The sequence below is a fragment of the Budorcas taxicolor genome, chromosome X, assembly GCF_023091745.1.
Source record: "Budorcas taxicolor isolate Tak-1 chromosome X, Takin1.1, whole genome shotgun sequence".
NCBI classification, from domain to species: Eukaryota; Metazoa; Chordata; class Mammalia; order Artiodactyla; family Bovidae; genus Budorcas; species Budorcas taxicolor.
The window spans coordinates 28,526,416-28,598,504 of record NC_068935.1 but is presented as its reverse complement, the minus strand read 5'-3'; the positions used below and the strand labels follow the sequence as shown (position 1 = coordinate 28,598,504).

General features: G+C 42.3%; 1 protein-coding gene, 1 non-coding gene and 1 pseudogene across 3 annotated transcripts; all 3 read left to right on the top strand.

The window, feature by feature from the left end:
- Positions 1 to 25,083: 25,083 nt before the first annotated feature.
- Positions 25,084 to 41,333, top strand: UPF3B (UPF3B regulator of nonsense mediated mRNA decay). 2 transcript variants are annotated; one of them, XM_052663318.1, is made up of 11 exons: positions 25,084 to 25,288; positions 26,153 to 26,259; positions 26,422 to 26,528; positions 30,248 to 30,346; positions 31,840 to 31,950; positions 33,397 to 33,440; positions 33,887 to 34,069; positions 34,452 to 34,490; positions 36,320 to 36,480; positions 36,810 to 37,104; positions 40,264 to 41,333. In XM_052663318.1, exons 1-11 carry the CDS (start codon positions 25,133 to 25,135, stop codon positions 40,411 to 40,413), a joined length of 1,452 nt encoding a protein of 483 aa, XP_052519278.1. In that variant the 5' UTR covers positions 25,084 to 25,132; the 3' UTR covers positions 40,414 to 41,333. The 2 variants fall into 2 exon arrangements, with proteins under 2 accessions (XP_052519278.1, XP_052519279.1); XM_052663319.1 differs by lacking the exon at positions 34,452 to 34,490.
- Positions 41,334 to 50,478: 9,145 nt separating this feature from the next.
- Positions 50,479 to 52,026, top strand: LOC128070552 (vasculin-like protein 1; annotated as a pseudogene).
- A 5,918-nt stretch (positions 52,027 to 57,944) lies between these two features.
- Positions 57,945 to 58,076, top strand: LOC128070666 (small nucleolar RNA SNORA69). Its single transcript, XR_008201640.1, has one exon. It is a non-coding gene; the product is annotated as a small nucleolar RNA SNORA69 (small nucleolar RNA).
- Positions 58,077 to 72,089: the final 14,013 nt, after the last annotated feature.

Below are 72,089 nucleotides of genomic sequence, written 5' to 3'. Positions count from 1 at the left end.
AAGCTGAATAATATTCCACTGCATGTATACACCATAATTTATTATCCATCTTTCTGTTGATGGATATTTTTGTATTTTCCACCTTTTGTCAATTGTGAATAGTGCTGCTCTGAAAAATGAGTGTATATATCATTGAGTACCTGTTTTTCGATTCTTTTGAGTATTCACCTAGGAGTAGAATTGCTAGGTCATATGGTAATGCTCTCTAACTTTTTGAAGCACTGGCAAACTCGTTTTTTAGCAGCTAAGGCATTTTATTTAGGAAACCTGAACAAACTTTTTGTTTTTTTTTTAAAGTATTTTTAATTGAAGGATAATTGCTTTACAGTATTGTGTTGGTTTCTTCCACACGTCAACATGAATCAGCCAGAGGTATACATATGTCCCCTCCCTCTTGAACTTCCCTCCCACCCCTCTACGTCTGAACAAAGTTTTGGCCAACCCAATATATTCCTACCAGCAGTGTAAGAGGGCTCCAATTTCTCCACATCACCAGCACTTGTTATTTCCCTTTTTCTTAATAGCAATCCTAGTAGGTGTGAAGCAGTATCTCATCATGGCTTGGATTTGTACTTTCCTAATGATTATACAGTGGAAATGAGAAATAGATTTAAGGGACTAGATCTGATAGATAGAGTGCCTATGATGAACTATGGACGGAGGTTCATGACATTGTACAGGAGACAGGGATCAAGACCATCCCCATGGAAAAGAAATGCAAAAAACCAAATGGCTGTCTGGGGAGCCATTACAAATAGCTGTGAAAAGAAGAGAAGCAAAAAGCAAAGGAGAAAAGGAAAGATATAATGCAGATCTGAATGCAGAGTTCCAAAGAATAGCAAGGAGAGATAAGAAAGCCTTCCTCAGCGATCAATGCAAAAAAATAGAGGAAAAACAACAGAATGGGAAAGACTAGAGATCTCTTCAAGAAAATTAGAGATACCAAGGGAACATTTCATGCAAAGATGGGCTCGATAAAGAACAGAAATGGTATGGACCTAAAAGAAGCAGAAGATATTAAGAAGAGGTGGCAAGAATACACAGAAGACCTGTACAAAAAAAATCTTCATGACCGAGATAATCACGATGGTGTGATCACTCCCTAGAGCCAGACATCCTGGAATGTGAAGTCAAGTGGACCTTAGAAAGCATCACTATGAACAAAGCTAGTGACAGTGATGGAATTTCAGTTGAGCTATTTCAAATCCTGAAAGATATTGCTGTGAAAGTGCTGCACTCAATATGCCAGCAAATTTGGAAAACTCAGCAGTGGCCACAGGACTGGAAAAGGTCAGTTTTCATTCCAATCCCAAGCAAGGCAATGCCAAAGAATGCTCAAACTACCACACAATTGCACTCATCTCACATGCTAGTAAAGTAATGCTCAAAATTCTCCAAGCCAGGCTTCAGCAATACGTGAACTGTGAACTTCCAGATGTTCAAGCTGGTTTTAGAAAAGGCAGAGGAACCAGAGATCAAATTGCCAACATCCGCTGGATCATCGAAAAAGCAAGAGCGTGCCAGAAAAACATCTATTTCTGCTTTATTGACTGTGCCAAAGCTTTTGACTGTGTGGATCACGATAAACTGTGGAAAATTCTGAAAGAGATGGGAATATCAGACCCCCTGACCTGCCTCTTGAGAAACCTGTATGCAGGTCAGGAAGCAACAGTTAGAACTGGGCATGGAAGAACAGACTGGTTCCAAATAGGAAAAGGAGTACGTCAAGGCTGTATATTGTTACCCTGCTTATTTAACTTCTATGCAGAGTACATCATGAGAAACGCTGGGCTGGAAGAAGCACAAGCTGGAATCAAGATTGCTGGGAGAAATATCAATAACCTCAGATATGCAGATGACACCACCCTTATGGCAGAAAGTGAAGAGGAACTAAAAAGCTCAACATTGAGAAAATGAAGATCATAGCATCTGGTCCCATCACTTCATGGGAAATAGATGGGGAAACAGTGGAAACAGTGTCAGACTTTATTTTGGGGGGCTCCAAAATTACTGCAGATGGTGATTGCAGCCATGAAATTAAAAGACACTTACTCCTTGAAAGGAAAGTTATGACCAACCTAGATAGCATATTCAAAAGCAGAGACATTACTTTGCCAACAAAGGTCCATCTAGTCAAGGCTATGGTTTTTCCAGTAGTCATGTATGGATGTGAGAGTTGGACTATAAAGAAAGCTGAGCGCCGAAGAATTGATGCTTTTGAACTGTGGTGTTGGAGAAGACTCTTGAGAGTCCCTTGGACTGCAAGGAGATCCAACCAGTCCATCGTAAAGGAGTTCAGTCCTGGGTGTTCTTTGGAAGGAATGATGCTAAAGCTGAAACTCCAATACTTTGGCCAACCTTGTGCGAAGAGTTGACTCACTGGAAAAGACTCTGATGCTGGGAGGGGTTGGGGGCAGGAGGAGAAGGGGATGACAGAGGATGAGATGGCTGGATGGCATCACCGAATCGATGGACATGAGTTTGAGTGAACTCCAGGAGTTGGTGATGGACAGGGAGACCTGGCGTGCTGCAATTCATGGGGTTGCAAAGAGTCGGACATGACTGAGCGACTGAACTGAACTGAAAGACTAATGACTGAGCATCTTTACATGTGCATGTTAGGCATTTATGTCATCTTTGGAGAACTGTCTATTCACGTCCTTTACCCAGTTTTTAATTGGGTTTTTTGACTCTGGTTGTTCAGTTCTAAGAGTTCTTTATATATTCTGCATACCAGGCCCATATCAGATATATAATGTACAAAATTTTTCTCCCAATCTGAGTTGTCTTTTTACTTTCTTGTTGGTATTCTTTGAACCACAAAAGCTTTTAATTTTGATAAAGTACAATTTAACCACTTTTCTTGTTATTCATGCTCCTGGTGTTATATCTGAAAATACATTGATAAATCTGAAGTCGTAGAGATTTACCCTTATGTTTTCAAGAGTTTTATAGTTTTAGCTCTTTCATTTAGGTTTTTGATCCATTTTAATTTTTGTGTATGGCATGATATAAGGGTTTGATTTCATTCTTCAGCCTGTGGCTATCCAGTGATCTAGCACCATTTGTTGAAAAGACCATTGAATGTTCTTGGCACTCTTTTAAAATGAATCAGTTGACTGTAGCCAAGTGGGCTTGTTTCTGGACTGTCAGTTCTACTCCATTTACCTATGTGTCTATTCTTATGCCAGTACCACAAGGTCTTGATTACTGTCATTTTATAGAAAGTTTTAAAATCAGAAGTGTGAACCTCCCTATTGTTTTGGATATTCTGAATCTCCAAAATTCCTTATGAATGTTTGAGTCAGCTCATCAACTTCTACAAATAAATCAGCTGGGATTTTAATAGAGATTTCACTGAATCTGTAAATCAATTTAGGGATTATTTCCATGTAAATAATGTTAACTAATATGGGGAATTCCCTGGTGGTCCTGTGGTTAGGACTACATGCTTTCACTGTAGGGGGCCTGGGCTCGACCCCTGGTCAGGAACTAAGACCCTGAAAGCTGAGAGGTGGCAGGGCCAAAAATAAATAAATAAACAATGTTAATTAATAGTAATCTTCTAATCGAACTCAGTGAACATAGGATGGTTTTCCATTCATTTTAATCTTTATTTTCTTTTACAATTATTCAAGGTGTTCATTTGTGATCCTTTTTATCTGTATAGGATCAGCAATATGCCCTCCTCATTTCTTTTGTTTTTTTTCTTTTTTTGCCATGCTGCATGTCTTGTGGATGTAAGTTAAACCCAGGCTGGGCAGTGAAATGCTAAGTTCTAACCATTGGACTGTCAGGAAATTTCCTATTGGTTTCTGATTCTAGTCATTTGAATCCTCTTCTCTTTTGTTATTTTTGAGTCAATCTAGCTAAAAGTTTGCCAATTTTATTGATATTTTCAAAGAACCAACTTCTGGTTTCATTGATTTTTCTCTGTTGTTTTTCTAGTCTCTCTCTCATTAATTTCCTTCTAATCTTTATTATTACCTTCCTAATGCTTGCTTTAGGTTTAGATGGAAAATACGCTTTTCCAGCATTTTATTTTTTTAATTTTATTTATTTATTTTTGGATATTCTGGGTCTTTGTTGCTGCACTCAGACTTTCTCTAGTTGTAGTGAGCGGGGGCTACTCTTTGTTGTGGCGTGTGGCCTTCTCACTGCAGTGGTTTCTCTTAGTGCAGAGCACGGGCTCTAGAGCACACGGGCTTCAGTAGTTGCAGCACGTGGGCTCAGTAGTTGTGACGCATAGGCTTAGTTGCTCTGGGGCATGTGAGATCTTCCTGGACCAAGGGATCGAACCTGTGTCCCTGCATTGGCAGGTAGATTCTCAACCACTGGACCTCCAGGGAAACCCACCATTCATGTCTTAGTGCATCAGAATCAGCTTCAGATTTATAGTAATTTAATTCCAGTGAGACATAAAACATTCCTATATACTTCTATTCTCTTTTGTCCCTTTTCATGATACATATTACATCTATAAATGTTACAAACTAACAATACATTATTACAGGGGTCCCCAACCCCCAGGCCACAGACTGACACCACTCTGTGGCTTGTTAAGAACCAGGCCAAACAACAGGAGGTGAGTGCCGTGTGAACAAGCATAGCTTCATCTGCATTTACAGCTGTTCCCCGGGAACATGAATCTGAGTTCCCCCTCCTGTCAAATCAGCAACAGCATTAGATTCTCAGAGAAGCACAATAAATGTAATGCATCTGAGTTATCCTGAAACCACTCCTACCACCACCCCAGCCCATGGAAAAATTGTCTTCCATGACACTGGTCCCTGGGCACCACTGTGTTATTATATTATTCTATCTACTTTTATGACTTTTATAGGACCTAAGAAAAGAAATGAAAACAATTATATATTTATACCTTCTGTTATATTAACCTTCTTTTTTATCATTTCTGATTCTCTTTATTTATTCTGATAGATCTGAAAAACCATCTGGCGTCATTTTCTTAGCCCCAAACATGTTTGTTCCACCCACCTCTTTTGTGCTATTATTGGAAAATATATTACATTTCTGTTGTAGACCCAACAATACAGTACAAATATATTATTTTATACAGTTAATATATAAATTGGTTGAGAGAAGAACGGAGAAGAAATACACATTTATATATTTTTTTAATAATTCAGTTCAGTCTCTTAGTCGTGTCTGACTCATTGCAACCCCATGGACTGCAGCACACTAGGCTTCACTGTCCATCACCAACTCCCAGAGGTTGCTCAAACTCATGTCCATCGAGTTGGTGATGCCATCCAGCCATCTAATCCTATGTCGTCCCCTTCTCCTCCTGCCCTCAATCTTTCCTAGCATCAGGGTCTTTTCAAATGAGTCAGTTCTTCGCATCAGGTGGCCAAAGTATTGCAGTTTCAGCTTCAGCATCAGTCCTTCCAATGAATATTCAGGACTGATTTCCTTTAGGATGGACTGGTTGGATCTCCTTGCAGTCCAAGGGACTCTCAAGAGTCTTCTCCAACACCACCGTTCAAAAGCATCAATTCTTCGGCACTCAGCTTTCTTTATAGTCCAACTCTCACAACCATACATGACTACTGGAAAAACCATAGCCTTGACTAGACGGATCTTTGTTGGCAAAGTAATGTCTCTGCTTTTCAATATGCTGTCTAGGTTGGTCATAGCTTTTCTATCAAAGAGCAAGCGTCTTTTAATTTCATGGCTGCAATCACCATCTGCAGTGATTTTGGAGCCCCCCCCCCCCCCAAAAAAAAATTATTATACAACTACTATTGGTTTGTAACCTCAGAAGTTCCCTGAGTGAAATCTGAAATTGACCCCCTTACATGGAGCATAAGGAGAGACCAATAAAAGAGGCAGACCACTCCAGATTTGCAGGTTGCAGTTTTAATAAGCAAGGGAAGTTACATAGGAGGCTTGTCTTGGGTGGCTGCAAGCTGAGTAAATCATGCATCCACCCACCAGATTCACTCTCGTAACAACTTTCATAGATAATGTACAGCAGTGTTAATTATATTTATTTTTCTCATAACTTGAAGTTTGTATTGTAAACAGACAATGTGGAGTGGCATTCCAGTTCTACAAGGATAAAGTCATTGGCCACTGCAGTCACTGACCTACAAGGCACCCTGAAAGAATTTAGGATGAAACATTGTGTGTTTTGGATATATGGTCCCCTAGATAGTTAAAATGCATATCTAAGGAGATATATGGGCCCCTAGCTAGTTAAAATGCATATATAAGGAAGAATTTCAATGACCCCATTATTCTTGGATCTTCCCATACTTAGAAAAGTACTAAAATCATTAACTGAGATACTTGATCCTCATGAGCAGTAAACTTTCACCAAGATCTTGACTGCACTATATGTACTACCTCTTCAAAACTATTTCTCAGAGTTTTCTGAGAGGCTGTCTCCTGGGCTACAGTCCTCAGCAAGAGTCAGAATAGATTTAACTCACAGTTCTTACATTGTGTTTTTTCCAATACCTTTTGATTACTTTCGTTCAACTTCCCCTCTCCCCATCTCCACCTCTGATAACCACAAATCTGATCTCTTTTTCTGTGAATTTGTTTGTTTTTGAAGTTTAACTGACCTACAATACTAGCTTAGCTGCTACTATACAGCATAGTGATTCCATATCTATATACATTTCAAAATGATCACCGTAATGAGTCTACTTACCACTGAGCAGTATCCTTATGAAAAGAAGAAATGTGGATACAAAAAGAAATCAGGGGCCTTCCCTGGTGGTCCAGTGGTCAAGAATCTGTCTGCCAGTGGAAGTGACATGGGTTCGATCCCTGCTTCTGGAAGATTCCACATGCCTCAGGGCAACTAAGCCTGAGTGCTACAACTACTAAGCCTGCACTCTAAAGCTCCACAACGAGAGAAGCCACTGCAATGAGAGGCTTGCATACCATAAATAGAGAGTGGCCCCTGCTCACCACAACCAGAGAAAGCCCGTGCACAGCAAGGAAGACCCAGCACAGCCAAAAAAAAAAAAAAAAAGAAACATCAGGGGTACATGTACATAGAGGAATGACGATGTGAGAACATAGTGAAAGATAGCCATCTGCAAGCCAAGGAGAGAGTCCTCAGAAATAAAACATGGGGACGCTTTGATCTTGGAATTCTAGCCTCCGGAACTGTGAGAAAGTAAATATCTGCTGTTTAAGCTGCCCAGTGTGTGGAATTTTGTTATGGCAGTCCTAGCAAGGTAATATAGGGCTTACTTTGGCCACCTGATGGGATTCCCTGGTTGCTCAGATGGTAAAGAGTCTGCCTGCAATGTGGAAGACCCGAGTTCGATCCCTGGGTTGGGAAGATCCCCTGGAGAAGGAAATGGCAACCCACTCCAGTATTCTTACCTGGAAAATCCCATGGACAGAGAAGCCTGGTGGGCTACAGTCCATAGGGTCACAAAGAGTCGGACACGACTGAGTGACTTCACTTTGGCCACCTAATGGGAAGAGCCAACTCATTGGGAAAGACCCTGATGCTGGGAAAGACTGAGGGCAGGAGGAGAAGGGGGCAACAGAGGATGAGATGGTTGGATGACATCATCGACTCAGCAGACATGAATTAGAGCAAATTTGGGGAGATAGTGATGGACAGGGAAGCCTGGCATGCTGCAGTCCACAGGGTCACAAAGAACTGGACATGACTGAGAGACTGAACAACGACAACAGGTGGCACTCATGGTAAAGAACTTGCCTGCCAAAGGTAATTAATATGACTCTTTAGTAAGTTTTTCATTTAAGTTACTGTACCTTTCATTCCAGAATTTCCAATTCTTTTTTTATATATAATTTATTCTTGTTGAGTTCTCTATTTCATACAACATTGTCTCATACTTTTATTTCTTTAATCATGGTTTTCTTTAGTTCTTTGAATGTATTTATAATGGATACTTTGAAGTCTTTGTTAAATCTGATACCTGGTTCTTCCCTGGTGGTTCAGTGGCTGAGACTTTGTGGTCCCAATGCAAGGGGCCTGGGTTTGGTCTCTGGTCAGGGAACTGGATCCCACATGCTACAGCTAGGACCTGGCACAGCCAAATATATAAATATTTTTTAAAAATCTGACACCTGGTTACTATCACAGATAGTTTTTGTTACCTGTTCCTCCCCAAGTGTGTGGGTAATACTTTTCTGTTTCTTTGTATATCTCCTAATATTTTCATTGGAATCTGGGTGTTTTAGATAATATACTGACTCTGGGTGTAGGGTCCCCAGCCACCACTCTGGGCTTCTTATTGTTATTTGCTTACTGAGAGGCTGGATCGTTAATGAAGTCTCTCCTTGCTCTCCATCCCCCACTGTACCCCTCCCAGTGTAAACCTCTGATGTTGGTCCTCAAGGAGTATGGCCTTGGTGAACCCATAGTCTCCCAAGATGACAGTGGTTTTGACAGGTTTCTCTGTCTCTTTTCCTGACAGTACCCAGCTGTTAGACTCCTTTATTTGCAACATTGTTGTTCTACTGTCTTCTACAACACCCTGAGGCATAAACTGCTCTATTGTCCATCCCAGTCAAACAAGAGCTCCTTTGGAGGACCAGTTCCTGAGGTCAGTGTTTGAGCTTTGTTCTGCACCTAGGAGGGCTCCTTACACAGTTCTCTTCTTAGAGCAGCTGGCCTACAGTTTAGTTTATATCTCCACTGAATCTAATAATCTTAAATGCTCCCAAAGAGCAAACTCCTCCTTTTACCATGACCTCCACTGTGTTTGAGAATACCCTTAAAGCTCAAATTTCCTCATCCTGTGTTGCTAATAAAGTCAGTTCCTTTGGGGTGAGATTACTGACTGTTTTGTGACCTCCTCCAAAGAAAAAGCTCCAAGCCAAGACTCTGGGGTTGAGGGCTGAGGTTGTTTCTTTCTGTGCAACCTCCACACTTTAGGGCTTGAGTGCTAGGCAGAGGTGCGGCAATAAACTCAGGTCTTCTCAGCTTGCCTCTACCAGTGTGGAACCACCATATCAGCCAGGGCAGTGGTGATCAGGGCCCCAGTATTTTTGGCCCCACTGTGCTCAAGATAGAGCCTCTGTCCCACCAGAGGGAGCTGGGTGAAAGAAGGGACCCCGACCTTTCAGCCACATTACCCCAGTACTTAGCCATAGCAACAGGTAGCCAGAGGCAGGATGAGAAATGGCAATGTCTTGCCCTTCCAAGGAAGATAGCCCTCTATGGGAGCTACAAAGAGAGGGAGCCCTGTATTCTTGGCTACACCAGTCTGGAATGGAGCTTCCATCTCACTGAGCTGGGAAGTGGGAGGGAGAGAGCAGTCTTGGTTCAAATACCATAGGCTCTTGCTGTTCTTATAGAATCTTAGTAGAGCTTTCTTTCTTTCTTTCCTTCTTTCTTTTTGCTGCATCACATGGGAACTTAAGTTTCCCAACCAGAGATCAAACCTGAGCCCCCTGAAGTGGAACCACAGGGTCTTAACCACTGAATGGCCAGGGAAGTCCCGGTAGATTTTCTTGGATAGGTATTTTCTTCATTTGGTGTATACTTTTAGGATTATTTCCAGAGACTGTAAATGGTTGTTGTTGGTTTTTTTTTTTTTTTTTTAATAATCTTCACCAGTTTCACTGGGGAGTGGGTCCATGGAACTCCTCATGCCATCTGTAAGAATTCAGTCTTTCCTCCCGCTTCCTCTTTAGCTCACCAAAAAGCCTGCTTTTGGCCTTATCATTTCTCAGGGACGTTTATTAGTGATGACCAATATCTTGTTTCCCTTCCTTCTGGGGCACAGGAGACTGCACTTCTAAATACCCTGAATTACACAATGCCACATGGCTAGATCTGACCAAGGAAATGTGAACAGAAGCAATATCTGCACAAAGCCTCAATGTGAGTCTCCAGTTTCTCCCTTCCCCTGCCCAAGTGAACCTGGAAACCTCCTGTTGAGATGGTGAAGTTAACATATCAAAGCATAATCAAATTTTAGTCACCCCAGTGGGGACAGCCGTTTTGATGAGTTTTTTGGACCTGAAAGACTTAGGGAAAGGGAGAGTCTTGTCTCACACCACTGAAATTTCTGGTGTTGTCTGTATTGCAACATCGTCTACCCTGTCTTGATAAATTCAGCATTCCAGGAAATTCCCTGGTGGTCCAGTGGTTAGGACTTGGCACTTTCACTGCCTTGGCCTGGCTTAGATTCCTAGTTGGGGGAACTGAGATCTCACAATCTGTGTGGTGCAGCCAAAAAATAAAATAAAGAGGTTTAAAAAATTCACCTGGAGAAGGAAATGGCAACCCACTCCAGTATTCTTCCCTGGGAAACCCCAAGGACAGAGGAGCCTGGTTAGCTATAGTCCATGGGGTTGCAAAGAGTCAGACATGATTTAGTGACTAAACATGGACAACTAGGTTTGAAACCCAAGGTCTCCCTGGCTGTGTGACCACAGGCAAGTTACTTAGCCCCTCTGAGCCTGTTTTACCTTTTGTAGAAGAGACACAAATCCCCCATCTCAGGATGGTCTGAAGGTCCTTGAGGACATGGAGCTCAGACACTGTCCCTGGCCACCCTCAGAACCCATTCCAGTCCCCAGGAAGCTCTAGTTAGGGCCAACCCTCTGGCCAGTTACCAAGGGTCAGAAGAGAGGGAGCTGAATAACTGAAGGCTAGGGGTAGCAGTCCCATACTGACAGCGGGGACTGGGGTCTGCTGAGACATGCCTACTGGAATGGGGGCTGGGAGGCACCTCTCTCCTGGCTCTGCAGATCCCCACTCTGGCCCAAGTTCCCCTCCTACAACCTCACAGCCTGGATGCCAGTTAGGGACCTGGGTTTGGGGGCTCCTGCCTCTCAGTCAGGTCAGGGGTGGGAGCAGGTCCAGGCCTTCCTAGGTTATGCTTTGGTGGAAAGACTGGTGAGCCTGGCTGGGTATAGTGGCAGCCTGGGTTCCTGCACTGAGTTTCCTGAGGTCGAATGCACATCCTGGTTCTTGGTTTTCCCATCTCTATAAAGGGCATCATGGTAGCACTTGTACTGAGGTTGGGGAGGGAGCAAAGCTGAGAGGACATGGGCTAGCAGACAAGAAGAGGACTGAGGGGGTTCCTGGCATGTGATACTTAGTTTTCGAACCAGGAAGGTCTTAGGCAGATGGGGACAAGTTGGTGACTCCACATCTCAGGCACCTAGATGATAGTGCCTGGCACATGGTCAGAGCTCATAAAAGCTGGTCCTGGGTACACAGACGGGACAGACTCCCTATAGTACCTTAGGGTCCCCAGGAATCCCCAGGACCCTAGTGGTGTAGTCAGAGCAATGGTGGACTGCAGTTTTAGGATCAATCAGCCAGAAACACGAGACTTATACCAAATTAACATCAGATGGAGCAATGCGGGGGATGAGACATAGAACAGGAACCTTGGATTTCCCCATGGACAAGGGCAGGCAGGTCAAGTGAACAATAGAGCCTGAAGTGTTGGGGAGTCAGGTTAGTCCTGAGCCTGGGGAAAGGAGGGCTGAGGAGGGGTCAGTATATGAAGAATTGAGGTTAATTTCAACAGATGTAGAGCTAAATGATTATTAATTTTGTCTAAATAGACAATACATTCACATAGTTCAAATATCCCAAAACTTGAAAAGGCCTTTGTCCTCCCCTCTTCCTTATTCCCACCCCACTCCCTTCATAACTGCTGTTAGGTTATTTTCCTCTCTTTGAACTTCAAAGACAAGCAAACCTGCATTTGTATTCTTATAGATCTCTGCATCTTTACACAGTATTTTCAGTCCTGCTTTATTACTTGCATCTGAACCCCCCAAACTCAGCACTCCACTGTAATGACTTTTGCTAAGGTCACCCAGCCTTAACAAAAGGTTTATACCTTTCTAAAGTATAACCTAGTTCCAAATTATAATTTTTAGTATTTACCTTATTTTATTTCTCTGCAGCATACAACTGCTACTATTTATAGAGACATGCATGGCTAGCATTTTATAAATATTATCTCATGAAAATAAAATGAAATCAAACTTGTCAGATGAGGGGTCCTAATTTGGGGGTAGTGGAAACTAAGTCACTGTGGCAGAGAGGTTAGCACCTGTTTCTAGAAAAACAGCCCCTGGTTGAAACCACTGGTCTAGGTATACCAGACAGCCAGCATTTCCTAACATGACATGCTGTTTCATACCTCAGATAATTTGCATAAACTATTTCCTTCATCTGTAATATCTTCCCGCCTCCTCCTCTGCCTGACATTTGTTAATGGTTCAAATACCTGCTTAAAATACCTTTCTTGGGTAAAGTCTTTGTTTCCTGTGTTAATTTCTTTCCTTTTTTTTTTTTTTTGGCCATGCCACACAGCATGTGGGATCTTAATTCCCTGGTCAGAGATCGTACCTGTGACCCCTGCATTAGAAGTGCAGAGTCACCACTGGACCACCTTAATTTCATTTTTTAAGCTCCAGTGCCTAACACAGTCCCTGCCATAGAGTAGGTGCTGAATGAAGAAAAGGTAAAATTAAAATATAGGTGCTGAATAAATGTTTGCTAAAAAGATTAATCATCATTATTAAGAGAATTTTATTTTAGCTCCTTAAGCACTGAATTTCATAAAGGGTATAAAGCAGGATCCTAATTCTAGGGTGGTTTACAATTTAATGGGTGTGATAGAAACTGTTAATTATCCTCCATTATCCTTTCTATCATTTTGTCTTGAATAAAAGAAGCCCTGATGTCTGCCTAGTAAAAACATTTCTCAACCTCCCTTACTAAGTCCTAGTCTTGTGATATAAGTGAAAGCGGTATGTGTCCTTTAAAAGAGGAGGGCATGTTCTTCTTACCTTCCTCCTTCCTTTTGGCTAGAATGCAGATGAATTGGCTGGAGCTCAAGCAGCTATTTTGGGTTTTTTTGTTTGTTTGTTTTCAAACAGTTATTTTGGACATGAAACAGAAGCCTCATGCTAAGGATGGTAGAGCAACAATAGAGAACAAGCCTGTGTCCCTGATGAACATGAAGCCACTATTCCCACCTTGGACCTTATGCCTTCTGACTTCATTTATAGGAGAAACAAATACTTTTGTCTTGTTTTAAAAAGTATTAAATTTAATCTTAAGCAGACAAGATTGGATTGAAGCAGAAGAGCAAAACAGAATCCCAGGAGGCCTGAGGTAGTTTGCACAAGGGTAAACAATTGCAAAAGGGGTTCAACATCAAGGATGCATCAGGCCCAGAGGTGCTTGGGAGTACAGTTTAAATTCTTCACGCCTGCAAAATGCAAGGTCCCTCAAGCTGAGAAACAAACAATAGTAACAACAAAAAATGACAGTAAAACAGATCTGAACTGGTGGAAATCAAGGAACCCAGTAAAGGCAAACACAAAATTTATCTGTAAGGACATTCTTATACCCAGACACATGGGACTTCTACAGAGAGCAAGCCCAATGAATATGGGCTTATAGCTAAGATTATAGACCACATCAGGAAATCTTCTCTCTGCTTGAGGGAGGAGTCAGAAGAGGCAACAAATGGGATAATTTACATCTGAGGAACTAGGGATAATCAGTTCAGTTCAGTCGGTCAGTCGTGTCCGACTCTTTGCAACCCCATGGACTGCAGCACACCAGGCCTTCCTGTCCATCACCAACTCTCAGAGTCCACTCAAACTCATGTCCATCGAGTCGGTGATGCCATCCAACCATCTCATCCTCTGTCATCCCCTTCTCCTCCTGCCCTCAATCTTTCCCAGCATCAGGGTCTTTTCCAGTGAGTCAGTTCTTCACATCAGGTGGCCGAAGTATTGGCGTTTCAGCTTCAGCATCAGTGCTTCCAATGAACACCCAGGACTGATCTCCTTTAGAATGCACTGGTTGGATCTCCTTGTAGTCCAAGGGACTCTCAAGAGTCTTCTCCAACACCACCGTTCAAAAGCATCAATTATTCAGTGCTCAGCTTTCTTCACAGTCCAACTCTCATATCCACACATGACTACTGGAAAAACCATAGCCTTGACTAGATGGACCTTTGTGGGCAAAGTAATGTCTCTGCTTTTTAATATGTTGTCTAGGTTTGTCATAGCTTTTCTTCCAAGGAGCAAGAGTCTTTTAATTTCATGGCTGCAATCACCATCTGCAGTGATTTTGGAGCCCCCCAAAATAAAGCCTGTCACTGTTTCCATTGCTTCCCCATCTATTTGCCATGAAGTGATGGGACCAGATGCCATGATCTTAGTTTTCTGAATGTTGAGTTTTATGCCAACTTTTTCACTCTCCTCTTTCACTTTCATCAAGAGGCTTTTTAGCTCTTCTTCGCTTTAGGCCGTAAGGGTGGTGTCATTTGCATATCTGAGGTCATTGATATTTCTGCCGGCAATCTTGATTCCAAGCTTGTGCTTCATCCAGTTCAGCATTTCTCATGATGTACTCAGCATATAAGTTAAATAAGCAGGGTGATATATACAGCCTTGGCGGACTCCTTTCCCAATTTGGAACCAGTTCCCCATTGGAACCACTAGACCATTTAGGTATGACCTAAATAAAATCCCTTACAGTTATACAGTGGAAGTGACAAATAGATTCAAGGGATTAGATTTGATAGAGTGCCTGAAGAACTATGGATGGAGGCAGTGATCAGACTATCCTCAAGAGAAAGAAATGCAAAAAGGCAGAATGGTTGTCTGGGGAGGCCTTACAAATAGCTGTGAAAAGAAGAGAAGCAAAATGCAAAGGAGAAAAGGAAAGATATACCTATTTGAATGCAGAGTTCCAAAGAATACCAAGGAGAAATAAGAAAGCCTTCCTCAGTGATCAATGCAAAGCAATAGAGGAAAACAACAGAATGGGAAAGACTAGAGATCTCTTCAAGAAAATTAGAGATACCAAGGAAACTTTCATGAAAAGATGGGGGCAATAAAGGACAGAAATGGTATGGACCTAAAAGAAGCAGAAGATATTAAGAAGAGGTGGCAAGAATACATAGAAGAACTCTACAAAAAAGATCTTCAAGACCCAGATAATTAAGATGGTATAATCACTCACCTAGAGCCAGACATCCTGGAATGTGAAGTCAAGTGGACCTTAGAAAGCATCACTACGAACAAAGCTAGTGGAGGTGATGGGATTCCAGTTGAGCTATTTCAAATCCTGAAAGATGATGCTGTGAAAGTGCTGCACTCAATATGCCAGCAAATTTGAAAAACTCAGCAGTGGCCACAGGACTGGAAAAGGTCAGTTTTCATTCCAATCCCAAAGAAAGGCAATGCCAAAGAATGCTCAAACTACCACACAATTGCACACATCTCACACGCTAGCAAAGTAATGCTCAAAATTCTCCAAGCTAGGCTTCAACAGTACGTGAACCGTGAACTTTCAGATGTTCAAGCTGGGTTTAGAAAAGGCAGAGGAACCAGTGAACAAATAGCCAACATCTTTTGGATCATTGAACAAGGAAGAGAGTTCCAGAAAAACATCTATTTCTGCTTTACTGACTATGCCAAAGCCTTTGACTATGTGGATCACAACAAACTGTGGAAAATTCTTCAAGAGATGAGAATACCAGACCACCTGACCTGCCTCCTGAGAAATCTGTGTGCAGATCAAAAAGCAACAGTTAGAACTGGACATGAAACAACAGTCTGGTTCCAAATCGGGAAAGGAAGTATGTCAAGGCTGTATATTGTCACCCTGCTTATATAATTAGGGATAATAGAGCAGTCCAAAAGAGCTTTTGGAAAAAGGAAGGAATAAGAACCATAATACAAAAAAATGTTAAAGCATTAAAAAAGATAGATTTGAAAAATATCCAAAGAGAAATTTTAGCAGCATCTCTGTCTGCTACCCACTACATGCCAGTAGTAACACTACGAGTGGCAGTAGTGCCACTCGTAACAACTAAAAAATAATCATTAAACTTTGAACAAAGTTTATAAATGGATAGACTAGACACAGCCAAGGAAAAAAAAGTCACTGAATTGGAATACAGATCAGAAGAAATAACCTGGAACCTAACACAGCAAAACAGTAAAAGAAAACCTGATTACATGGTAGGAGGAATGAGACATTCCAACACACATCTAATAGGGAGTCAAGAAGGAGAGAATGAGAGACAGACAATATTTGAAGAAATAACAATTGAGAAATTTTTAATAAATGAAGTAAATTTTTAGAAAGAAAGTAAATCTTCAAGCTAAAGGAACAACCTCAAGTACTTGGCAAGATAAATAATAACAGATTGACATCTGACACGTTGTAGTAAAACTGCAGAGCATCAAAAACACAGAAAAAAATCTTAAAAGATAAGAGAGATAGACAGTAACAATAGCAGAATAACTACAGAATAACAGGCTTCTCAAAAAAAAAAATAACAGAGATGATAGAATAATAAGATGATAAAATAATATCTTCAAAGTGCTGAAGAGGGGCTTCCCTGGTGGCCCAGTGGTTAAGAATCTGCCTGCCAATGCAGGGGACACAGGTTTAATCCTTCCTCTGGGAAGATCCCACATGCTGCGTGAAAACTGAGATAGTGAGCCCCAACTACTGAATCAACGCTCTAGAGCCAGTGAACTGCAACTACTGAGCCCACAAACCAGAACTATTGAAGCCTGAGTGCACAGAGCCCGTGTTCCCCAACAAGAGAAGCCACCACAATGAGAAGCCTGCACACAGCATTACAAAAATGTACATAATAGCCAAAAATTGAAAACAACCCAAATAGTCAAACACAGAATGACATCCAATAGACAGGGGAGTCCAAGAAAGGCAAAGTGAAGTCCCAGGAAAACATTTATGTAGCAGGCCTAAAGATCAATCAACGCTTACAGGAGTAGAATGGTAGATGGCAGGAGTAAATATGTCTCCAAATAGAAAACAAAAACTAGTAAATGACCTGATTTGTTTGACCTTATGGAGTATGACTTTACATCTCTGGATGGGTTTGGCAGAAAAATTAGTAACAGGTAGTACAAGGAGACAAATCAGTCAAACTAAGTAAATAACCAAAGTAAGAATTTCCCAGCAGTCTAGTGGTTGGGACTCCTCACTTTCACTGCTGAGGGCGTGTGTTTGATCCCTTGTCAGGGAACTAGGATCCTACAAGCTGCAGGGCATAGCCAAAAAAATAAAATAAGCAAAGTAATTAATAACTCCAGGGGGAAAATGTCATATACTAAAGGAAGAATAATAATAATATGTTATATGTCTCAGCTAGGAACAACATTCACATAGTCAATGTTAACAGGCTTTCCTGGTAGCTCAGTGGTAAAGAATCTGCCTGCAATGCAGGAGACACAGTTTTAATCCCTAGGTTGGGAAGATCCCCTGGAGAAGGAAATGGCAACCCAGTCCAGTATTTTTGCCTGGGAAATCCTGTGGACAGAGGAGCCTGGCAGGCTACAGTCCATGGGGTCACAAAGAGTTGGACAGGACTGAGCGACTCAACAAAAAACCAAATAATGTTAACATTGAATTAGGATTAAATGAAAAAATAAAACTAAATGGGGTAAGGAGAAGTATATGCAAGAACAAGATGTGGCATTGTGAATAAATCCTGTTGGAAGCTGTTATTTACTTGCAGTTTATCACTCTGCCATGATTTGAGTGATTTATAACATACAATTTGTGAGCCGGAACTATTTTCTACAATAGACATATTTATGGCATCACAAAATTCTCCAAAACATGTTTTACAAGCTACTGGAGCTAATACATGCCTAAAATAAGATGGGTAAAGACAAGTTCTTTAGTAAAATATTATGGGTCCTTAAGTCCTTATGAAATGGAGCAGGGTTTTATGGTCCTTCCCCCCGCCACTCCTCATGTTATCTGTGAAAGGAGTTACTATAAAAGGGATAATACAATTGATAAAAAAGCTGCCTGCTCAGTGAAGGCCAGGGAAGAATTTTCAAGTAAGAATTTTTCTCTTGTATGTGTAGACAGACAAAATTCTTTCTGCTTTTCTACAGTAGAGTCCCAACCATGATATTGCCAGCTTGGGAAGCTGGAAGAAGGATCTTGCAATGTTCAACCAAATGCTGAGAATCAATGATGTAAGGAACTTTGGGGAGAGTTCTTTCTGTCTCTCTTTTGCTCTCCCTCAACTGGTGAAAAGGAGCCATAACACCTCTTCACCATGGTTATGTTCTTTTCTTTTGCTTTGGAACAAATAATATATTGACATGGTGTGATAACCAAAAGGTTAAAAAGGCATACAGTTAAAAAAAAAAATGAAAAGGTGCTCAACTGAATTAGTCATCAGAGAAATGCAAAGTAAAGCTACAATGTGCGCTTAGTGGCTCAGTTGTGTCCAACTCCTTGTGACCCCATGGACTGTAGCCCACCAGGCTCCTCTGTCCATGGAATTCTCCAGGCAAGAATACTGGAGTGGGTAGCTATTCCCTTCTCCAGGGGGATCTTCCCAACCCAGGGATCAAACCCAGGTCTCCCACACCGCAGGCAGATTCTTTACCATCTGAGCCCCAGGGAAGCCCCAAACTACAATGAGCTACCACTATACATCCACCAGACATTACCAAGTGTTGGGAACGATGTGAAGCAACTTGGACTCTCACACACTATTGTGAGAGTGTAAACTGGTACAACCTCTTGGAAAACTATTTGGCAGTGTCTAATAGAGTGAAGTGTATGCTTACTCTATGATCCAGCAATTCCGCTCCTAGATATGTATCCATAGATATGTAAATGCATACCTATGATCACCAAATAACATGTACTACAATGTTCATAGTCGCATCTCAAATATTGGAATGGATAAATTGTGGTAGATTCATTCAATGCAATATTACACAGCAATGAGAATGAACAATTCAAAGCTACATAGGACAACATAAATGAACCTCATAGTCATAAAAATTGCAAAAGGGAGTTCCCTGGTGGCCTAGTGGTTAGGATTCTGGGCTTTCACTGCTGTGGCCTGGGTTCAGTCCCTGATCAGGGAACTGAGATCCTGTAAGCCACATGGTGCAACCAAAATTAATTAATTAATTAATGATAAAAATTGAGAGAAAGAAGCTCAACATAAAAGAATACATACTATGTGATTCAGTTTACATAAAGTTCAAGCAAACTAGTTTAAGCAAAACTAACCAATGGTCTTGGTGGGGGAAGTAACTGGGAAGGAACACAAAGAGAGCATCTGGAATGTTGGCTTTGTTTTGCTTCTTGATCTCAGTGCTGCTTACAAGAGCGTATTCACTCTGTGAAAATGCATCAAGCTATATGTTTATTTTTTGTGCACTTATCTGTGCATGTGCTACACTTTCAAATTTTAATTAAAAAGAAACTTGACAGTGTGTGGTAGACAAAACATTGATCCTTTCAAACTATCTACACCCTAATCCCCAGAACTCTAGTGACTATGTTAAATTATGTGGCAAAGGGAATTACAGTTACTAATGAGCTGACTTAAACATAGGGAGAGTATCCTATATTATCCAGGTGGGCACAACGAAGTCACAGGGGTCCTTAAAAGAGGAAGGAGGGGGCTCCCCTGGTGGCTCAGTGGTAAAAAATCTGCCTGCCAGTGTGGGAGAAATGGGTTCAATCCCTGATCCAGGAAGATCCCACATGCCACAAGGCAACCAAGCCTGAGCACCAAATCTATTGAGCCTGTGCTCTAGAGCCTAGGAACTGCGACTACTGAGCCCATGCACCAAAATTGCTGAAGCCCGCACACCCTAGAGCCTGCACTCTGCAACAGTAGAAGCCTCCCCACAATGAGAAGCCCACGCACCACAACGAGAGAGTAGCCCCTGCTTGCTGCAACTAGAAAAAAGCCTGCACGGCAATGAAGACCCAGCACAACCAAGAAAAAGTGGATGGGGGAGGAAGAGAGAGTGAAAGAGACATAGGTGAAGCAGGGTTAGAGAGAGATGCCATGTTATTGGCTTTGAAGATGGAGGAAAGGGCCACAGGCTGAGGAATGTGAGTAACCTTAAGAATCTGAAAAAGACAAGGAACTAGATTCTTTCCTACAGCCTCCAGGAAGGAACTCAGTCCTGCTATCATTTCAGTTTTAGTCTAATGACATCCCTGTTGGACTTTTAACATACAGAACTGTAAGATGATAAAACTGTGTTATTTTAACCCACCGAATTTGTGGTAATTTGTTTCAGCAGCAATAAAAAACGAATACAGGCCATGTTAGGAGAGATCAGGTGTTTGGTTTCAGACATGTTCAGAAAATCTCAATGTGTTTGATATCTAAGTGGAGATGTCAAAGTAGGCAGTTAGATACATGAGTCTTGAATTCACAGGAGAACTATGGGCTGGTGGTATAAGTTTTGGAGTTGTCAGCGAAGAGAGAAAAGCCAAAAGAACAGATGATAGTAACAAGGGAGTGAGCACAGATAGAAAAAAGGTCTACAAACCGAGCCCTGGAATACCCAGCTCTGACGACTGAAATAAAGTTGTTTAAATCTAGCAAGCACCCCAAAACAGGCATATACCAGGATATAAGTGAAGTCGCTCAGTCGTGTCCGACTCTTTGCGACCCCATAGACGGTAGCCTACCAGGCTCCTCCGTCCATGGGATTTTCCAGGCAAGAGTACTGGAGTGGATTGCCATTTCCTTCTCCAATACCAAGATATAAATGGAGAGCTAAGTAGGAGGTCAGAAGCAGATAGATACTTGGCTAGGCTTGTAAGAGTGGGCAGATACTGGAGGCAAGAGTGAGTGACAGATCTCAAATACAGGAAAACAGTCATGGCAACAGGAATTATGAACTCAAACATAAGCTTGGCAACAGAGATAAGAAAATTTAAGTACAGAATCTGGGTAATATATTCTAGATGTCTACCAAAAATGGAGCCTTGGCCCTGAGCCAGCTTTCTGCTTTGTGTTTCTATCACATCCTTAATTTGGTTCCTGCCTGCTGTGGCTGTCTGTATCTCACTCTGGCTTATCATTTGCCCTCCTCTCCCATTTTACCTCTTTTTACCTTAATGGCACATAATACAGATATAATATGTTCAATTCATACTAAGACTTTAAGACTTTTTTCACATTTTAAAACTTTTTATTTTATATTGGAGTATAGCTGATTAACAATATTGTGATAGTTTCAGGCTCACAGCAGAGCTGTTTAGCCATACGTATACATGTATTCACTCTCCCCCAGGGGCTTTCCAGGTGATGCTGGTGGTAAAGAGCCCGCCTGCCAATGCAGGAGATGTGGTTTCGATCCCTGAGTTGGGAAGATCCCCTGAAGAAGGAAATGGCAACCCACTCCAGTATTCTTGCCTGAAGAACTCCATGGACAGAGGAGCCTGGTAGGCTACAGCCCATGGGGTCGCAAAGGGTCAGATACAACTGAAGCAACTGAGCACTCACTCTCCCCTAAACTTCCCTCCTATCAAGGCTGCCACATAACATTGAGCAAGTTCCCTGTGCTACACAGCAGGTGCCTGTTGGCCATCCATTTAAAATATAGCAGTGGGTATGTGTTCGTCCCAAACTCCCTAACTAACTCTTCCCCTGCCCCAACCACAAGTTCATTCTCTGTAAGACTTTTTTTTTTCCCTCACATTTTAACACCTCTGAAACCAAGATGCATCTTAAAATTGATGATATGCCATATTTCAATTGGCAGCATTTTTTTCTTTTTTTGATATATAAAATAATGGTTTTAGGTTCATTGATATCTTAGCTTTGATGAAATACAAATGCTCTATCACTTAGAGCAATACTTCTTTTTTTCCTTTTTATTGGGATATGCTGCTAAGTCGCTTCAGTCATGTCTGACTCTGTGCGACCCCATAGACGGCAGCCCATCAGGCTCCCCCGTCCCTGAGATTCTCCAGGCAAGAACACTGGAGTGGATTGCCATTTCCTTCTCCAATGCATGAAAGTGAAAAGGGAAAGTGAAGTCACTCAATCATGTCTGACTCTTCTCGACCCCATGGACTGCAGCCTACCAGGCTCCTCCGTCCATGGGATTTTCCAGGCAGGAGTACTGGAGTGGGGTGCCATTGCCTTCTCCATTATTGGGATATAGGGGTCTGCAAATTATTCCTCACCATTCTATTAATAATCTTCCTGCAATAGCTTTTTGGAGCTTTTTCTTGGAGCTGCTGCTCTTGCTGAGCAGCAGGTCCATGGTTGAGTGGCTCCTCCTTGAAAGAGAATTTCCTCTTTATCTTGGGGACTCTCTTCTTTCCTGATTCCTCAGGGTCACTAACTGCTTCCTCTTTGGGGAAAGAGTTCTTCCTCTTGGAACAACTTCCACCATCAGCTTTCTCTTCAAGATCACTACTAACTAGCTCCTCCATGGAAAAAGATTTCTTTTTCTTGGGTTGGGAGGAGACACATGGGTCTTCTATTCTGTTCTCCTAAGGAGCCTTCTGGGACTTTTGCAGAGCAATATTTTTCAAATTTTGCATTTCTTTTCATTTCAGGGGCTGATCTTCGAAAAATAATTTACATAAAATAACATTTGGCAATTTTGTGTACAATTCAATGAGTTTACACAAATGCAACCACCACCACAATCATGATAAAAATATATATTTTTTATTATTCCAAAATGTTTCCTGAAGCCCCTCTGCAGTCCATCCCTTCTCCCCAACCCTGCCCCTGGCTATCACTGATCTGCTTGCGTGCATGCTAAAATGGCTTCGGTCAAGTCAGGACTCTGCAACCCCATGGACTGTAGCCTGCCAGGCTCCTCTGTACAAGGAATTCTCCAGGCAAGAATACTGGAGTGGGTTGCCATGTCCTCCTCCAGAGGATCTTCCCGGGACTGAACCCCATCTCTTGAATCTCCTGCACTGGCAGGTGGGTTCTTTACCACTAGCGCCACCTGGGAAGCCCTTCTCTCACTCAGTTCAGTTCAGTTGGTCAGTCGTGTCCCACTCTGCGACCTCATGAACTGCAGCACACCAGGCCTCCCTGTCCATCACCAACTCCCAGAGTTTACTCAAACTCATGTCCATTGAGTCGGTAATACCATCCAACGATCTCATCCTCTGCCGTCCCCGTCTCCTCCCACCTTCAATCTTTCCCAGCATCAGGGTCTTTTCCAGTGAGTCAGTTCTTCACATCAGGTGGCCAAAGTATTGGAGTTTCAGCTTCAGCATCAGTTCTTCCAATGAGTATTCAGGACTGATCTCCTTTAGGATGGACTGGTTGGATCTCCTTGCAGTCCAAGGGACTCTCAAGAGTCTTCTCCAGCACCACAGTTCAAAAGCATCAATTCTTCGGAGCTCAGGTTTCTGTATAGTCCAACTCTCATATCCACACATGCCTACTGGAAAAAACATAGCCTTGACTAGATGGACCTTTGTGGGCAAAGTAATGTCTCTGCTTTTTAATATGCTGTCCAGGTTTGTCATAGCTTTTCTTCCAAGGAGCAAGTGTCTTTTAATTTCATGGCTGTAGTCACCATCTGCAGTGATTTTGGAGCCCCCCCAAAATAAAGCCTGTCACTGTTTCCATTGTTTCCCCATCTATTTACCATGAAGTGATGGGACCAGATGCCATGATCTTAGTTTTCTAAATGTTGAGTTTTAAGCCAACTTTTTCACTCTCTTCTTTCACTTTCATCAGTCAAGAGGCTCTTTCTTTGCTTTCTGGCATAAGGGTTGTGTCATCTGCATATCTGAGGTTATTGATATTTCTCCCGGCAATCTTGATTCCAGCTTGTGGTTCATCCAGCCCAGTGTTTCTCATGATGTAGTTTTCATATAAGTTAAATAGGCAAGGTGACAATATACAGCTTTGACTACTCCTTTCCCAATTTGGAACCAGTCTGTTGTTCGATTCCAGTTCTAATTGTTGCTTCCTGACCCGCATACAGATTTCTCAAGAGGCAGGTCAGGTGGTCTGGTATTCCTATCTCTTTAAGAATTTTCTCTCACTAGTTTTACCTTGTCTGGAATTTCGTATCAATGAGATCATACAGCATGTACTCTTTGTGTTCTGTTTCTTTCACTCACCATGATCATTTTGAGATTCATTCATGTGAATGGATGGATGGGTTCATTTGTAATTAAGTAGTATTTCATTCCGGAGAAGGCAATGGCACCCCACTCCAGTACTCTTGCCTGGAAAGTCCCATGGACGGAGGAGCCTGGTGGGCGGCAGTCCATGGGGTCACGAAGAGTCAGACACGACTGAGCGACCTCACTTTCCCTTTTCACTTTCATGCATTGGAGAAGGAAATGGCAACCCACTGCCGTGTTCTTGCCTGGAGAATCCCAGGGACGGGGGAGCCTGGTGGGCTGCCATCCATGGGGTCGCACGGAGTCGGACACGACTGAAGCGACTTAGCAGCAGCAGCAGCAGTATTTCATTCTATGGATGTGCCACATTTTGTTTATGCATTAGTGGGTTGACAGACATTTGGGTTGTTCCAGTTTGGAGATATTATAAATAATGCATAACTGGCCTTTTTAAAAGCTGGAAGGAGGTCAATCCTATCTAAAGTGAGTTGGATTTTATTTTCTCCTACCTACAGGGCATCAGTACCATGATAGATTCCTATTAACTTTTAAAAAGAGCGGTGAAAACAAATCTCACACATTTTGGTCATAATGCTCCTTTAAATGTCAGTGTTTTGTGCATTAAGTGTCTGTGAATCCTAAAAAATATAAGGAAAAGAAATTCTAAAGGTTCTGAAAGCTCACTTTACAACCAATAATAGAAAATACAAGTCGTTCCCCTAGTGAGGTAAACTTTGGATAACATCGGTTTTATCTCTGGAAAACGAAGCCCACAGAGTGTATCTTTCGATCTGAAAAACATTAACCTTTCAAGATTAAACTTTCCATTTACTTATAAACAGGGAACCTGAAATACTACTTCAGAACTCAGCCAGAAGCGGCTAACCGCTTTGAATGCCGGGATTTGTAGTCGGTGAATTACTCGTCCTAACCAAGATGGCGGATATGCTAATGAGCGGCCCCGAGGGAGTCTGGGCCGCGAGGGGATTGGGCGATGCGGGGATTCCGCGGGAGGGAAGCTAAGACCAGGTGTTACAACCTTTCCAGCGCAGGAAGCCGGATGCCCTGAAGTCTCGCGAGATCCTGCCGGGGCCCAATGGAGCGTTGGGGTCGGTTTATCACTAGGAGAGCTTGTTGGGGGCGGAGCTCTGCCCTGAGCGGGCCGGGAGGCGTAGGTGCCCGGCGTAGCGGCGTTTAGGCCGAGCTACCGCGGTGAGGAGCGAAGCTGTGGCCATGAAGGAGGAGAAGGAGCACAGGCCTAAGGAGAAGCGAGTAACCCTCTTGACTCCCCCAGGTGCTACAGGCAGCGGCGGTGGGGCTTCGGGAGACAGCACCAAAGGGGAAGATAAGCAGGATCGGAACAAGGAGAAGAAAGAGGCGTTGAGCAAGGTGTCTGGCCGGCTGTTGGCCCAGGAGAGGGCGGGACGGTTCCACCACCCGAGAAAGATGGTTGGGAATGGGGCTGCCCTCTTCCTCTCCCAATCTCTTCCTCTGTTTCTTCACTTGAGTGAAAATCGCATCACCCTGTCTCATCCACTCTCCCAAAATGGGGGTTCCCTTCCCGGCAGAGCCCCGGGATGGGAGTGAGGGAGGGCGGGGGGATTCCCTGACTAGAAGGGTTTAGGTCAGAGCCGTGAAATGATGATGGGAGGGGGGGCGATAGCGAAAAGGATGAGGAATTGAGGGGGAATTATTAAACAGGAAGGTGCTATCACCAGCGGGAGTAGTACGTGATAGGAATATTAACAGGTTAGTTGAGGGAATGGGTGGGTGGCGGCTATTAATGGTCTTGGGCCAAATCGGGTACATTCTGTTCGGGGAGCAGTGAGGGAATTGGGGGTATTTCTTAGAATTTTGAATTCTTTATGCTGACTGAATAAGGACTTTATCAATCAAGAATTCCTGGCACCCACAAAAGACCAGGGTTGGTTTACAAATTTCTTACCACTACTGAAAAATGGGTGACAGAAAATGAGGCGAAAACCTAGTAAACCGTGGGGCTTCGGGTTAACAGAACCTCAGAACCTAAGATTTCCTTGCTCCAGGCAGTTCTCGTTTCCGAGAGTTTTTTTTTTTTTTTTTTAACTATGTTACTGTTAACGTTTGATTAATCGTTCTGAGCGTTCTGAACATTCTCTTGGGTTTTTAGAAGTGATCTCATCTTTTAAAGGCCAACTTTCTTCAGGGACAGTGATTCAGGTATGACAGAAAATTGATTTGTACTAATTTTATTTTCCTTATTCATTTCTTAAGGTGGTAATTCGGAGATTACCGCCCACTTTGACCAAGGAGCAGCTTCAGGAACATCTTCAGCCTATGCCTGAGCATGATTATTTTGAGTTTTTTTCTAATGATACTAGGTAAAATAAGAGGGAGGGGTAAATGAAAAAGGTTTCTTCCGTTCTTTTTTTTAATCCTACTCATGATTTCTATTTGATTTTTGAGCCTTTTTAATATATGCATACTTGTAATTCAGCCAGACACCTGCAAGCACATTCACATAATTGCTTTCCTCCCTGCAGTTTGTATCCTCATATGTATGCAAGAGCATACATCAACTTTAAAAACCAAGAGGACATTATTTTGTTCAGGGATCGTTTTGATGGTTATGTATTCCTTGACAATAAAGGTGAGTCCTTTTAACTGAAGGGGGGAGTTTGTCATTTGTTTAAGACAGTGTATCCCTGTTCTCTTGATGCCTTCATAGTGTTTCTGAAATCCTGAGTGATAAGATGAGCAACATTTAAAGAGTTTTATGCATTTGATAAGCTTATGATAGCCTTATAAATAGATAATATGAGTTTTTACAGGTATTTGTATTAACCTATTATTTCTGTAGTTTGTCAACCAAAGGAAATTGCCACTGTTTTCTCCTCCTGTGACAGTTCTTTTGCCCTGTTTTAGGTGATCCATTGTCTTGAGTATTTACTAGTTTTAAGTGATACTGACAAGTGACTCTTTAAACTTGTATGACAAGTTTTAAATATTTACTTCTCATCTTGCTTCAAGGACCGATACTTATTTAATTCAGATCCTTTATGTCAATAGTTGCCAGTTGGAGTACTGTTTAACATTCTAAGTTGTATGTAATTAAACCACTGAGCTTGATGATTTCCCACTTCCTATCCAGGAGTTTATAGGGAAGAAAAACTTCTGCATTAACCCTCATTTTATTATTTGTTGCTTGCAACATTTAGCCAGAGAATGTCCAAGCCTTGCTACTTTTGCTACTAAGTTTGCTACTTTTCTTTTGGCTTCACAATATTGAATGATGTGTGTTTTTGTTAGATTATATTTTTTCAATATTACTTCAGAGTTGGTAAAAAATGAAATCTTTGTCAGGGAATATGCCAGTAAAAGTTGAAGAATTGCTACTATGTTTGTCCAGTTTTTATTAATCCCCCCAAACCAGCTACTTTTCTGCTCCACAAATTTATTCCAGTAGATAGCAAGTGGTTTCCTGAAAATCTGAGTTGTGTTTAACTTTTTCCTCTCTTTATCCCTTACATTTAAACAAGTGATGGATTTTGTCAATTTATTGTTTTTAATATCTTGTTCATCTAGACTGAGGACATTAGACTTACTGATACTTTCACATCTCCTCATCACCTAATGCTTAGACAACCACTCTCTCTAAACTTATAGAATTTTCCATTTTCTGTATAATTTAGTCTTACTTTGCCATGAAAATAATCTTTTTGAAGATAGTGACTTAAGACAGCAGTTGTGGGAAAAAAGTCCGAATTCCTTAGGCAGACAAAATGTTTTCATCACTTCAGAAAGAATCCTGTATTCATTAGCAGTCATCTCCCATTGTTTGGCCTCACTTCTAATTTTTTTTTTTTTTTTTTTTTTTGCCTATATTCCACAATTTCCTTTTGCTTTGGTCTGGTTTATCTATTCCTTTTCAGGTATATCAGTTATTAAGGTAATATGATTCTGCACTCACTAGGATTTCTAAAATCTTGTTTCCTCTGTGACTGCTTTGTGATATCTAATGGTCAGTTCTAGTAATTTATCCTGGCTTATGTTTACACACCAAAGGTGTAAAGATGGTATTTTATACCTTCTATGACATTATTCTATAGCAAGGATTTGATGTATTTTTCCAGTAGTCACTTAGGTTTTTAAAAAATTATTATTGAGATATAACTCATACCATAAAATTCAGTGGTTTTTAGTATATTCACAAAGGTTTATAACTATCACCACTGGGTAATTCCAGAATGTTTTCATCACTTCAAAAAGAATCCTGTATTCATTAGCAGTCATCTCCCATTCTCCTCTCCCCCAGCCCCTGGCAACGGCTAATCTACTAACTATGGATTTCCTTATTCTGAACATTTCATATGAACTAAATCATATAATATATGGCCTTTTGTGACTACCTCTTTCACTTAGCATGTTTTCAAGATTCATCCATGTTATAGTATGTATCATTATCTCATTGCTTTTTTGTTTTTTGACATTATTAAAAATTATGATAAAATACACATAAATAAAATTTATCATCTTAACCATTTTTAAGTGTGCAGTTCAGTAGTGCTGAGTACATTCACATTGTTCTGCAACTAATCTCTAGAACTTCTTCATCTTGTAAGACTGAAACTCTGCCCATTAAACAACTCCCCATTTCTCCCTGCCCCAAGCCTCTGACAGCTAGCTGTTAATACATTCTGCCTCTTTGAACCACTATTCTTATTAAGTTGACCATTCTAGGTGTCTCATATAAATGGAATAATAGTATTTGACTTTTAGTGACTGGCTTATTTTAATTAGCATATTGTCCTCAAGGTTAATCCATGTTAGAGCATGTGTCAGAATTTCCTTTTCCATTGTATGTATATACTTCATTTTCTTTATCCTTTCATCCTTTGAGAGACATTTGGCTATTGTGAATGCTGCTGCTGGAAATGTACAAACATCTGTTCAAGTTTCTGCTTTCATTTCTTTTGAATATATACCCCAAAGTGGAATTGCTGGGTCATGTGGTAATTCTATTTTTAATTCTTTGAGGAACCACCATACTGTTTGCCATAGTGGCTGCACCATTTTATATTCCCACCAGTAATGCCTGAGGGTTCTAATTTCTCCATGTCCTTGCCAACACTTGCTATTTTCTGGTTTTTTTCCCCCCTTTAACCATTCTGACAGGTATAAGGTGATATTGCATTGTGCATTTTGATTTGCATTTCCCTAATGATTAGTGAGGTAATATTTTAATCTCTTCACATTCTTAAGCACACAGCATCTTTTCATTTGCTTATTGGCCATTTATATATCATCTCTGGAGAAATGCCTATTCAAGTCCTTTGAACATTTAAAAATCAGATTATTTGGGGGTTTTGTTGTTGTTGAGTTACAGTTCTTTACATATTCTGTATATTGACCCCTTATTAGATATATGATTTGAAAATATTTTCTCCAGTTCTGTAGGCTTCTTTTTCACTCTGTTGATTGTGTCCCTAGATGCACAGAAGTTCTTAATTTTGATGCAGCACAGTTTATCTGTTTTTCACTTTTGTTGCCTGTGCTTGTGGTGTCTCCTGCTGTATTTTTTAATAACAGCTTTACTGAGATATAATGCACATGCCATAAAATTCACCCTTTTAAATAAGTACAGTTCAGTGTTTTTTTAGTATATTCACAAAGTTGTGCAGCTATCACTACAATCTAATTTTAGAACACATTCATCACACCATGTACCCATTAGTTGTTACACCCCATCTCTAGACAAGCACTAACCTGCCTTCTATCTCTAGCCTTACTTATTGTGGAGATTTCTGGTTTTGTAAAAAAATCAATTAAGGTATAATTTTCATTTTAAAATGCATCCATTTTACATGTGCATTTGGTGACTTTTGACATATTTATACCCCTGTATAGTCAGTATTGTGATCTTGTTTTGTTTTTTGTTTGTTTGCTTTTTGGCTGTGCCATGCAGTTTGCAGGATCTTAGTTCCCCCACCAGGAATCCAGTCTGGACTCTGAAGTGAAAGTGCCAAGTATTAAGCACTGGACCACCAAGGATTCCCTTTGATATATTTTTTAAATGAAAATTAGTTTGTAGATTTTTCCCCCCACATATCACAATATCAGAGTTTAGAGGTTGAATTTAAATGAATATTTTAATTCCCTCCCATATATTTTTGTTGTTTTTTCGGTATAAATTGGGGACTGCTTTGGTACCATGTTAATTTTAGTTGTGCCAATGAGATTTATGCCTTTTGGGAGACCCTATTCAGATCACTGTCATCAAAGGAAGCCTAGAGAGCAGGAGATTGAGTCTCTTGTATCCATTTTTGACATTGTCTTTCTTTTAGCAAGTGTGCTATTTTTTCTAAACAGGTCAGGAATATCCTGCCATCGTAGAATTTGCACCTTTTCAAAAAGCTGCAAAAAAGAAGACTAAGAAAAGAGATACTAAAGTTGGAACTATTGATGATGGTATAGTATAGCTCTAGTTACTTAATGTGCTAATGCCATGTGTTTTTTCATTTAATCTTCGATTAATAATTGATTTACAATGTTGTGTTAAAGTGATTCAGTAATACATATATCCATTCTTTTTCAGATTCTTTTCCCATATGGATTATTACCAAATACTGAATAGAGTTCCCTGTGCTATATAGTAGGGCCATAGATTTTTAAAAGAATATATTACCTTTGTGGGAATTGAGTGGACTCCAGTCTTTTAAATTAAGAAAACATATGAAATAAAGTTCATGAGAAATGTAATTCACTGATGAAAGCTTTGCTTTTAGAATGGAGATGGGTTTCCTCTAGTTATCACTCTCTTTGGCTAATGGCTTTTCATTCCTTCACCATTAAACAATATATTGTTGACTGTTGAGTAGTAAATCACCTTAGGTATATTCATTAGAAGACAATGGAAAAAGTCAGATGTTTCAAAATACAACTCCTTAAGGCCCCTTACCATTTTTATGATTATTTATTTGACTTTTGGTTTCCATTTGTATAAAGAGGAAGAGTTATTGAGAACTGTGATGGAAAAATTTCTGTGCTTGAGTAACAACATAAAGTAACTGAAGTGGCCAATCCTGTTTCTAGGCTTTGAATATGCAGTTAACTGCACACATTGAACTGAAATAACTGGAACTAAAAAACAAATAATTGCCATTTATGGTAAACTGGATCCAAGTTTTGAGATCTCTGTAATGTGGTTGTTGGTTAAGGACTTAGCCATAATATTTTATATCAGATTGGTATTTCAGAATCACCTAGTTTGGTTTCCATTATTATTTATTACTATAATGTGTATTTTATAAAGAAAACACAGGCAAGACTCAACACACAGCTGCTTATTGACTATATCATAGACTCAGATGTTGAAGACTAGATCAGGTGACATGCTCCACAGTGCATTCTCCACATAGAATATAATGACTCAGATGTGCTACCCCTTCTGATGTCGGAGGCATCTAGGAAAGAATTCCAGATATTACCATCACCTCTAGTGCCACATCTAGGACATCCCCCCTCATTTATCTGTTTAGAACACCCAATTTTCATTTTCTGAGTTTCTTTAAAGTGAGGTGTACCCATGTAGGAACTGCTTACATGCTCTACATGATACTGTCTGAGGGTCCCATAGCTATAGCTTACAGTTCTCCCATAAGTATGACTCTGGATTAATAGGAGTGGTGGTTTTTAAAAGCAAACTACTTAACATCCCTGGAGGTTGTATTACAATGCATGGTGTCTCACTTTGCCTGACTCTGTTGGTATATCTAATAGGAGTTCTTAGAGTAAGTGACCAATAAAGCCCCAAATAGTCTATCTTATGGGTATAGTTGGGTTTATTTTCAATCTTCCATGAAGCCGAAAATTATCTTCTTTGATAAGTAAATAGCCTGGATAATATTTCTTATTTTGTTTAAAGTCTGCTATATTTTCTATTTACTTAAATAATTATTTAGATCCAGAATATAGAAAATTTTTGGAGAGCTATGCTGCAGATAATGAGAAAATGACATCTACTCCAGAGACACTGCTAGAGGAAATAGAAGCAAAAAATAGAGAACTAATAGGTAAGTGGGCAAAAGGAATTAAGCATTATGGTTTTTTCATCAGAAGACCTGTCAGACTCCCACTTCCGTCATTTGCTAGCTATGTGACCATAGTAAAAGCACTAACTTCTCTGAGACTGCTCGTTCTACTATAAAGTGCAGATAATAGCTGACTCACAGGATTATAAGAATCCATCAATAAGATGGGAAATATTCTCTGACTTAATTGCACATATGCATATGTGCAATTAAGTCATGTCCAACTCTTTGTGACCACATGGACTATAGCCTGCCAGGCTCCTCTGTCCATGGGATTCTCCAGGCAAGAATATTGGAGTGGGTTGCCATGCCCTCCAGGGGATCTTCCCCACCCAGGGATAGAACCCGGGTCTCTTACATCTCTTGCATTGGCAGGCGGGTTCTTTACCAGTAGAGCCACCTGGGAAGCCCCCTCTGACTTATTTAGTGCCACACAAATGTTAGTATAAAACTTTGAAGAGCTATATGGGACCTTAAGATGTTAATGAGTCTTTGAAGATCAGTTGATGTTTTCTACTAATAAGTTCATATTCGTAAAAAGAAAAAAATTGACTTGAAAATATTTTAAAAAATGACATTGGTTACTGCAGAATTGAAAACCTCTTGAGAAATTCTAGCTTGGATGTTGGTTTTGGTATTAAGTTGTCACTACTGCATTGGCTCTAAACATAAGCATAGCCTCCAACATGCACAGGATTTCCACTCCTAGGAATTTCTCCAAAGGAAGTATGCTTTTCAAAAAGCTAGCTGTAAGATTAGATAGCATTGTTCAGAATATTGAAAAATGAATTAAATATTCTTTTAAAACTTGGTTTTTATTAATGGATGCTTCCCTGGTGGCTCAGCTGGTAAAGAATCCACCCGCAATGCGGGAGACCTGGGGTTGATCCCTGGGTTGGGAAGATCCCCTGGAGAAGGGAAAGGCTACCCACCCCAGTATTCTGGCCTGGAGAATTCCCTGGACTATATAGTCCATGGGGTTGCAAAGAGTCAGACACGACTGAGCGACTTTCACTTTCATAGTATAAGCCCACCTCTGATAGTTTCCATAAAATAAATTCCCAGAAGTGGAATTACGGGGTCAAAAGTATTAAAAATACTTTTAGCCCCTTATCCCAGTTTCTTCCTGGTTGAACAGATCTGTAAAACAAGAGAATGTCCTTCACACCTTATTCTCACTGACACCAGGAATTGCTCTTTTTAAAATTTGTTTTATTGTTTTAATTTAAATTTCTTAACTTTTAATATTTTAAACCTTCCTAATTTAAGTAGACTATTGTAAAACTTCTTTCCAATAAGATAGTTGTGAACTTACTGTTTGAGGGGTGTAGTTTTCCCACCTCGGGTGGTTGGCAGGGAATGTCAGAAAATGGACTCCTTTCTAGGGTTTGATTAAGTATTATTAATAATCTGTTTACATTTGTGTAGCTAAAAAGACAACTCCACTTTTGAGCTTCCTGAAAAACAAGCAGGTAAACCTTTTGTTTTTCTGGTTCTCACAATACTTCTATTTCATTGGTTCGCATTCTGTAAATTTAAGAGCACTGGGATCGTACAGTAGGGATAGCTGCTTTCTCTACCACTGTTCTTTAAATATTTGGCTCTCTGACCTGCTCCTTCACTCTGGTTGTTGGACCATAGATTCACTCTGCAGAGCTAGGGGTTCCTTAGCTTGTTCCAGTGGCATTCTTGATTTCCTGAAAGCCTTTGGATACTGTAGCAAGGCAGCAGTGGGAAACTGATGAGCAGGCTGTGGTCTTTTTCTCTCTCATATTCTGAATGGAGTCGGGAGGGGGTTAAGGAAGTGGCAAGTGGGAAGGAAAGATGATACAGTTAAGTGGGTGCCCACCGTACTTTCTGAACTATGTTTTTCGTGGTAATTACCTTGTCTGAAGACTTTGTTGATGTTTCTTTGCAGAGGATGAGAGAAGAAAAGAGAGAAGAAAGGAGGCGGCGAGAAATAGAAAGAAAAAGACAAAGAGAAGAAGAGAGGAGAAAGTGGAAAGAAGAAGAGAAACGAAAACGGAAAGATATAGAAAAGCTAAAGAAGATAGACAGAATTCCAGAAAGGGACAAATTAAAGGATGAACCAAAGATTAAGGTATGAACATAAGTTAAACTGACTGCATGTTGCTGAAAACTGCATGTACTATATCTACTTCTTCAAATATGCATGCATCTTGTATTGGTGTAAACTATTTTAGTTTTGTTTTTGTCTTTTTTGGGAGGGAGTGAATCTTTCCTGTAATATTCATGTATTACTCTTAATTTAAGATAATTTAAAAGATTAAGTAGTTTACATGGGATTTCTTTAGTGCAGTGTTATTTATAATCATTGAAAATGTTCGATTTTGGATTATTATTCTCTCAGTTCATATATAAGGGCTTAGGGCTGGCTGGCATGAATTATGGGGTTTATTCAGCTTTTCCTTCATATTTGATACATGAAGTTGCCTCATCTGTTTGTTTTCCACTGTCTTCAGGTACACAGGTTTCTGTTACAAGCTGTGAATCAGAAAAATGTAAGGACCAAGTACATGATACAGAGCACCTAGTATCATGTCACACACACACAGGTCTTAGTTAATAAGTCCTTTTGGTGGCGGTGGTGGTAGTGTTACCTGTAGAAAATGCCCTCAGGCTGACTTGAGTCTTAAAAGCTGAACCGTTTTAAATTCCTGATTTAGAAAGAAACCCAGATGATTTCCTGATGCTCTGCTGTGTACCCAGAAGCTTCAACAATGTGCAGTGAGAGGACAGCCATGCCTTAAGAGCTCTTTCCCCTTCCTTTATACACCTCTCATACCTGGCTGCCTTGTGGGAGTTTTTGGAATATACATCCTCTCCCCTCTCACATGATTCCCCACGTTACCTTCTTGGGTCTACCTGGGAATCTGTGAGCAGCAGATTCTGATTAACACACTGCATGTAGGAAGAGGAAAACCTGTGGAAAGACTCCAGCCTAGCTGCTTCCCTTCCAGGGGCCTGGCTTGGGCAGCCCTTGCTCCAGCAAACTGCCCAGGGAAGTACTTGTACATAGTATGGCAGAGAAAGTCAGAGAAAATCTCACAGAGATGATGGCTGAGTCTCCTTTTACCTCCTCAGAATTCAGCCAGTCAAGTCGCTAGGGCACCCCGAGGCTCTCCAGGACTCATTGGTGATAAGGGGCTTGGCGGTGGCAGGGTGGGGAGGTTCTCGTCTTAATTCCTTCTATCAATCTCTGTGTCTGCCCTGCTACAAGCAACCTGACTTGCTATTTCTGTCAGCAAGGCAGAAGGTCAAGCCGGCTATGCTAGAGACGTTCGTTAATAGTCTTATTAGAATAATGAACATCTTGGCTCCTGACGAAGATGTTCATTAGAGAAATAAGAACACTTGCAATGAAACCTGCACATGTTATCCTCACTTTGCACTGGTGCCTCTGTAGTGTCCACTCTGGACTCACTGTTTTCAGTGGCTGTCTGTGTGCTGAAATACTTCATGCTTAAGTCTCATGCGCGGTGCTTTGCCTTTAGCTTCGTGGCTTGTATGATGCCTTCACACTGAGATGAAACTCTGTATGATGCCTTCACTCTGAGACTTGAAATTCCTAAAAATCTCTCTGAATATCCAACACTTGGGTGTGTATTCTAGAGAGATTTGTAGAAGCGGCATAATAAACTTCTGTTAACAATCTGAACTTTATAAACCACTTTTTTTAGAATTGCATTCTGTCATATATACATATGACATTGAACAGAGTTCCTATTCAGTAGAGATGGAACTTCACAGTTCTGTTGTATGAGATATTTGGATTTTTAAATCAAATGCCAAATAATTCTTGCTTTTCATCTCTAATGATAGTATGATTGTACCATCATAAGTATGTAGCTACTCTCAGACTCAAGGCAAAATTATTCCTGCAATGGATCTCTCCTTTGGTGACAAGGTATATGTTGTTCTAATAACTGTGTAAAAATAGTCCAGCAATAATGACCTGGCTAGCATTTTAAATTTGTACCATATTTTCCTATCAAGTTATACCAACATGCTGGCTTGCTACAGAAGGCATACTTGAAAGTAAGGGTTGATCTACTCAAAGGTTGACCCATTTAAAGCCAAAGGAGTCTTGATCCTATTGCCACAAAGTGATTAAACCACTTCACTGGAGTGCATAACACTTTCACATTAATAGCACCCTTTTAGCAAATTACTGCTCTTTGTGCACTGTTTGTTCACCTGAAAGTTTGAGTACTGCAGAGACGGGGCCTTCAGTAGCCTGCATTGAAAATATTTAGTATATTGTTTTCTTTGCGAGAATCAGAAGACAATCCCATCCTTCAAAATAAACCTAAGTTTGTTCTCTTTAAAGCTGCTCAAGAAGCCAGAAAAAGGAGATGAAAAAGAATTGGACAAAAGAGAAAAGCTCAAGAAATTGGACAAAGAGAATCTGAGTGATGAAAGAGCCAGTGGGCAAAGTTGTACATTGCCCAAGCGTTCTGAGGGTGAATTTAAAGATGAAAAGCCTAAGAGGTCGGTAGTCGAGGGCTCTTGGGTACATTTGTTTTCGACCTGTTTCTGGCTGCTAGTTTTACTGCTGCATTCTGGACTTGTACCTGAATCAAGATACTGGGTTTTATGAGGGGTATGGGGATGAGGAGGACAGGTTTCAAGTATTTTAGTATCTTAATCTGGTTGAATGACTTGGGGTTTTTTTCCAAATTGCTTTTCAAAATAGTATTTTTTTTTTTCAATGCTGCTCCGAAAGTTCAGCCTCGCTGGAGTGGCCAAGGCAGGATCAGAGTGTTCCTTGTGATTAGAAGAGCTTCAAGGGTGCATTCTCAGATTTGTTTTTCGTGCAGACCTGAAGATGAGAGTGGCAGAGAATACAGGGAGAGGGAGCGGGATTATGATCGAGACCAAGAGCGCATCCTGCGGGAGAGAGAGAGGCTGAAGCGGCAGGAAGAAGAGCGCCGCAGGCAGAAGGAGCGCTATGAGAAAGAGAAGGCTTTCAAGAGAAAGGAAGAAGAAATGAAGAAGGAGAAAGAAACACTTCGGGATAAAGGAAAGAAGCCTGAAAGTACAGAGCCAGTAGGCAGCTCAGAAAAAACTGAAAAGAAAGAAGAAGTGGTTAAGAGAGATCGCATAAGAAACAAGGTGCTGCATTTCATTAAACTTCTTTTCATGAGGATTTTCTTTGTCTTTTCTTGCAAGTATAAAGGAGAGGGCTAGCTCATTGTTACGGAATTTTAGGGGAACTTTATCTGTACCTTTTTGCAGTCTTGGTGGGGTCCTTTTATTAAAGTTTGTGTATACTTTTCAACGGAGAAGGCAGTGGCAACCCACTCCAGTACTCTTGCCTGGAGAATCCCATGGACGGAGGAGGCTGGTAGGCTGCAGTCCATGGGGTCACCATGAGTCGGATATGACTGAGCGACTTCACTTTCAGGTTTCACTTTCATGCATTGGAGAAGGAAATGGCAACCCACTCCAGTGTTCTTGCCTGGAGAATCCCAGGGACAGGGGAGCCTTGTGGGCTGCCATCTATGGGGTCACACAGAGTCGGATGCGACTGAAGCAATTTAGCAGCAGCAGCAGCAGTACTTTTCAAACATACACAAAAGTAGAGAGAACAGAGGAGTAGTAGGATGTACTTATCACCCAGCTTTGGCAATTATCACCTTGTGGCCAATTTTCTTTCTACTCTACCCCATCTTACTCCTATGGGATTATTTTCAAGCAAAACCTAGACAGATAATTTCTTCTTTAAATATGTCAGTATTAAGAGTAAAGACTTTTTTTAAAAAAAGTTTGGTCACACTGTGAGGCAAATGGGATATGGGATCTTAGTTCCCCAACCAGGGACGAAACCCATGCCCTCTACAGTGGGAGTGTGGAGCCTTAACCATTGGATTGCCAGGGTTTTTTCTTAATAAAATAACCCTAATATTATTTTTCTTAATAAAATAACCCTAATAGCATTTTCACACCAGACAGAAGAAGAATTTCTGACAATAACTCTTTAGCATCCTATCTACCCAGTGTATAGATTTTCCCAATTGTCTCATTAACATCTCTTTTCATTAACATCTTTTTTATAGGCTCTAAACAAGGTCCACAAATTGTATTTGCTTGAAATGTTCCCTTAAGTCTCTTTTCATCTAAGTAATTCCTCTTCCTTTCGTTTTCTACCATTTCTTTGTTGCAGAAATCAGTTTGCCCTCTAGAGCGTCTAATAGTCCAGAGTGGCTAATTATATCCCTGTGGTAACATTGAACATGTTCCTCTACCTTTTATGTTTCCTTGAAAACCAGTAGTCATATCTAGAGCAGGGTCAGAAAATTTTTTTCGTTCAAGGGCCAGATGGTAAATATTTTAGGCTTTTGTGGGCCATGTGGTCTCTGTCAAAACCAGTAAGCTTTGTAGGAAAGTAGGCATGAACAGCATGTAAAAGAATAAGCATGGCTGAGAGCCAAACTTTTTTCACAGAAAGAGGTGGGTGGCCCCCTCATCTAGAGGCCTTAATATATTCAGACCCAGTTGTTGGCAAGAATACTTGATAGGTGGTGGTGTGCAGTTCCTACTGCATTGTATCAGGAAGCATACAATGTCTTGGTATCCGTTTATTGTGATGTTAAGATTGACCAATAGTAATGGTACTATGGTTATGTGATAAGATGTTCTTGCTCTTAGGATACACAAGCTGAAATATTACCAATGAAGAATCATATGATCAATAATAATGGTATTATGGTTATGTGATAGGATGTCCTTGCTCTGAGGATACACAAGCTGATACACAAGCACTTATTCTCCAGTGGTTCTGCAAAAATAATAATGTATCTATGTATGTGTGTGCCTGCATACACACTATAGACAGCAAAGGCATTTTTGACAAAATGTTAATCATCATGAATCTAGGAGAAGGGTATTAGGTATTCATTGTACAAGTTTGGCAACGTTTCTATAGATTTAAAATTTTTTGAGATAAAAAGTTGGAAAAATGGCTGATCAATTAGCTCCGGTATTGTAAGCCTGATCCATATAAAATTTTTTTATCAGCCTTTCTCCTAATGATGTTGTTTAGGTTCATTATTTCATAGGGAGAGATTGGAAAATGTTGATATATATATACAAATTCTGCCTTTCCTGTTGCATTTATGATCTGAAATTCTTCCACAGAGAGTTGTTTTCCCTTATCAACTATTTGGTTAGTCTTGAAATTCAGTTCACACAGGAAAGGCAAAAATAGCACTTGATCCATTCCTTTTATTTACAGTATTCAGAGTAATGAGTTGGTGTCCCAGCAACTTGTAGGGGTTATCAATGAGTTTTGTTCTGCTTAGTCTTTAAATAACTTGTGGATTTAGAAATACTTGGTGAACTCCAACTTGTTATTATCAGTTATTGCCCTTGCTGACGTTTAACTTGTACTATCTTTGCACACTGGCAGCCCTATCATCGGTTTCTCTAAATACTATGTGGCAGTCTCATCTGTTTTAACGTTTCTTCTTGTTAAAGCAGTGAAATGTTTTGCTGGAATTACTCACTTGAGAATAATGCTTTAAGGCTCTTTCATATGTCAGGGAGAAAGGACAAGGAAGGCTCATGTTGTCTTTTGTTGAATTAGGGAAAAAAAGGCCTATACATTTAAGTTTTCCAGGGTCATATTGTGATAAACCAAACACATTACTTGAACTGAGAGGTACCTGGTGATGATATTGAGGCCTATTTAGGAACGTGAGATGTAAAGTGTTACCTAGAGATTCTCTAGCTGGGTTGTCACCTTGTCAAATCTGAATTAAGAGAGAGTCATATTTGTGCTAAGTTACTAGTGTCTGAGCTCATAACTTCAGGGACTTTGCATTATTAAGAATTGGCATTCTTTATTATTGTTTTCACTCCTAAAATTTTCTTAAGTGGTGGTGCATTTTAAAATCCATTTACTGATGGGGAGGAGAGGTAGACAACAACCACTCTAAATAAAAACTATTCAAGCTGATTCAGTACATCTTGAGATAGTAAAGAAAATTAGGCAGTAAACTTATCAAAATTTACTCTGGGCATATAAAATAATACTTGATAACTATTGCTTATAAATAGTTGTTTTTTATTTATAAAAATAAATAGTTGTGAAATAGTTGTTTTTCTTTGTAGGTAGGGGAAAGGAAGCAGGCAGTTTGAAGCCAAGTAACCATCAACACTTCATGTACTGTGCCCTCAATTTTGATCTCGTGTGGGCTCTCACTGGTATATATATTCCCCTGGACATGCTTAGTAGCAGTTTTGTAACATGAGCATTTCATTTTACTTTAGGATCGCCCGGCGATGCAGCTTTACCAGCCAGGAGCTCGAAGCCGAAATCGACTCTGTCCCCCTGATGACAGCACCAAGTCCGGAGATTCAGCCATAGAAAAAAAGCAGGAAAGTGGTATTAGCCATAGAAAAGAAGGAAGCGAGGAGTGATAGGTCCAAATGGCCTTAGGTGTCCTGACTGTCTAGGCAGCCAAAGAGCACGAATTAAGCAATCCAGAAGTGCCTTCAGGGCAAAGGAATAGAGAGAGAGAGAAAGGGGGTCGCTGTGCTGGTGGGGTACACTGCAGAGGAGTATGTTTTGCGTTAAAGCAGGAACCCGATTGCAGGTTCAGATTGGAAGTACAATTTTCATTTTTTATGCAGTTCCTACAAATTTAAAGTGTCAGACAAAGCTGAGGGGGAGAGGACACGCATTGCAGTTTGCAGGCAAGAAGTATCACGAGAGGACTTATTTAGGTATGACACGAGAAGAAGATAGAAGAACTGGCTTTAAAATCAAAAGGTTTTCTTAATCCTGGATTGAATTTTCTTAAATTTCAATGGAGCAGAGTCACTGTGAAGTCTCGTTCAGATCTAGTTATAGTCATTGTTGGTGATAACTGTTGACTTTGTGTAGTGTAGAAGCAAGAAGCATGTAATTGTAATACAAGTACAGTGAAGGATATAACACATTTTCACTTATGCAGAAATTTAAATAGTCATGTCATGTCGATATCTTATGTCCTAAAGTTTTAGGATTAGTTTGGGAACAGCTACCCACTCCAGTATTCTGGCCTGGAGAATTCCATGGACTATGTAGTCCACGGGGTTGCAAAGAGTCAGACACAACTCAGCAACTTTCAGTTTAGTTCTTTGTTTGCTTACGTGAGATTAGTGTAAAAAAATTTTTTTTTAAACATCTCCTTTTGCCTTTAGTAATTTTTATATTTGTAAAGTTTAACCCTTAGTTGGTTCTTGACAATCCAGTCTTTGTTTGACTTTAGGTCTCATGAGCTGAGTGCCTACCCTCTCCAGGAAGGAAACTGCACCAATATTTGTTCCTGTTAAATAGCAACTTAGCTTGTTTTGCATTGATGTCAATAAATATCAACATCACTCAAGTATGAAGCTAAGTGTGTTTATTAACTTTACAAAATAGCTATTACTTTTGAGAAATTAAACTTTTGATACTTATCTTTTGGGAATTTTGAAAGTGGATGAATGCTATTTGTTTTTGCCTTCACTAGCACCATGCTTTTATTTTACCCCCAAAGAAGACCAAATCATGGTTCACCGTTCTTGTTCCATGAGAACCAGAATTCGTCTGGACGACATCCTTGAGCTACTGCTTCATTTCCATCTTGCCAGCTTCTCCTATGATGGCGTCAGTTTGCCTTTACTTAATAAGTCACTGCTTTATGTTTACTCAGCTTTTAGAAACCAGAATCCCAAAAGGCAGGTAAAGAGGAAGAGACATTGAAGGTGATTGAAAGAGAATGCTCCTCAGCTGACACAAAGGAGGAGGAATTTTCAAGGAGAAGGAATTTTCAAGGAGAAGAATGTCTGGCAGTGTCCCATGCCACAGGGAGAGGAGATTAAGGAAGACAAACATGCAGTGTTCACTGGATTTGGCACTATTGAAGCATGTGTGAACTGGTGAGAAAGAAACCATGTTATAGTGAGGGGTGAGTGGCAGGTGGGAAGTGGAGATTGGGGCAGATGGACATACGGGTCTTGGAACTCAGCAGAGATTTGCACTGTAGATACCAGTTTCGAATTCATCTATTTTTAGGTGATCATTGAAGCCATGGACCTGGATTTAATCACTTAGAGGGAAAGAGTAGGGAAAAAACAGAAATAGACCTAGAGCCCAGCCTTAAAGAACTCTTAAGGATGCTAAACAGGTAAGGGAATGTATCTATAAAGACAGAAAAGGAGTAGCCAGAAAGTAGGTGAAAAACCAGAAGACCAGTATTACCTAACCCAAGAGAAAAGAATGAAGAAGGAAAGGGGAGTGGCCATCAGGGTTAGATGCTGCTGGAAGGTCAGTGTGATGCCTGAAAAAAGGCCATGGAATTCAGTGACTTAACAAATCACTGATGACCTGGAATGATAAGGAATGAAAGCCAGACTGCCCTGATAATGGAAACAGCATAGACAGCTCTTCAGAGAAATCAAAAAAAATGGTGATAGATAAAGGGTATTGGGGAAGGATTTTTTTTTTAAATATGACAAATACTAAAGCATTTTTAGAAGCCCAAAGTAAAGATCTGAGAAGAGATGAATACCAGGGGAAGAGAGAACCAGTAGTGTAGGTTTCCTGAGAAGGCAGGTGAAAAGGGAGCCTCTTGACAGCCGAGGTTGTTGACAGCAGAGGAGTTGGCCTTCGGAGGAGCATCGCCCCAAAACTATCAGTCATGAGTTGGCATCACTTGCCTTTGTACCCAGCCTGGGGCCTGTTTCCAGCCCTCATGGCTGTTTTTGTGTCACTACCTCCCTCTTCTTTTCTGCTTGCCTTGCCAGTCCAACTCGTTAAACCATACTTACCTATCCCCTGTTAAATTTCCATCCATTGATGTACTCCCTTTAACAAACATTTACTAGTCTCTGACTGTGTGCTAAGCCCTAGGATTCCAAGACTCAAACAAGCCCTTGTCCTTGAGGATCCATCGGCCAGTGGTGTCAAGAGACAACCAGAAATAACCAGAGCACAGTGCACCATGTGAGAAGGGCTGTGGTGACAGCCTGGAGTGGGGATCTGCCCCTAGGCTGCCAAGTGTTGCTGAAGAAAATCCCTAAACCAGGCCAACTGCTGAGACTACAGGAGGGCCCTCCCTCCTGCAAAGCAAGTGATGGCATTTTTGCCTTCTTCAGATACAGATTTGATTCCTTTGGAAATAAAGACAGGATGGAGACAGTTCAGACACTGGATATCTGAATATTCATCTAGCACCTCCTGTATGTTGGCACTAAGGCCATAGTTGTGAATAAGGTCCCTGCCCTCCTGAGGCTGACAGCCTTGCAGAGTTTGCTGCTCTGGTGGAGAGAAGTGATACTAAGGGAAAAAAGGCAGGAAAAGTTCAAGGAGCGAGGGTAGTGAGAATAGGTACCTACAGGGCAGTGCAAAGGGGGTGGCCTATACATTCATGAGGCTTTCATGCCTTCAAAATCAGAAACTATATCCCCTTGCCCAGCAGGCATATACAAAGTAGTCCTGAGGCAGTCATTTACCTGATTATAAAGTAAGATCTAACTTGACCTTATCTTTAGTTCCATAGGAGATTAATTAGAGTTTTGTGGCCTTTTCTGGGTATATAGAAGCTCAGTGTACATGTTTTTTTGGAGCAGTCCAGAATTTACTATCTCTGGGACTGTCCTCTACACCGTAACAATGTATTATGACCATTTATATCCTTAGAAAGAAAGCAAGGAGCAGATAAGTTGCCATTTGGTGAATTCTTGGAAAGTGTATACCGACAATATATAGGATAGGCCATCCTTCAAAATCTCACAGAGTTCATTTATTCATCTACCAAATACTGATTTCAGCTCCTACTCTGGAGACATGGGTAAATACATAACAGTTCATTGCTACTGTGGGACCTGATGTATTATCCACATTTCCAGACTTTAAGACTCTCCTCCACATCTCCAGCCCTGACTAATCCATCCCCTGGACATCATCCAAAGACCCCAAGTATCTGGCCGCAAACTGAACTCAGGTTCCTCCCATCCGGTTTTCCAGAGGATGTGAACCACCTACTCACTCACCACTGAGGATCAGGTCTGACTCCATCCTCACTCCCCATGGCCACTCAATCATTCTGCCCATTCATCTCCCTCCTCTCCAGCCCTTCGTAGCCCAGGTTCAGGCTGCCATCATTCATGCAGCCATTTAGTCATTCACCATTTTCTGAGCACACACCATATGCCATTCATGTTCTAGATTCTGGAATTACATCAGTGAACAAAACAGACAAACTTCCAGCCTTCATGGAGCTTACATTAAAGTAAAGAGAGAAAATAAGCAAACTACTTATGGTTAGAAAGTGACAGGCACTTAGGGGGAAAAATAAATCGGGGGAAAAGGAGTATGATGGTCGTGGATGGGGGCTGAAAGACTTCCATGAGAAGATGACTTTTGAATAAAGAGAAGGAAATGAGATAAAGAAAAACCAGAAAAAAAAGATTCTGATGGAGCAGTCAGTAAGATAGGAAGAAAACCAAGCCAAACGTGCTGTCCTGGAAGTCAAGTAAATAAAGCATTCTAAGGAGAGGTCAGCTAAGACAAATGTTGACAGGTCAGATCAGATCAGAGAAATGAGTATTTCACAACACAGGGGTCACTGATAATCTTAGGACAATTTCAGCTTGAGTGCTAGGTGAAAACCTAATTGGAGTGGGCTCCTGAGAGGATGGGTACCCACTAGGATGGCTATAATTTTTTTAATAGAACATAACAAGCATTTGGGAGGTTGAAGAAAAATTTGAACTATTATGCAGTGTTACAGGGAATGTAAAATGGTACAGCCATTGTGGAAAATACCCCACTAGTTACTCAAAAGGTTAAACAGTTACCATATGACCCAGCAATTCCACTCCTAGATATATATCCAAAATAACTGAAAACACGTAGTCAAACATACTGGCTTCCCCGGTGGCTCAGTGGTAAAGAATCCTCTGGCCAATGCAGGAGATGCGGTTTGATCCCTGGGTTGGGAATATGGCAACCCACTCCAGTATTCCTGCCTGGGAAATTCCATGGACAGAGGAACCGGGACGACTACAGTCCATGGGGTAGTAAAAACAGTTGGACACAACTTAGCAACTAAACAACTCAAACATAATTGCACACCAGTGTTTATAGCACTATTCATAATAGCCCCAAACACAGAAGCAACCCTACTGTCCACCAACTGATAAATGGATAAACAAAATGATATGTCCACACAGTGGAATATTATTTAGCCATAGAAGGAAAGAAGTACTGACACATACCACAATATGAAAGAACCCTGAAAAATTACATTATGTAAAAGAAGCCAGACACAAATGGTCACATAATGTATGATTCCATTTATATGAAATGTCCAGAATATGCAAATCCATAAAAACAGAACGTGGTTGCCCAGGCCTGGGAGGAGAAGGGGACTGCAGAGTGACTGCTAATGGGCACAGGTTTCTTCTTGGGGTAATCAAAATGTTCTGGGCTTAGATACTGGTGATGGTTGTGCACATACTAAAACCCACTGAATTATACACTTAAAAATGGTGATGTTTATGGTATATGAACTATAGCTCAAAAAAAAAGGATGGGGAGAGTAATTGAAAAGTACATATAGAGTGATAGTAAGTCAGAAAGAAAAACACCAATACAGTATACTAACGCATATATATGGAATTTAGAAAGATGGTAATGATAACCCTGTATGCGAGACAGCAAAAGAGACACAGATGTATAGAACAGTCTTTCGGACTCTGTGGGAGAGGGAGAGGGTGGGATGATTTGGGAGAATGGCATTGAAACATGTATAATATCATATAAGAAACGAATCACCAGTCCAGGTCCGATGCATGATACTGAAGGCTTGGGGCTGGTGCACTGGGACGACCCAGAGGGATGGTACAGGGAGGGAGGAGGGAGGAGGGTTCAGGATGGGGAACACATGTATACCTGTGGCGGATTCATGTTGATGTATGGCGAAACCAATACAATATTGTAAAGTAATTAACCTCCAATTTAAATAAATAAATTTATATTTAAATAAATAATAAATAAATAAAATAAAGACCAGGTTTTTGTTTTGAGTGGATTTTTAAGATGGGAGAAACGACCACGTATTTATCTGTGCATTGATGGGAACAATCCAGGGAAAAGCAGGGACAGAAAGGGAGAAACAGTCAGAGACAGGTTTCTGAATAGGTAACAGGGGTTAGGATCCATTGTAGGAACAGGACAAAGGTAGAGAGGATTGGAGTATAGTGTTGGTAGCTGGCATATGGTAGGTGAGTTGTGGAGTTCTCCTGTAATTGCTGAAGTTTTCTCAATGATTAGGAAGCAAGGCTGTCGCTGAGAGTGAGAAGGGAGGAAGCAGGGCTGAGACAGTGGGCAAACTGTGGACCAAGCCTGGTCATTGCCTATTTGTATACAGCCTGCAAGCTAAGAATGGCTTTTGTATTTATGTTATTATTTTTCAGTCACTCAGTCGTGTCCAATTCTTTGTGACCCCATGGACTGCAGCACGCCAGACATCCCTGTCATTCACCATCTCCCAGAGCTTGCTCAGATGCATGTCCATTGAGTTGGTGATGCCATCCAACTACCCTTCTCCTGCCTTCAATCTTTCCAAGCATCAGGGTCTTTCCCAATGAAGTCGGCTCTTCGCATCAGGTGGCCAAAGTATTGGAACTTCAGCTTCAGTTTCAGTCCTTCCAATGAATATTCAGGACTGATTTCCTTTAGGATTGACTGGTTTGTATTTATAACTAATGGGGAAAAAATAAAGAGAATAATATTTTGTGATATAAAATAATTCTATGAAATTAAAATTTTAGTCTCTGTAACTAAAATTTTGTTGGAACCTGATCGCACCCATTAGTTTATGTACAGTAGCTACAGCAGCAGAGTTGACTAGCTGCAAGAAACATCGTATGTCACCTGCAAAGCCTAAAATATTTGCTATCAGAAACAGTGTGCCAGCCCCCTGATCAAGGCCCTTTCTGGGACCAGGGGTCACCTGGGAAGCTGTCAGAAATGCAGACTCAGAACCTCTCATCTTGGACTTCCCTGGTGGTACAGTGTGTAAGAATCCGCCCGCCAACGCAGGGGACACCGGTTCAATTCCTGATCTGGGAAGATTCCATATGCAATGGAGCAACTAAGCCTGTGTGCCACAACTACCAAAGCCTGCATGCCTAGAGCCTGTGCTCCGCAACAAGAGAAGACACTGTGATGAAAAGCCTGCACACTGCAACTAGAGAGTAGCCCCTGCTCACTGCAACTAGACAAAGCCCAAGTGCAGAAACGAGGACCCAGCTTAACTAAAAGAAAAAAAAGAGAGAACCTGTCGTCCATGTCCAACAAATTTCCCAGGTGACTCGTGTGCACGCTGAATCTTGAAGAGCACTGCTCTAAGAGGACCAGAGGGTGGCTACACTGGGGGAGTTCAGAGCTGCAGGGCAGCACTGAGAGACCCCTGGAAGCCAGAGGTTGTGAACCTCAAGGGAGGCCCGTCGGTCTTCTTCAGCCTCATTCAGCTGCCAGAGGCACAGGCTGTCAAGGAGGTGAACTGGATTTACCAGGGTTACTGTTTCTCCAAGCAAGTACAAAAAAGGGCAGGGTGTGGACCACTGAGTGGCTGATACAATTTAAGTGAAATAAGGAGGGAAGAGGAGACATGGCGGGGCAGCGGAGGGAATAGGGAAAGGGTATAGGTTCAATGGCTGGGTGGTCCTAGTGAGGTGGGAACATCATCAGTACTGGGGTCCTACAGGAAGTTAGCTGCAAGGAGAGCAGAGAGTGGGATCGTCGTAAGGTTGAAGGCAGGGCAAAGGAACAAGAGGCTACAGGTGGATGCTGAATTCATCCGAAATCATGACAGGAACAGTGCTGGAGAGAGCAGCAGTGAGCCAGGAGTTAAGTCTGCAAGGAATGGTGGGAGAGGCTGGGGGACACTGCAATGAAAGAGCGCATGGTTGTGCTGGGACTTGCAGCAGCGGCCCCTGTGGGTCTCCTTGTTTCCACTCTTTTTGAAGCTCTACTCTGAGCAACCCTCTTGGCTAGGCAGAAGTGCTTTAGGGGTTCCTCAAACAAGAAGTGTCCAGGCCAAACACTGAAGCTGTCCACTGCCCTGAGGGGCCTGTTCTGTTTTGTCTGTCTGAGGTCTTTAGTCATTCATTAAGCTTCCCTTGTAGCTCAGCTGGTAAAGAATCTGCCTGCAATGCAGGAGACCTGGGTTCAATTCCAGGGTCAGGAAGATCCCCCTGGAGAAGGAAATGGCTACCCACTCCAGTATTCTTGCCTGGAGAATCCCATGCACAGAGGAGCCTGGTGGGCTACAGTCCATGGGGTCGCAAGAGTCAGACACAACTTAGCGACTAAACCACCAAACCAAGGTCATTCATTCATCAAATATTTACTGAGCACCTACCATGTGTGAGGCACTATTCTAGGCTTGGGGAAGACAGCAGTGAACAAAATACATAATCTATGACCTCATGAAATTTACTTTCTAGGGAGGGAGTTAGGCAATAAAGAAAGAAAAAAAGGACTTCCCTGGTGGTCCAGTGGCTAAGACTCCATGCTCCCAATGCAGGGCCCTCGGTTTTGATCCCTGATCCGGGAACTAGATCCCACATGCCGCAATTAAGATCTCAAATGCTGCAACAAAAAGAATCCACGTGCTTAGTCAACTAAGACCCAGTGCATCCAAATAAATAAATAAAAATAATAAATATTAAAAATATTCATTTGGCTGCATTGGGTCTTAGTTGTGGCACATGGGCATGCAGGGCTAATCTGCTCTGCACCATATGGGATCCTAGTTCCCCAACCAGGGATTGAACCCACATCCCCTGCATGGGAAGGTGTATTCTTAACCACTTAACCACCAGGGAAGTCCCAAATAATAAATATTTAAAAAAAAAAAAAGACTCCTCGAGTCCAATGCAGGGGACCGAGTTACATTTCATCTATAGTTTTATCTTTGGATCCAAGTAAAAGTATCTTTATGTTGAAATATAACACCCATACAGAAAAGCACACAAACCCAAAGTGTTCAGCTAGATGAATTTTCACAAAGGGAACACACCCATAGAACTAGCACCCAGATCACGAAATAGAATGTGACCAGTGTCTCCTCCCCCAACAAGGACAACCACTATGCTGACTTCTAAAGGCATAGATTAGCCTCGCCCAGTTTTTGTTTTTTGACATAAATGGAATCATACAGTAAGCATGTTTCTGTGTCTGGCTTCCTTTGTTCCACATTAGTGGATGTTTGTGAGATCCACCCATGCCATTGTGGGTAGTTGTAGTTTGTTTATTCTCATTGCTGTATAGGAGCGGTTCACAAACATTTTAGTCTTTAGGACCCCTTTACAGTTAAAAATTATTAAGTGGGAAGACCTTTGTTATGGTTGTGGGCTCTCCACCTCTGCCGGATCAGGAAGCTGGGGACACGCCCTCAGATGCCGCAACTGGTCCCTAACTGTAGCCCCTCCACTACTCATGATAGATTCCTGTGGCCTTTTAAATGATTTAATAACGATAAAAATGGATCCAAAGTGACTTCTCTACTGAAGCAGAAGATTCTTATTATCTTCCATTAACTCAATTTAGTCTTCGGGAACGGGCAGAATGAGTGAAGTACAGAAAACTGAAGAGAAGAAAACCTCACTTTGGAACTTTCTCCATGACTATTCTTAAACTCTGCCTTTCTACTTATTTTAATTTTGCTGTAAATTTATAAATAGTGAGGACCAAAGAAATAGAAAAAACATTTGGGAGCTTTATACCAAGAAATTTGCCTAGAAAGCTGCTATTCTTGGAGGGAAAAGCATATCAAGTTCCTCTCTTTTTTCTTTTTAACAAAGTTTCTTGTGTCCTTAGATTTTGAAGGATAGGACATATAAACTCATACCTGCAGACTATTTTTACAGCTGTGTAAGAATAATGAGATTTGTAAATTAAGGGCTTTGTAATGTAGATGTTTTGCTACTAGAGTTGACTACTCAGAAAATCTTTTATAGCTCTTCAATGTTTTATTTTTGATCTATCACTTCGTGAACAGTATCTGCATTTACTGTGCAAATGTCCATGTATTATCTATTTAAGCAACATCATAGTGCCATCACTCAAGGAAGTTGAATGAGGTGAACATTGATATACCTCTTTCCCCTTCCCCCCATTTTTTAAATGTAACAAATACTTTTTATGTTCCCCTTTCCTTTCCCCTTTCCCCTTCCCCTTCGGGAAACATGTCAGGAACTAGATAGTTTAAGACGAGCAATTGAGGGGACTGAGAAATTGATCCACAAAGAGCCTGGCTTCTTTGTGCTTCATCGTAAGGCATTCTGCTAGCCAGCCTAATTAAGTACCCTTTTAACAAGAGAACCTCATGAAAATCCAGCTGGCAACTCAAGAAGTTCAGGAAGCAGGACCACAGAGGTTATACTCTGGGATCCTGGTCATGAGCTTGGATGCCTCACCTTGTTGAAAAGAGACACTGGACTTAAATGGTGCAGGATGACTTTGTTCCTGCTTGGCTAAATTTCTCAACGCCACAGTCAGCTAAGTCACCTACAGTGACTTTTGAAAAACACGGAGAGCACCTACCCCAAGGAAATGGTAGATTTGGAGTAAGCCATTGTAGACATAATTCCTCTGATGGCTTTTTCAACAATGGATCTCTTCGAACGACAGGAGGTTCTTGGCACCAGCCCTCCCTGTTCCGCCATGATTCTGTGGACTCTGGTGTCTCTAAGGGAGCATATGCTGGAATCATAGGGAACCTATCTGGTTGGCATGGCTCTTCACGAGGTCGTGATGGCATGAGCCAGCATAGTAGGCGTGGCACAGGAAACCACTGCCACTGGAATGGCAGCTTCCACTCCCAGAAAGGCTGTGCCTTTCAGGAAAAGCCACCTGCAGATATTAGGGAAGAGAAGAAAGAAGGTGGAAAAGTTGCAGTTTGAAGAGGAAGACTTTCCTTCTTTGAATCCAGAAGCTGGCAAACAGAATCAGCCATGCAGACCTATTGGGACCCCTTCTGGAGTGTGGGAAAACCCACCTAGTGCCAAGCAGCCCTCCAAAATGCTAGTCATCAAAAACCTTTCCAGAGAGGATCCTGCTGCTGCCTTCTCTGCTGCATTCACCTCACCAGGATCTCACCATGCAAATGGAAACAAATCGTCAACCATGGTTCCAAGTGTCTATAAGAACCTGGTTCCTAAGCCTGTACCACCTCCATCCAAGGCCAGTGCATGGAAAGCTAACAGAATGGAACACAAATCAGGATCCCTTTCCTCTAGCTGAGAGTCTGTTTTTACCAGTCCAATCTCTGTTACCAAACCAGTAGTACTGGCTGGTGGTGTAGTTTTAGCCTCTCCCAAAGAGAGCCCCGCCAGCACCACTCCTCTGATTGAGATCAGCGCCTCTCGCCTGACCAAGTTGACCCACAGAACTACTGACAGGAAGAGCGACTTCCTGAAGACTCTGAAGGATGACCGGAATGGGGACTTCTCAGAGAGCAGAGAGGGTAAGAAGTTGGAAGATTTGGAGGAAAACAGCACACCTGAACCAAAGGAAAATGAGAGGAAGGCTGTCATCAGAATGGCCTCACTTTCCCTGGAGAAGGAAATGGCAACCCACTCCAGTATTCTTGCCTGGACAATCCCATGGACCGAGGAGCCTGGTGGGCTGCAGTCCACAGGGTCGAAAAGAGTCGGACATGACTGAGTGACTTCACTTCACTTCACTTCCCTGTAGAAGAGGAAGGGAAGGGCCCCTCTCACTCTTTGGAAGCAGAGCACAGGTTACTGAAAGCAATGGGATGGCAGGAGTATCCTGAAAATGATGAGAATTGCCTTCCCTTCACAGAGGATGAGCTCAGAGAGTTCCACATGAAGACAGAGCAGCTGAGAAGAAATGGCTTTGGAAAGAATGGCTTCTTGCAGGGTCCAAGTTCCAGCCTATTCTCCCCTAAGAGAAGCATTTGCAGAGCAGAGTTTAAGGACTCGGCCAAGGAGACAAGTAGCAGTGAGACATCTGATGACAATGCCTGAAAATAGGCATATAAGTGCTCACAGTTAAATCTGACCCAGTAAACTCACCTTGTGTGTTTAGGGATTACACAGAAGAAATCGTTCTTTTCCTTTTCTGTGTTATTGTTGAATACTTCACGCACAAGGGAAATAATCATATTCCAAAGAGAGAGTGAGCAATTGGCTTGTTCAGCTTTTGTTGTTCTTCCCTGTTATCTGCTTAATAGAGAGAACTTTGTGTGGTGGGAAGAACTTTAAACACACACACATACACAAAGCATATATGGGGCAATGCACAGGTGGGAGCTGGCAGTCCTGAGTGAGGAGGAAACACTGGTTTGCAGCAACAGCTTCTACTACCAGCCCTTGGGGCACTCACCCCATTGCTCAAGCAATCACTGTCAATGACAAAGTGACTACTGAAGTTATAATTGTATTAAATTAATGCTAACAATTTGGATATTTTATTTTATTTCTGGCTGCTCGGGTCATGTTAGCCCTTAACCAAGCATATGTGGTTTTCTTCCCTTTCTGGGTACAGCTGTAAAATATTTGGATATAGGAAATATTGTGTTATTCTTGCAGCCTTGATATTCAGGGTGGATTGTAAAATATAAATTTTTGTGAGATTTCAAAGATTAAGATTATTTTGATAACATTATTTACAGATTTAAAAGATGTAGTTATCACAAGTCTGTTGAGGGGGAAAACTACTGCATAAAATAACTAACTTGGAATAAATATTTTGCATCAGTTTGGATTGTCTTGTGTAAGAAGCATATTTACTTTAAAATTAGATGAGTGGATTTAGAGGTCTGAGGAAAATCTGAATTCAGACACACCCATTTCTTCTTTTAGCAGATACATTTTTGATGGAGAAAAACATGTGCAATAAACTACCAGTAATAAAACCAGAAAAAAAAAATTATTAAGGACTCCAAAGGGCCTTTAGGGCTTCTCTGGTGACTCAGATGGTAAAGAATCCGCCTGCCAATTCAGGAGACCCAGGTTTGATACCTGGATGGGGAAGATCCCCTGGAGAAGGAAATGACAACCCACTCCAGTATTCTTGCCTGGAGAATTCCATGTACAGAGGAGCCTGGCAGGCTAGAGTCCATGGGGTCGCAAAGAATCAGACATGACTGAGCGACTAACACTTTCACAAAAGGCCTTCGTGTGGATTATTTCTATCAACTGAACTGAACCGAACCGAACTGAGTCTCTGAAACCCCACGGTACACCTGTGAGAGGACAAGAGTAAAAGAAGCAGATGACTCCTTTGTATTATTATAAAAATACTTTGATCCTGCAGGCCCTTTGAAAGGGGTCTTGAGGATCTCCCAGAGTTCCCTGGATCACACTTTGAAAACTGCTGCTGTACAGAAGCCCTGTAAATATACCACACTTTACATGTTCAGTTGAAGATAGACAGTTTCCTGTTTGGGGTTGTTAGAAATAATTTTGCTATAAACAATTTAGTACATGCCTTTTTTCAAATTAAAAAAATTTATATATTTACTTTTTAAAGTCACACCCTATGACACGTGGAACCTTAGTTCCCTGACCAGGGATGGAACCTGTGCCCCCTGAATTGGGAGCACAGAGTCTTAACCACTGGATCACCAGGAAAGTCCCAGTACATACTTCTTGATGCATATTTGTTCACCTTTCTGTTGGAGAAACATCTAGGAGAGGAACTGTAGGGCCATATAGAATGTAAGTGGAACCATGGAAAATATTTACATGATTAAAAAACAAAATTAAACTTATAAAAACAAATTCTCTCTTCATCCATCTTTTTTCCCTCCTAACTTGGGAAACGACTGTTGTCCTTTTCAAGGCAAATTTCCTTCCTGATGCTCTTCAGCCTGCCCACTGTGTCTGCTGAGACCCCCACACTATTAAACCTGGGTTTCCCTGCATCTTTAATGTCTCTCCTTCCTGCCTTCCTCTCCACGATCTACCAGAAACCACCAACTCCTTTTTATTTTTTGGCCGCACTGTACAGCATGGGGGATCCCAGTTCCCCGACCAGGGATTGAACCCATGCGCCCTGCATTGGAAGCGCAGAGTCTTTACCACTGGACTTCCAAGGAAGAAGTCCACGAGAGTATTTAAAGCCATGATATTGGGTGAGGTCACCAAAGGAGAGAGTGTATATAGGAAAGAGAAGAAGTCCAAATCTGAACCTCAGGGCTCTACAATGTTTAAAAAGAGAGAGAGAGAGATAAGGAAGTGAGATAAGGAAGAATCAGCAAAAGAAACTCAGAAAGGGTGACATGCAAGGTAGAAGGAAAACCAGGCAGAACAAGTGCCCTATGAAGCTGTAAGAATTAAAAGAATGATTTATATAAGCTCTTAGCAGTGTCACACTCTAAACCTGAGGAAATGGTAGCTATGATGATGATGATGACAATTAAAATTCATCTATTAAAGGCTTATCTGTGGCTCCTTCTGGCCACCAAAAATAAAATACTGGCTCTTAAATAAATAATAAAAATCCAAGGTAAGAAGCCTGAGGTCTCACTTGAATCAAATGTAAGTTTGGATGAGGGTCTGAACCTAAACACTAAGTGGAATTAAAGTAACTAAACTTCTGCTGTTAAAAATCCTTACCTAAATCTATTACTGTAAAAATGCTTTAAGTGATTGAAAAGATAGAGGTCTTTGTTTTTAAATGTGGAGAAGAAAAAGAAGCGACTGCCAAGAAAGAACTGTTGTTTAGTCGCTAACACGACTCTGTGCGACCCCAGGGACCGCAGTCTGCCAGGCTCCTCTGTCCATGGGATTTTCCAGGCAAGAATACTGGAGTGGTTTGTCATTACCTTCTCCAAGGGATCTTCCCCACGCATGGATCCAACCCTCATCTCCTGTATTGGCAGGCGTGTTCTTTGCCACTTAACCACCAGGGTAGCCCCGTAGAGAAGCAGGTGTGGGTGCAAATCCCACTGGCCCTCCCTAGTTGGGCGTTCCCCGCCCCCGCCCCCGCCCCCGCCCCTTCGCATGCTCCCTCTCTAGCCGAGGACCGAAGTCCCTTGCGCTGGAACATGACGTCTCCCCCGCCCTCTTTGGAGATAGCCCCGCCCCCTTGCTCCTCCCGCCTTCGGAAGGGTTTCTGCCTTGGCATTTATCATGGACCGTCTGCCTCACATGACACAAGGTGCCCCTGGCACACTAACAGGCTCCAGAGGAACCCAGTTATGTAACTGAAGCAAACCAAATTCCATTTCACACGAACAAGCACTCTTTCCCACGGTCTAACGGGAGCGTGGGCAGAGACGGACCGCCAGAGGGCGTTGGTTGGCGCACAGTGTGACCTCCCCAAGCCCCGCCCCCAGCGGCGCCTTCTAAACACGTCCTTCCGCTCACTTCCTCCTCTTTTCTCTTCTCCGCCATCCTATGTGCGGTTGACTTCTCTCCTCACCATGGTAAGTCCATCCGTTACCATCGGTTCTGGGGTGGCTTTCCAAGACCTGAGATCTCTGCCAGCTCCCCGGCGCCGCGGGCTGCGTCGAGGTGCGGGATCCTTTTTAAGGCCTTTTCCAGAGGAGATGGGAGTTTGACCTCGGCTCCAGCCCGAGGGCCTGGCGGGAAGCGAGCGAGCTAGCACCTAGGGAAGGGCGGGCTGCGCCGGCCCCGCAAGGTCCGAGAGGGCGCTCTCTGGTCCAGGCCGCTACTCAGGCGGGCGGGGATTCCCGTTTTTCCCAAAGCGAACTGTGTTTCTGGGGCAAGAAGTCGAGTGGGCGTCCCAGAAACTGGCCCGACTTCGGGATGTTGTCAGTGACACGCGGGATGTTTCGGTCATCGAAAAGGGAATGTGGACTGCTGGTTTTCGAAGACTTATTAACTTGGGGGCCAGAATCCTTCCACTTGATGAGATTATAGGATTTTTTAGCCCTTTGTTCGGGAACTTGAACGTTACCCCGTTTAAACTTGAGGGACAAGGGGTGATGTAGTGTGAATCTGTGTGTCATTCGGGCGTTCTTCGTAAAATGCTAGCTGCGTGCGGATTTTTCCTGTGGGAAAAACTGGGTTTTTCCTCTAATAGTACCCTGGAAAATTTTAACTGTGTATATGTTTTTAGATGTGGAGAGGATCGGTATCTGGTGTTATACGGTTTTATTAGCAGAAATTTACAGTTGCTGCTATGAGCTGGGAGAGAGGAGTGTAGTCTTTTCCTTTGTGATAACTCCTGTTATGCAAGGGTGTGTTGAGCCCCATTGGTCAGACTTTAAACCAGCACTCAGGCCATTTCTCTGAACTCTACAGCACACCGGGGAGGGAGGTGTTTGGGTTTGGATTAGATGACCCATGGAGAAGGAAATGGCAACCCACTCCAGTATCCTTGCCTGGAAAATCTCATGGACAGAGGAGCCTGGTGGGCTGCAGTCCATGGGGTCGCAAAGAGTCGGACACGACTGAGCGACTAACACTAACTAGATGACCCAAGTTCTTTATGAAAGCCAAAAAACAGCGGGAACTTGGGAAAGTGACATTTTAAGTAGAGTTAGATTTAATACCAAGATGGTCGGTGAGCTGGAACAGGTCTGCCAAATGTCAAGGACTTGGTGTAAGGTGTTTTTTTCTCTTTTTTTGAATGCACCGCATGGCTTGCAGGAATCTTAGTTCCCGACCGGGGATCGAAGGTGGCCCCCTGCAGTGTAAACACAGATTCCCTAACCACTGGCCCGCCAGGGGATTCCCAGTACCCTGGTGTACAAAACAGTGCACTGAAGCTGATTGACTTGCAAGTTGTTAGTGGAAACCATGTGCTCTAGTCCCAGTCTTCAGTGATTGTGGTCCTCTCAGTCCTAGGGTGACAGCAGGGAAGACTGGATCACACCCTAGCCTTGTATCTGCCTTGGGGGAAGTGAGGAACAAAGCAAGGGGCAGTGATGGGTTTAGCATTGAGAAGGTTTTGGGCATATGTTAAGCATTTGAGTATTTGTTGGATTTAGAGAGTTCCCAACTTTTGAATAAGTTCTGGTATTGCTGTTAAATTGATTGCGTTTCCTTCCCAGTCTTCTCACAAGACTTTCAGGATCAAGCGATTCCTGGCCAAGAAACAAAAGCAGAATCGTCCCATTCCTCAATGGATTCGAATGAAAACTGGCAATAAAATCAGGTAAGGACACACTCCCCCACCCATGTGTTTTGTTAAATTTAGGATTACTTTGGGTGCACAGTTGAAAGTTATATGCAGTTTAATTAATTAATCTTGTGCCACCATTCTGAAATTCTTTTTTTTATTTCCTGGTTGCTTTCCCTCTGAGCCAGAACATAAGGTGGCTCTCTCATTACACATCCCAGTGGGAAGACCAGAAACTGTTTTTCTGAAGATTGAAAGACTTGCTTTCCCCTGCAGAATTGAGCTGATGGTTTTAGGAGAAAGACATTACTAGAATTTCTCCAAAGGACCTCTGAGGTCATTTAGGTTAACTCTAGACAAAGCTGGATCTAAGACTCTCCTGCATGCCTTTCAACCAAAGTATTTTCAGAGCATTTTTAAGCTGACACTGTAGGTTGGGCCTAGCAAGTGAGTCCTTGCCAAGATAAACACTGAAGCTCAGGAGTGCAAGATTGTGAAGCTAGTGTAGAAGTCTGATTTGGTTGTATGGCAAATAGAAGTGGGATTAGTTTGCTGATGTGAAGACCAAGGTTGAGGTGTGAATTGTCAGGGCTAAAATGAAGGCCCATTTCCTTGGTTCATTTAGCCAGTTAGACATGTGGAAATCGCAACCCACTGTAGCTTTATAGGCCAATTAATTGCAACCTTTGGTTTATTGTATCCCATCCGTGATGGTAGGACCTGCGTTTGTAGTTGTGAGAAATGAAAGAAATGTATGTAAAATAAAGCTCAGTGCATAGCTCAGTAGAGGGTACCTGCAATTATCAGATGCTGGTCTTTTGCTCTGTGGTCTAACTTTCAAAATGCAGTGAAAGCAGGTTGCAATTACAGTGCTTTCTTTTGTGGAAGTACTGACATTATCCTGCTGAAAGAAAATCTGTTGATCGTTTTTTGATTTTGCCATTTATGGGGGTAAAATCATGACAGATTGACATGAACAATTGATGGCCTTTGAAGTGACTGAGGATATTAATGTATTAACATTATGCAAGAGCTTTTATGTACATGTAAGCCATTATGTAGAATGACTGGTTTGATCTAGTTTAGTAGTTGGGGTTATATATCTCCGTCTGGGTCTGCTCCAGGTCTGTTGAATCAAAAGTAAGTGAGCTTCTCTACTACTTACTCCCAGTAAAGAACGAGTGTGTTTTCCTTAGCCTGGAGTCATTTTGAGAGGTAAAAAATTGATTTGACTAGTTCTTTAACACATCTAGCAAATCATTTTTTACTCTCCAAAAAGAACTCCAAACTTGCTAAAGAAGGGAAAATGGAACCCTTTGCTTTCAAAGATTTTTTTTATGGTACTTTTAAGGCAAAGTTTATGGTGAGTAAGAGCAACTAATTTGAGGTCAGACTGCTTTTGTAACTTGGTATTTCCTTCTGTGTAGGTACAACTCCAAGAGAAGACATTGGAGAAGAACCAAGCTGGGTCTATAAGAAGTGGTCTTAATTAAGACCACTTTTTTAAGCAGCCAAATCACAGTGAGAACATCACTACTGTAATGCTTGGCTCCTGATGTTTTTTATTTCCTAACTATCAGTCTGAGACTCAGTAATAAATATGAAACGTTGGAACTGTTGTATTATATGGTTTGTGATGACGTACTGAATAAATACTCCTGTCAGTTAGGACACGGGGCTGTCCAATGATAGAAATGTTCTCTAGCTACCGAGTACTTAGAAGTACAGCTAGTAAATTAGGAACTGGCTTTTTAAAATTTTGTTGTCTTATTATTGTTCCCTATAACTAGCAGCTCTTAACACCTACTGTAATAGGAAGTACACGTATGTGTCATCCTTGTACCTGAAGGCAGCACTTTTTAAAAATAAACTGGGGGGAGGGATGCTTGCCGCAAGACATGCAGGATCTTTGTTACCCTACCAGGGGTTGAACCCACTTGGCTGCCAGGAAAGTCCCATAAAAAGCATGTTTATATGCTGTTCTATGGTGTGAACCAGGGTTTGGCAAAGTGGTCTCCCGCCTGTTTTTGTACGGCCTGTGTACTAAAGTTATGCATTTTTAAATGGTTGAAAAAATCAAGTATTTTTGACATTTAATAAATTCAAGTTTACCTACCAGGCATTATTCCTAGGTACTTGGGATTAACCAATGGATGGATAGATAAATGTATGTTAGGCTAGTAATAGGCCAATACACAGGCCATAGCTAATGTCTGGGAAAGATGCATGCTCAATTACTCAGTCGTGTCTGACTCTTTGGACCACAGGTGCCTCTGTCTATGGGGTTTTGCAGGCAAGATTAATAGACAGGGTCGCCATTTCCCACTCTGGGGGATCTTCCCCACCAAAGGATCAAATCTCCTGCATTGGCAGGCAGATTCTTTAATCACTGGAGGGAGCTAAAATGCCCTAGTTACCTGTGGAGTTAGGTTGGAACTGCAGCAGGGCAAGGGGGATCCTGTTTGGTGTTATCTGCCTACCCAGTTTGTACACCTCCTGTGCTGGAGCAAGCCAAGAAAGCAAGTGACAGGAGCTGTCAGTGCAGCAAGTGGGGGTAGTGGCCATACATAGCCAAGGGGTCCCTGACTTGTAACCACACTAGGAGACACATGACCACAAGGACCACTGTACTCACCAGAAGTTATAGAGTGGCTGCCAAATAACCAGCCTAGGAACGTGGGCACTACCAACAGATCTTGGAAGCATATTTTCTAGTTTACGAATCCCAGATTTCAAATATTTCTTCTTAGTGCATCAATCTTTGCTTTATATTCAAAGACAGCTGTCACTGTGTGAACAGCAAGGCAGAGGGACTTGATAACAATTGACAGTCATGTGATGGAAATTACTAACCATTTGGGCTTCTCTGGTGGCTCAGAGGTTAAAGCACCTCCCTGCAATGCAGGAGACCTGGGTTGAGAAGATCCCTGGAGAAGGAAATGGCAACCCATTCCAGTATTCTTGCCTGGAGAATCCCATGAAGGGAGGAGTCTGGTAGGCTACAGTCCACGGGGTTGCAACTGAGCTACTTCACTTTCACTTTGGAGTCCTAGGGATACCTCAGCCTTATCATTCAGAGTAGGTGGGAATTCTTGAGCCCAGGGAATTTATGAAAAAGCTAAGGTCACATGGCAGAGGGAGCTTTCTCTACAGACCTTAAAAAGGAGGGTTAAAATTGAAAGAGAAAATGATAGACATTTTGGGTGGGTTGGTTGGCCATGTAAAAGGGGTTTGTTTCTTTTGAGCCTGGGGTTGGACAGGTCCTGGATCCAGTGGCTCCACACCCCACCTTGTTTAGTCGATAAGTCATACTGGACTCTGCAACCCCATGGACTACAGTGCCAGGCTCCCAGTATTTGTTTGCTCCATGGACTAGATCCCTTACTTCCTGAAGGGAGGAATAGGAACTTTGAGACGTGTAGGACTTAACATTTATCTTTAAGAGGTACAGTGTAAGATCAGCTTTTGAAAGACAGTCAACCCCATGGTGACCTAAGAAGCAGGCAGCAGAGTCTGGCCAAGAGTTGGCAGTCTGGAGGAACAGGACTACAGAGTCTGTATTCCAGTTCTGTTGGTGCATCAGCTGTGAGCCTCAGTGTCATCTGCAACATGGGGCCAATGGGACCTCCCTCAAAGGGCTTTGAGGATGAAGTAAATAACGCACAGAAGCAGCTGATTCAATGACTAGGAAAAGGGAGAATAAAGGGGAGTGAGCAGAACTAAAAGTTTTGGTGTGGGCTGTACTCGTGGTCGGTCACTCAGTCTAACTCTTGGGACCCCATGAACTGTAGCCCACCAGGCTTCTCTGTCCATGGGATTTCCCAGGCAAAAGTACTGCAGTGGCAGAGATCAAACCTGTGTCTCCTGCTTTAGCTTCCCTGGTGGCTCAGAGGTTAAAGTGTTTGCCTCCAATGCGAGAGACCCGGGTTCGATCCCTGGGTTGGGAAGATCCCCTGAGAAGGAAATGGTAACCCACTCCAGTATTCTTGCCTGGAGAATCCCATGGACGGAGAAGCCTGATAGGCTACAGTCCATGGGATTGCAGAGTTGGGCATGACTGAGCGACTTCACCTTCACCTTCTTTACCACTGAGTCACCTGGAAAGCCTGGATAAAGCAGAAATAGACACAGGGACTGAAGATGGTGGGAAGGGGCAGGTTGGCATGGGGGGGATCAGGCAGAGCTGGTGTGGAATTGATGCTCAATATCAGCCTTTAGATAGATAGCCATTCCCTATTTCCAGGGTTTGCATTTGGAGTAGAGTAATCCCTTGAGGACTTGGAAAGAAAGGAATAGGGTGACTTAAGAGCTAAAATCCTGGGCCTTACACTTGCCTCTAGTTGAATCCCAGCTCTGTTCCTGAACCAGAGATCCACTGGAGAAGGGATAGGCTACCCACTCCAGTATTCTTGGGCTTCCTTTGTGGCTCAGCTGGTAAAGAATCTGCCTGCAATTCAGGAGACGTGGGTTGGGAAAATCCCCTGTAGAAGGGAAGGGCTACCCACACCACTATTCTGGCCTGGAGAATTCCATGGACTGTAAAGTCCATGGGGTCGCAAAGAGTCGGATATGACTGAGCAACTTGCGCTTTAAGGATTGAATGATAATGTCTGTAAAGGATCAGTTCTACCAGATAATCCTCCCATTTTACAGATGAAAAAAAGTGAAACAGTTCTCAAACAAAATTTTTTTTTTTAAAAAAAAAGCAAATTCCCTGGCAGTCCAGTGGTTAGGACACTGTTTTCCTTGTGGTGACCAGGGTTAAAGAAAAAAAGTTACACAATCCTCATTCCTGCTAACAACCACTAACAGTTTGAGTAACTTATCATGGCAGGTGACTGCTCTCAACAGGAATGTCAATGAGAACCAGGTTGAACAGGGAATTGATTTTTCTTGGAAAGAGCAGGGTGAAATATTAACCATTTACACTTCCCTGAGGGTATTTTACCCTAGAGAAGCAAACATGAAGCCCATGCTTATGTAAAATGTTGAGTATTTGAGGAGCCAGAGGCAAGTATGACCTGCTGGGTATTGCAATCGAGAGCATGCCGTGAGTCTATGCCTGTGCATGTCACATATGCCCATCTAGGAATGCAGGAAGGGAAGGTGGCAAACTCTCAGAAAATGAATCGATCCTTCATTGGGAGCAACTTTCCCCCCCAGGGGACGTTTGGCACTGTCTGGAGACATATTTGGTTGCAAAAAATGGGAGGGGAGGTGCCAGTGGCAGCTAGAGGATGTTTAGCCAAGGATTCTGCAGAGTCGGACACAACTGAGGTGACTTAGCACACACACATGTTGCTAAACATCCTTACATCCATAGGACAGTCCTCTACAACAGAGAAGTGTGTGTGTTTGTGTATGTGTTCACGCGCACTCAGTCGTGTCTGACTCTTTGGACCCCATGGACTGTAGCTTGCCAGGCTCCTTAGTCCATGGAATTTTCCAGGCAAGAATACTGGACTGGAGTGGGTTGCCATTTCCTTCTCCAGGGGAATCTTCCCCACCCAGGGGTCGAACTGCGTCTCCTACATTGGCAGGCGGACTCTTTACCACTTCACCACCTGGGAAGCCCACAACAAAGAATTATCTGACTGAAGATGTCAGTAATGCTGAAGTTGCGAATTCATGGTTTAATAGCACTGCAACCAGCCAGAGTCAGCTTCTTGAGACAGATGTGCTGGGCTCACCACTCCCCCCACCAACCCTTCACACTACTCTTGGGAAAAATCTCACTCTTAACATGGCCCCAAAGGAGTAGGGGTGGCTCCCACCCTCTCTTCACTCAAAGTTGGATCCAGCCGCACCGGGCTCCAGGTCTCTCAAAGCACAGCTCCACCCAACCTCAGCCTTCCCACTGTTACTCCCTTGACTTGGAACATTCTCCCCCTTCACCTGGTGAACTCCCATTCATCCTTCAGTTCTCAAGCTACTTTGCACCTTCTGGTGGTGACCTTCCTTCACTGCCCCTCTCCCCTCAATCTAGTCAGGGCCTGCTGCTTAGCACCTCTTAAATCACCCCTTGAGTTTCCGTCCTGATTGTAACTGTAAAGGTCTATATGTGGTTAGTTAATTGATGTCTATCTCCCTCACTTGACTGAGCTCTACAAGGATAGGTCAGTCTTGCTTATTGCTGATTGCTTTTATGTACCAGCATCTGGCATAACAGAGCTGCCCAATAGATAATTTGTTGAGTGAGGAAAGCAGGCACTCAATAAATTTGTTGAATAAATGAGGAAAGGGATACATACGGAGCAAGAGCAGTACAAAATGTGTGCCTTGACGTGTGTTTACAAGGAGTGAAGGACGAATGACTTGCCTGGGGAGTTGGGAAGGCCTCACCCAGGTTCACAAAGAGGCCAGTGGTGTGTGTGCACGTGCATGCATGGTAGCTAGGCAACTGGGGTTTAAGGTGCTAGGGGAAAAATTGGAGACTCAGGCACATCATGGAAGCTCAGGCATAACTGGTAGGGAAAGGTGAGAACTTCCCAGCACTCACCCTCTGTTGGGGTACCTTGTCACCACACTGCGGGGCCGACGCCTGCCCTTGAATTCTGGTCACTGACGAGGCCACCTGCAGCTGCCTAGAAGCAGCAGGACAGGACTCGTGTCTCACCCTGATCCTAAATGGAACTGTGTTCTCTGGACCAATTTGAATAATTTAGAGTCCAGCAGAGTTGATACTACAGATGTTTCAGAAATGTTCCGTAAGGACAAAGATGCCTATCTTTGAGTGAGAGAAATGATAGAAAAAACGCACCAAAAAAGCCAACACCAACAGCACAGGCCAGGCCAGAGGCATTTTCTAGAAGAAGCAAAGAAAAAGAGAAAGTTTCAAAGTTAACAACTCTCTCCTCTTAACAAAACACCAAAACTCCCACTACTATCAATACTGGAATTACAGGCCATTTAAAAAATTCTCTTGAAATACAACATATACACAGAAAAGTGCCCTTTCCCTAAGTGTGCACCTCAGTGAGTTTTCACAGCGTGAATCTAGCTGTGTCACCACCACCCACATTGTTTCAGTTTGCTGTTTTCTGTGGGTGTTTTCAGAGGCTTCAGGAATACTGAGACATGTCAAGGACACCAGGGATAATCCTGAAACATTAATCTCTGAGCTGTGGGATCTGAAAAAGACATACCTTTTTGACCTGAGACCAAATTCTTTGGTTTGAGTTGCAAGGAGTTCAACCTAGAGTCTAATGTTTCCTCTCTCCAGACACTCAGGGACGAGTCCCAGGTTCTTATCTGGAGCTGCTTGTTCTGCGGGAGCCTTTGTAGCTGCCTTACACACACCCTGGCATCTCTTTCTGAGAGTTCTCTGAGTCACTTATTTGGATGGGTTCCAAACAGCAAAGGGTAGAGGTAACTTTTTCTGTTGTTATCAATTCGTTATTGTGGTTGTAATAAAAATTTTTTGTGTAATTTTTGGTCACACTGTACAGCATGCAGAATCTTAGTTCCCGGTCCAGAGATCAAACCTGAGCCCCTGGCAGTGGAAGCATGGAGTCTTAACCACTGGACTGCCAAGGAAGTCGCTGGAATAAAAAATGTTTAAAAAAATAACTGTAGGGGAAACTGAATGCAAGGTATATAGGAACTTTCTGTAATATTTTTGCAACTTTTCTATAAACCTAAAACTATTTGAAAATAGACTATTGATTTTAAAATAAAATGACCAACCATACATCTAAACCTAGGGGTGAAATTGATTGATTAAGCATGCATTTTAAAGCGCTCAAGGAGACATGCTGATCTGTGAGTGAGTCCCTGGTATGTTTATAAATCACCAAGGCTGTTGAGCTCCACCAATGATGTCTACATCATAAACAACTACCTTAAGGCAGTGACTACTCAAGTTGGTTCCCCATTTGTTGGCAGAGGAAACGCACTGTTTGCTGTTTTTTTCACAGCCCTCTGGGTTGTGCTTTGGTTAATTGCATGGAGACTGCAGAGTGACCGGGAAAGCTCACAGAGCATTGCAGCTGGGCAGGTCTGGGTTTATATCATGTACCTTTCATTCGCTACTTTGGGGAGTTCCTTAAGCTCCCTGAGCATGTATAAAATAGAAGTGAATAATACTGTGCCACAGACTTGCTGTGAAAATTACATGAGATGGCATGTCTAAAGTGTCTAGTCTATTGCCAGAACTTAGTAAATGGTAGCAATCATGTTTCAGAGTTTCTGATGTAAGTTAGTTAGTATTAGTTGCTCAGTCACGTCCTACTCTTTGCAACTCATGGACTGTAGCCCACCAGGTTCCTCTGTCCATGGGATTCTTCAGGCAAGATACTGGAGTGGGTAGCCATTCCTTTCTCCAGGGGATCTTCCTAACCTAGGGATCGAACCCGGGTCCCCCTCATTGCAGGCAGAAGCCCCTCCTGGTATAAACCTATAACCAATATTTTTTCTTCTTTTTTTCTTTTTCGTTCCTTCCTCCCTTCCATCCATCCTTCCTTGTTTCTGTCCTCCCTCCCTGCCCCTCTCCTTCCTCTTTTATTTTTTGACCAGATTGGGGAGGGGATGGACAATATCTGTTTCAGCAGGAAATAACAGAAAGCTGGCACTGGTGTAGACATTCAGGTGCAAACTGAAAACTGAAAGTGAATGGATAAAAAATAAGCTGCTATAAGACTTGTTAAATTAGAGAGAAAGTTGAAGTCTGGAGTCCAGTGCTAAGAAAACAGTTAACAGTCCCAAGAATGTGAGGATGTTCATCTCCAAATAGGAACAGGGAAGAATAACCTTCATTCATTTAACAAATATTTATAGAACATTTACATGTGCCAAAGAGTGTGCCAGCTGCTGGGGTTACAGTGGTGAATAAGTGACACGTGGACGCTCCTGAGGGATCTCATAGTCTAGTCCAGTGGTGACACATATACCCTTGCAAGTTTATTGATTTAATACTTGTGTGTGACTCATGCTTGTGTTTTTTTTTTTATATAATAAATGCATTTTAAAAATGAATGTCATGACCCACTAATAGGTTGCATCTGCAGTTTGAAAAACGCTGATGTGAACTGGGAAGTAGACACATAGACAATGTTGTAAGTGCAATGATAGAGAAGTATTCCTCGGGGTCAAGGGAAGTATTCTGAACTCACATATTTTTAAAAACTTTGGTTAAGGCCGATGCCAAAACAGTATATGTCCCTAGTGTGAGATACATTTTTGCATCTTGAAATCACCAAAGTGACACTCATATGTTTGTAATATGTATACACACATATTTAGCATGTAATTTGTGGACCCCAGAATGACAACATTGTATACAAACAAAAGCTTTGTGTTTTAAAAGACACCTTTTCACTCACATTTTGAAAAACACTAGAGATAGTATGTTTTTCCATTATCAATTGTCGGGTAACAAACTATCCCCAAACAGTGACCTAAAAGGAACATTTTGTTTCTGTAATCATTTTTACTTCCTGGGTTGGGAACTGGAAGCTATGCTCCCAAGCTGGCTTTTACACTCACACGTTGGCTGCCTGGGTGTTGCTTGGCCTTTCTCTCCACATGGCATCTCAGCCACCAGGCCTCTCTGTGTGGCTTGGGCTTCTCAGTGTGGTGATCTCAAGGTAGTCGATTGCTTAGGTTGCAGCTGGCTTGACAGTGTTCCAAGAGACAGGAACAGGAGGCTGTTGCCAGTCTCCAAGGACCCAGAAACTGACAGGAGGACCAGCTTCACGGCTTCTGACCCACACAGTCACACGGGACCCTGTGCTTAGTTTGATGCTCTGCTTTTGTGATCTTGAAATTCTTAATACATTTTTTGGTGGGATCTTTCATGTTCATTGTGGGCTCTGACCAGTATATCTCTCTGGCTGTATTTTGCTGGTCTAAGCACAGAGCCTACCTGGATTCAAGGAAGGGGGATAGAGACCCCACCTGTCATTGGGAAGAGTATCACAGAACTCGTATTTGTCTTTAATCAGTCACAGCATGGTAGGAGAGAGAGCATGGGAATACTGGAATCAGAAATCTGAGGGCTTTCCCTGGTGGTCCAGTGGTTAAGAATCTGCCTTGCAATGCAAGGGACACTGGTTTGATTCCTGGTCTGGGAAGGTCCCACATGCCTTGAGGCAGCTAAACCCATAAATCACAACAACTGAACCAGCACTCTAGAGCCCAAGAGCTGCAATGACTGAGCCCATGCACTGCAACTGCTGAAGCCTAAAACCCTAAAGCTCCACAACTAGAAAAAGCCCGTGTGTGGCAATGAAGACCCACCATAGCTTAAAAAAAATTAATAAATCTTAAGGAAAAAAAAAATCTGAGGCCTAGTCCCAGTTTTACAGCTACAATGAGCCTGTTACTGACAAACCAAGTCACCTTGGGGACTTCAGTTTTCTGCCACTCAAAATGAGGAAATTGGTTCTAGAATTCATGAACCTCTAAGGCCACATTTGTGACTCTCTAAATGTATATCTGATTCATTAGAAAAAGTGTTTCCACAGTGCTCACCAAAAGGAGCATGGGAACAGAAGAGAAATGAGCTCCAAAGGGGGAAAAAAAAAAGCCTGCAAATCTAAATTCAAGCCTCCAGTCCCCACTTGTTCATTCTGCAAATACCTAATGCAGAAGCAGACACAGGGTTCTGGGTGCTGGGCTGCAGCGGTGAGCCGTATCAACAGGTCCCCATCTTCACAGGCTAACAGTCTGCAGGGGACGGGCGAGTGTGCCGACCGCCAGGAACCCTGATGCTAAGTGCTGTGGTGAGGAGGGCACTGGGTCCATGAGAACCTACCCTGAACATGGGAGGGAAGGAGGGGCTGAGGAAGAGCAAGCTGAGCCCCCAAGGCCAAGGAGGAATTAGATCTGGTGGGTGGAGTGTGGTGTGTTCATATCCTACACAGAGGAGACAGACGGTGAAAAGGCCCAGTCAAGAGACACAGATGTATAGAACAGTATTTTGGACTCTGTGCAAGAGGGAGAGGATGGGATGATTTGGGAGAATGGCATTGAAACATGTATAATATCATATAAGAAATGAATCGCCAATCTAGGTTCGATGCAGGGTGCAGGATGCTTGGGGCTGGTGCACTGGGATGACCCGGAGGGATGGTGTGTGGTGGGGGAGGTGGGAGGGGGGTTTGAGATTGGGAACACGTGTACACCCGTGGCAGATTCATGTTGATGTGTGGCAAAAACAATATTGTAAAGTAAAAATAATAATAAATAATAAAAAACTATTTTAGGGACTTGAAAGTCACTCTGTGTGGCAGAAGTATGGAAAGGAGACATCCTTGGGGGTGGTGGGAGAGGGTGCCAAGTGGAAGTAGTGATGAATGAGGAAGCTGGAGAAAAAGCAGAGGCCAGATCACTAGGAGACCGACGCCTTGAGAGAGAGATTGGATTGTGTCTTGAGACCCAGAAAAACATTGAAGGGCTTGAAACTTGACAGACGCCTATCTGGTTTGGGTTTAAGAAGCTACCGAGATTAGTGTGTGGAGTGCTGAGATCAGACTGGCTGGGGATGGGGCAGGACTGGCTAGAAGTAGAGACTAGTGAGAGGCTGTGGTTTGTCATCTGGGTGAAAAAGGATGGTGACCAGCATTAGGGCAGAGGCAGTGGAGGCAGAGTTACATGGGCAGAGGAGAGATTTCCTAGAAGCAACAAGACTTGTGACTGAGTATAAGTGGAAGAGGAAGAGGGAGGTGGCAAGGATGACACCCAAATTTCTGGCTTAAGAAGGTGGATGGTAGTGTCATTTGCTGAGAGGGAAAGACCGTGAGAATACTGTTCTGGTGGGAAAGTAGAGTGAGTAATCAAGCTGGTTCAGTTTGGGTTGTGTATCTAGCTTGGGATGGCCGTAAGCCTTTCAGGTGAAGGTATTCCATAGACAGCTGGAGAGTGAAGATGCGAGTCAAGAGAGAAATGGAGAAAGCTGCTGGTTTTGTTTTGACCCGAGTGACAGCTTGTTTGAATCATGATTTGAAGGGCCCAGAAGGGAAGAAGTAGGAAGACTGAGGGGACTGTATGCAGTCACTGAACCAAAGCTCCCAAGGGCTGAGAAGTAATGACTCAGAACTCAGGATTCGGGATTTGTCTCACAGACAAAGAGACCCCAGGAGTTAAAAGGTCAGACTCCCGAGTCTGGGTTGGAACACTTCATTCTATTACCTTCTGACTGTGAGACTTTTGGACAAGTCACTTGCTTTCCTTGAACCTCAGTTTTCCTTGACTACAAAATGGGGAAATTATGAGAACCTACCTCAGAATTTTGAGCGTGATGTTTAAAGGAGATAATGCATGCAATATGTTTCAGTTCAGTTCAGTTCAGTCGCTCAGTCGTGTCTGACTCTTTGCGACCCCATGAATCGCAGCACGCCTGGCCTCCCTGTCCATCACCAACTCCCAGAGTTCACTCAGACTCACGTCCATCGAGTCCGTGATGCCATCCAGCCATCTCATCCTCGGTCGTCCCCTTCTCCTCCTGCCCCCAATTCCTCCCAGCATCAGTCTTTTCCAATGAGTCAACTCTTTGCATGAGGTGGCCAAAGTACTGGAGTTTCAGCTTTAGCATCATTCCTTCCAAAGAAATCCCAGGATTGATCTCCTTCAGAATGGACTGGTTGGATCTCCTTGCAGTCCAAGGGACTCTCAAGAGTCTTCTCCAACACCACAGTTCAAAAGCATCAATTCTTTGGTGCTCAGCCTTCTTCACAGTCCAACTCTCACATCTGTACATGACCACAGGAAAAACCATAGCCTTGACTAGACGGACCTTAGTCGGCAAAGTAATGTCTCTGTTTTTGAATATGCTATCTAGGTTGGTCATAACTTTTCTTCCAAGGAGTAAGCGTCTTAATTTCATGGCTGCAATCACCATCTGCAGTGATTTTGGAGCCCAAAAAAATAAAGTCTGACACTGTTTCCACTGTTTCCCCATCTATTTCCCATGAAGTGATGGCAATATGTTTGCTGTCAACTAAAAAAAGCCTCCCTCCAAAAAAAAGCCTCCCACAATCTAAAATATGTGAATTATGTTTTATCTGGGGACCTTACTGAGAACTATAGCCCAGGAGACAGCCTCTCAGAGAGCTCTGAGGAAATGTTTCAGAGAAATAAAGGAGGAGCCAGGATATATCAGAGAAGGCGATGGCACCCCACTCCAGTACTCTTAACTGGAAAATCCCATGGATGGGGGAGCCTGGTAGGCTGCCGTCTATGGGGTCACACAGAGTCGGACATGATGGAAGTGACTTAGCAGCAGCAGCAGCAGCAGGATATATAGGAGAAAAAATGGGGGAAAATGTAGTCAAACATGAAAAGATTACTGCTAATCACACAAAAACATCTCAAGTTAATGATTTTAGCGCTTTTCTCTGTATGGGAAAATTCGGGTGTGGGCTATAGAAGTCATTTCTTAGATATGCATCTTAACTAGGGCCAGTATCCAGTTTCTCTCTCTCCAGAATTCGCCTTGCCGTCAAGGCGTTTGCAGTGGCTGCTGGTTTGATGGCAGGAGACATTTTATTTACTAAAACGTCAGGCAACATTTTTTCGTCCACATTACTGTAGTGCCTGGCACACAGTTAACACTGCATCAGTGGTACCTGTCATTACTATATCAAAGCACAGGAAGGGAAAAATGAGTGCACATGAAGGTCAGTTCATAGATTTGATTGCAGGAAGTTGAACAAATTCTTTTTAGGTGGTTTTTATCTTTTTGATGAAATAGAAAATGAGGTTATCTGCTGGTGGGCTACTTGCTAACATTTCTGGGGGGTAGAAAAGCCACTCTTTTGGCACCGAGTAGGATACAGGATAGTCACTATCAACAGAGGGTCAACAGACTACCAGCCACTTAAATCATCAAGACTTGCTTTTATTTTAAAAAAACTTTTTATTTTGTATTGGGGTATAGCCAATGAACAATATTGTGATAGTTTCAGATGAACAGCAAAGGGACTCAGCCATACATATACATGCATCCATTTACCTCAAACTCCCCTCCCAGCCAAGCTGCCACATAACATTGAGCAATTCTCTGGGCTGGACAGTAGGTCCTTGTTGGGTTGAGGGGAAGTGATAGCTAAGGAGTTAGGGGTAGACATGTACACACTGTTACCAATTAAGACTTGCTTTTAAATTAAAGTAAAAATGAAAACAGCGGAATGACTCCTCATTTTGTAGCCTAGTACTAAAACTTGTAGAGTACAGGGAATTCCATGACGGGTCCAGTGGTCAGAGGGCTTCCCAGGTGGCGCTAGTGGTAAAGAAGCTACCTGCCAATGTGGGAGACTTAAGAGATGTGGGTTCCCCGGGTTGGGAAGATCCCCTGGAAGGGGAAATGGCAACCCACTCCAGTATTCTTGCCTGGAGAATCCCATGGACAGAGGAGCCTGGTGGGCTATGGTCCACAGGATCACCAAGAGTCAGACACAACTGAAGTGACAGCACGCACACACGCTAGTGGTTAGGACTTGGCACTTTCACTGCTGTGGGCTTGAGTTCAATCCCTGGTTAGGGAACTAAGATCCTGCAAGCAGTACAGTGTGGCCAAAAACTAAAATAAATTTAACTCAGTTATCATAAAAAAAAAAATCTTGTAGAGTGCATATTCAGAAGTATTTATCTGATTTTTTCCTGTTCTAATATTTTTTAATAAGCTTTATTTTTACAATAGTTTTAGATTTACAGAAAAGTTGAGAGGATAATATAAAGTTCATAGTTTATTCAGATTTTTTTAGTTTTTACCTAATTGCCCTTTTCTGCTCCAAGATCCTATCCAGGACACCACTTGCATATGGTAGTTTTGTCTCAGCGTGGACCCCTGTTCCAAGTTCACAGGACAAAAATCTCTGGAACTGACCAAGCCCCATAGCAACTGTTGCCACGATCCTCCAGATCTAAACTGGACAGTTCCCTGAGATTTTTGTCCTATGACCTTGGTATAGGGCTCCACACCTGTGACTTTGGTATAAGGCTCCACACTTAGGCTCCTCTTGGCTGTGACAGTGTCTCAGACTCTCCTTGTTTTTGA

Bases quoted from the DNA above. Each gene is read 5' to 3' on its own strand.
- UPF3B (XM_052663318.1), top strand. From the start codon at position 25,133: ATGAAGGAGGAGAAGGAGCACAGGCCTAAGGAGAAGCGAGTAACCCTC. The intron at 30,347-31,839 runs GTATAGTATAGC...ATAATTATTTAG, and splicing joins AGTTGGAACTATTGATGATG to ATCCAGAATATAGAAAATTT. The intron at 36,481-36,809 runs GTCGGTAGTCGA...TTTTTCGTGCAG, and splicing joins AAAGATGAAAAGCCTAAGAG to ACCTGAAGATGAGAGTGGCA.